We start from the raw sequence: 66330 nt of genomic DNA on the forward strand, positions 1-66330 counted from the left end.
GCTCCAGCTCTGCTCAGAGGCCCGTTCTGGCAGAGTTGCTGGCGCGAGGCTGCTCTGCCCTGGGCGAGACTTGCCCAGACTTGCCTCGCTGCTAGGCTTCTTGCCCAGGAAAGAGCAGGCTGTGCGAGGCTGGGAGACGCCACTGGCGCCTTCCTGGCCTCAGCTCCGCTCCTGCCTTGCCTTTGCACCTAGGCCCCAGGCGTCCTTGGGGAGGGCTTAGGGGCCGGTGGCTTGCACACTGCCAAGGGGTCCAGCAGGAAGAGCTCTGTGCGAGGGAAGGGAAGGGCCAGTGCAGGCTCCTCCAGCGGTTGCTTGGCCGCCCAGGCTCAGCGCCGCACGGAGTGCACCAGGCTCCCAGGGCCCCTGGCTGGGGTCTGCAGCCCCGCACACCCGGAGGCTGACTCCCTGGGAGTTCCTCAGCTGCCTCACACACGTAGCTTCCCTAGCGCTCTCCTACCCAGCAGAGACGTGTGCAGCTAGTTGGGGCCTGCCCCTGCGTGCCTGGGCTCCCGCCCACAGCCCCAGCTCAGGGCAAGCAGCCCCTGAGCCAAGACCTGCAGGAGGCGCAGAGCGCCCCCACCTGGAAGCCGAGTGAACAGCTGGCGGGGAGGCGAGCCTCCTCGAGGGAAGAAGAGGCAGCCCAGCCTCGTTTGGCTCAAGCCCTACTTGGCTGGAGCCGAGTGCGCCTCCAGGACGGCAGAGCTCCAGCTCTGCTCAGAGGCCCGTTCTGGCAGAGTTGCTGGCGCGAGGCTGCTCTGCCCTGGGCGAGCCTTGCCCAGACTTGCCTCGCTGCTAGGCTTCCTGCCCAGGAAGGAGCAGGCTGCGCGAGGCTGGGAGACGCCACTGGCGCCTTCCAGGCCTCAGCTCCGCTCCTGCCTTGCCTTTGAACCTAGGCCCCAGGCGTCCTTGGGGAGGGCTTACGGGCCGGTGGCTTGTAGAGTGCCAAGGGCTCCAGCAGGAAGAGCTCTGTGCGAGGGAAGGGAAGGGCCAGTGCAGGGCTCCTCCAGCGGTGGCTTGGCCGCCCAGACTCAGCGCCGCACGGAGTGCCCCAGGCTCCCTGGGCCCTGGCTGGGGTCTGCAGCCCCGCACACCCGGAGGCTGACTCCCTGGGCGCCCAGCAGCTGCCTCACACACGTAGCTTCCCTAGCGCTCTCCTCCCCAGCAGAGACGTGTGCAGCTGGTTGGGGCCTGCCCCTGCGTGCCTGGGCTCCTGCGCACAGCCCCAGTACAGGGCAAGCAGCCCCTGAGCCAAGACCTGCAAGAGGCGAAGAGCGCCCCCAACTGGAAGCCGTGTGAACAGCTGGCGGAGAGGCGAGCCTCCTCGAGGGAAGAAGAGGCAGCACAGCCTCTTTTGGCTCAAGACCTACTTGGCTGGAGCCGAGTGCGCCTCCAGGACGACAGAGCTCCAGCTCTGCTCAGAGGCCCGTTCTGGCAGAGTTGCTGGCGCGAGGCTGCTCTGCCCTGGGCGAGCCTTGCCCAGACTTGCCTCGCTGCTAGGCTTCCTGCCCAGGAAGGAGCAGGCTGCGCGAGGCTGGGAGACGCCACTGGCGCCTTCCTGGCCTCAGCTCCGCTCCTGCCTTGCCTTTGCACCTAGGCCCCAGGCGTCCTTGGGGAGGGCTTAGGGGTCGGTGGCTTGCACAGTGCCAAGGGCTCCAGCAGGAAGAGCTCTGTGCGAGGGAAGGGAAGTGCCAGTGCAGGGCTCCTCCAGTGGTTGCTTGGCCGCCCAGGCTCAGCGCCGCACGGAGTGCACCAGGCTCCCAGGGCCCCTGGCTGGGGTCTGCAGCCCCGCACACCCGGAGGCTGACTCCCTGGGAGTCCAGCAGCTGCCTCACACACGTAGCTTCCCTAGCGCTCTCCTCCCCAGCAGAGACGTGTGCAGCTGGTTGGGGCCTGCCCCTGCGTGCCTGGGCTCCCGCACACAGCCCCAGCTCAGGGCAAGCAGCCCCTGAGCTAAGACCTGCAGGAGGCGCAGAGCGCCCCCACCTGGAAGCCGAGTGAACAGCTGGCGGGGAGGCGAGCCTCCTCGAGGGAAGAAGAGGCAGCCCAGCCTCGTTTGGCTCAAGCCCTACTTGGCTGGAGCCGAGTGCGCCTCCAGGACGGCAGAGCTCCAGCTCTGCTCAGAGGCCCGTTCTGGCAGAGTTGCTGGCGCGAGGCTGCTCTGCCCTGGGCGAGCCTTGCCCAGACTTGCCTCGCTGCTAGGCTTCCTGCCCAGGAAGGAGCAGGCTGCGCTCGGCTGGGAGACGCCACTGGCGCCTTCCTGGCCTCAGCTCCGCTCCTGCCTTGCCTTTGCACCTAGGCCCCAGGCGTCCTTGGGGAGGGCTTACGGGCCGGTGGCTTGCACACTGCCAAGGGCTCCAGCAGAAAGAGCTCTGTGCGAGGGAAGGGAAGGGCCAGTGCAGGGCTCCTCCAGCGGTTGCTTGGCCGCCCAGGCTCAGCGCTGCACGGAGTGCACCAGGCTCCCAGGGCCCCTGGCTGGGGTCTGCAGCCCCGCACACCCGGAGGCTGACTCCCTGGGAGTCCAGCAGTTGCCTCACACACGTAGCTTCCCTAGCGCTCTCCTCCCCAGCAGAGACGTGTGCAGCTGGTTGGGGCCTGCCCCTGCGTGCCTGGGCTCCCGCCCACAGCCCCAGCTCAGGGCAAGCAGCCCCTGAGCTAAGACCTGCAGGAGGCGCAGAGCGCCCCCACCTGGAAGCCGAGTGAACAGCTGGCGGGGAGGCGAGCCTCCTCGAGGGAAGAAGAGGCAGCCCAGCCTCGTTTGGCTCAAGCCCTACTTGGCTGGAGCCGAGTGCGCCTCCAGGACGGCAGAGCTCCAGCTCTGCTCAGAGGCCCGTCCTGGCAGAGTTGCTGGCGCGAGGCTGCTCTGCCCTGGGCGAGCCTTGCCCAGACTTGCCTCGCTGCTAGGCTTCCTGCCCAGGAAGGAGCAGGCTGCGCGAGGCTGGGAGACGCCACTGGCGCCTTCCTGGCCTCAGCTCCGCTCCTGCCTTGCCTTTGCACCTAGGCCCCAGGCGTCCTTGGGGAGGGCTTAGGGGTCGGTGGCTTGCACAGTGCCAAGGGCTCCAGCAGGAAGAGCTCTGTGCGAGGGAAGGGAAGGGCCAGTGCAGGGCTCCTCCAGCGGTTGCTTGGCCGCCCAGGCTCAGTGCCGCACGGAGTGCACCAGGCTCCCAGGGCCCCTGGCTGGGGTCTGCAGCCCCGCACACCCGGAGGCTGACTCCCTGGGAGTCCAGCAGCTGCCTCACACACGTAGCTTCCCTAGCGCTCTCCTCCCCAGCAGAGACGTGTGCAGCTGGTTGGGGCCTGCCCCTGCGTGCCTGGGCTCCCGCCCACAGCCCCAGCTCAGGGCAAGCAGCCCCTGAGCCAAGACCTGCAGGAGGCGCAGAGCGCCCCCACCTGGAAGCCGAGTGAACAGCTGGCGGGGAGGCGAGCCTCCTCGAGGGAAGAAGAGGCAGCCCAGCCTCGTTTGGCTCAAGCCCTACTTGGCTGGAGCCGAGTGCGCCTCCAGGACGGCAGAGCTCCAGCTCTGCTCAGAGGCCCGTTCTGGCAGAGTTGCTGGCGCGTGGCTGCTCTGCCCTGGGCGAGCCGTGCCCAGACTTGCCTCGCTGCTAGGCTTCCTGCCCAGGAAGGAGCAGGCTGCGCGAGGCTGGGAGACGCCACTGGCGCCTTCCTGGCCTCAGTTCCGCTCCTGCCTTGCCTTTGAACCTAGGCCCCAGGCGTCCTTGGGGAGGGCTTAGGGGCCGGTGGCTTGCAGAGTGCCAAGGGGTCAAGCAGGAAGAGCTCTGTGCGAGGGAAGGGAAGGGCCTGTGCATGGCTCCTCCAGCGGTGGCTTGGCCGCCCAGACTCAGCGCCGCACGGAGTGCCCCAGGCTCCCAGGGCCCTGGCTGGGGTCTGCAGCCCCGCACACCCGGAGGCTGACTCCCTGGGCGCCCAGCAGCTGCCTCACACACGTAGCTTCCCTAGCGCTCTCCTCCCCAGCAGAGACGTGTGCAGCTGGTTGGGGCCTGCCCCTGCGTGCCTGGGCTCCTGCGCACAGCCCCAGTACAGGGCAAGCAGCCCCTGAGCCAAGACCTGCAAGAGGCGAAGAGCGCCCCCAACTGGAAGCCGAGTGAACAGCTGGCGGGGACGCGAGCCTCCTCGAGGGAAGAAGAGGCAGCACAGCCTCTTTTGGCTCAAGCCCTACTTGGATGGAGCCGAGTGCGCCTCCAGGACGGCAGAGCTCCAGCTCTGCTCAGAGGCCCGTTCTGGCAGAGTTGCTGGCGCGAGGCTGCTCTGCCCTGGGCGAGCCTTGCCCAGACTTGCCTCGCTGCTAGTCTTCCTGCCCAGGAAGGAGCAGGCTGCGCGAGGCTGGGAGACACCACTGGCACCTTCCTGGCCTCAGCTCCGCTCCTGCCTTGCCTTTGCACCTAGGCCCCAGGCGTCCTTGGGGAAGGCTTAGGGGCCGGTGGCTTGCACAGTGACAAGGGCTCCAGCAGGAAGAGCTCTGTGCGAGGGAAGGGAAGGGCCAGTGCAGGGCTCCTCCAGCGGTTGCTTGGCCGCCCAGGCTCAGCGCCGCTCGGAGTGCCCCAGGCTCCCAGGGCCCCTGGCTGGGGTCTGCAGCCCCGCACACCCGGAGGCTGACTCCCTGGGCGCCCAGCAGCTGCCTCACACACGTAGCTTCCCTAGCGCTCTCCTCCCCAGCAGAGACGTGTGCAGCTGGTTGGGGCCTGCCCCTGCGTGTCTGGGCTCCTGCGCACAGCCCCAGCTCAGGGCAAGCAGCCCCTGAGCCAAGACCTGCAGGAGGCGAAGAGCGCCCCCAACTGGAAGCCGAGTGAACAGCTGGCGGGGAGGCGAGCCTCCTCGAGGGAAGAAGAGGCAGCACAGCCTCGTTTGGCTCAAGCCCTACTTGGCTGGAGCCGTGTGCGCCTCCAGGACGGCAGAGCTCCAGCTCTGCTCAGAGGCCCGTTCTGGCAGAGTTGCTGGCGCGAGGCTGCTCTGCCCTGGGCGAGACTTGCCCAGACTTGCCTCGCTGCTAGGCTTCCTGCCCAGGAAGGAGCAGGCTGCGCGAGGCTGGGAGACGCCACTGGCGCCTTCCTGGCCTCAGCTCCGCTCCTGCCTTGCCTTTGCACCTAGGCCCCAGGCTTCCTTGGGGAGGGCTTAGGGGCCGGTGGCTTGCACACTGCCAAGGGCTCCAGCAGGAAGAGCTCTGTGCGAGGGAAGGGAAGGGCCAGTGCAGGCTCCTCCAGCGGTTGCTTGGCCGCCCAGGCTCAGCGCCGCACGGAGTGCACCAGGCTCCCAGGGCCCCTGGCTGGGGTCTGCAGCCCCGCACACCCGGAGGCTGACTCCCTGGGAGTCCAGCAGCTGCCTCACACACGTAGCTTCCCTAGCGCTCTCCTCCACAGCAGAGACGTGTGCAGCTATTTGGGGCCTGCCCCTGCGTGCCTGGGCTCCCGCCCACAGCCCCAGCTCAGGGCAAGCAGCCCCTGAGCCAAGACCTGCAGGAGGCGCAGAGCGCCCCCACCTGGAAGCCGAGTGAACAGCTGGCGGGGAGGCGAGCCTCCTCGAGGGAAGAAGAGGCAGCCCAGCCTCGTTTGGCTCAAGCCCTACTTGGCTGGAGCCGAGTGCGCCTCCAGGACGGCAGAGCTCCAGCTCTGCTCAGAGGCCCGTTCTGGCAGAGTTGCTGGCGCGAGGCTGCTCTGCCCTGGGCGAGCCTTGCCCAGACTTGCCTCGCTGCTAGGCTTCCTGCCCAGGAAGGAGCAGGCTGCGCGAGGCTGGGAGACGCCACTGGCGCCTTCCTGGCCTCAGCTCCGCTCCTGCCTTGCCTTTGCACCTAGGCCCCAGGCGTCCTTGGGGAGGGCTTAGGGGCCGGTGGCTTGCAGAGTGCCAAGGGCTCCAGCAGGAAGAGCTCTGTGCGAGGGAAGGGAAGGGCCAGTGCAGGGCTCCTCCAGCGGTTGCTTGGCCGCCCAGGCTCAGCGCCGCACGGAGTGCACCAGGCTCCCAGGGCCCCTGGCTGGGGTCTGCAGCCCCGCACACCCGGAGGCTGACTCCCTGGGCGCCCAGCAGCTGCCTCACACACGTAGCTTCCCTAGCGCTCTCCTCCCCAGCAGAGACGTGTGCAGCTGGTTGGGGCCTGCCCCTGCGTGCCTGGGCTCCCGCGCACAGCCCCAGCTCAGGGCAAGCAGCCCCTGAGCCAAGACCTGCAGGAGGCGCAGAGCGCCCCCACCTGGAAGCCGAGTGAACAGCTGGCGCGGAGGCGAGCCTCCTCGAGGGAAGAAGAGGCAGCCCAGCCTCGTTTGGCTCAAGCCCTACTTGGCTGGAGCCGAGTGCGCCTCCAGGACGGCAGAGCTCCAGCTCTGCTCAGAGGCCCGTTCTGGCAGAGTTGCTGGCGCGATGCTGCTCTGCCCTGGGCGAGCCTTGCCCAGACTTGCCTCGCTGCTAGGCTTCCTGTCCAGGAAGGAGCAGGCTGCGCGAGGCTGGGAGACGCCACTGGCGCCTTCCTGGCCTCAGCTCCGCTCCTGCCTTGCCTTTGCACCTAGGCCCCAGGCGTCCTTGGGGAGGGCTTAGGGGCCGGTGGCTTGCACACTGCCAAGGGCTCCAGCAGGAAGAGCTCTGTGCGAGGGAAGGGAAGGGCCAGTGCAGGGCTCCTCCAGCGGTTGCTTGGCCGCCCAGGCTCAGCGCCGCACGGAGTGCACCAGGCTCCCAGGGCCCCTGGCTGGGGTCTGCAGCCCCGCACACCCGGAGGCTGACTCCCTGGGCGCCCAGCAGCTGCCTCACACACGTAGCTTTCCTAGCGCTCTCCTCCCCAGCAGAGACGTGTGCAGCTGGTTGGGGCCTGCCCCTGCGTGCCTGGGCTCCCGCGCACAGCCCCAGCTCAGGGCAAGCAGCCCCTGAGCCAAGACCTGCAGGAGGGGCCGAGCGCCCCCACCTGGAAGCCGAGTGAACAGCTGGAGGGGAGGCGAGCCTCCTCGAGGGAAGAAGAGGCAGCCCAGCCTCGTTTGGCTCAAGCCCTACTTGGCTGGAGCCGAGTGCGCCTCCAGGACGGCAGAGCTCCAGCTCTGCTCAGAGGCCCGTTCTGGCAGAGTTGCTGGCGCGAGGCTGCTCTGCCCTGGGCGAGCCTTGCCCAGACTTGCCTCGCTGCTAGGCTTCCTGCCCAGGAAGGAGCAGGCTGCGCGAGGCTGGGAGACGCCACTGGCGCCTTCCTGGCCTCAGCTCCGCTCCTGCCTTGCCTTTGCACCTAGGCCCCAGGCGTCCTTGGGGAGGGCTTAGGGGCCGGTGGCTTGCAGAGTGCCAAGGGCTCCAGCAGGAAGAGCTCTGTGCGAGGGAAGGGAAGGGCCAGTGCAGGGCTCCTCCAGCGGTTGCTTGGCCGCCAGGCTCAGCGCCGCACGGAGTGCACCAGGCTCCCAGGGCCCTGGCTGGGTTCTGCAGCCCCGCACACCCAGAGGCTGACTCCCTGGGCGCCCAGCTGCTGCCTCACACACGTAGCTTCCCTAGCGCTCTCCTCCCCAGCAGAGACGTGTGCAGCTGGTTGGGGCCTGCCCCTGCGTGCCTGGGCTCCCGCCCACAGCCCCAGCTCAGGGCAAGCAGCCCCTGAGCCAAGACCTGCAGGAGGCGCAGAGCGCCCCCACCTGGAAGCCGAGTGAACAGCTGGCGGGGAGGCGAGCCTCCTCGAGGGAAGAAGAGGCAGCCCAGCCTCGTTTGGCTCAAGCCCTACTTGGCTGGAGCCGAGTGCGCCTCCAGGACGGCAGAGCTCCAGCTCTGCTCAGAGGCCCGTTCTGGCAGAGTTGCTGGCGCGTGGCTGCTCTGCCCTGGGCGAGCCGTGCCCAGACTTGCCTCGCTGCTAGGCTTCCTGCCCAGGAAGGAGCAGGCTGCGCGAGGCTGGGAGACGCCACTGGCGCCTTCCTGGCCTCAGTTCCGATCCTGCCTTGCCTTTGAACCTAGGCCCCAGGCGTCCTTGGGGAGGGCTTAGGGGCCGGTGGCTTGCACACTGCCAAGGGGTCAAGCAGGAAGAGCTCTGTGCGAGGGAAGGGAAGGGCCTGTGCATGGCTCCTCCAGCGGTGGCTTGGCCGCCCAGACTCAGCGCCGCACGGAGTGCCCCAGGCTCCCAGGGCCCTGGCTGGGGTCTGCAGCCCCGCACACCCGGAGGCTGACTCCCTGGGCGCCCAGCAGCTGCCTCACACACGTAGCTTCCCTAGCGCTCTCCTCCCCAGCAGAGACGTGTGCAGCTGGTTGGGCCCTGCCCCTGCGTGCCTGGGCTCCTGCGCACAGCCCCAGTACAGGGCAAGCAGCCCCTGAGCCAAGACCTGCAAGAGGCGAAGAGCGCCCCCAACTGGAAGCCGAGTGAACAGCTGGCGGGGAGGCGAGCCTCCTCGAGGGAAGAAGAGGCAGCACAGCCTCTTTTGGCTCAAGCCCTACTTGGCTGGAGCCGAGTGCGCCTCCAGGACGGCAGAGCTCCAGCTCTGCTCAGAGGCCCGTTCTGGCAGAGTTGCTGGCGCGAGGCTGCTCTGCCCTGGGCGAGCCTTGCCCAGACTTGCCTCGCTGCGAGTCTTCCTGCCCAGGAAGGAGCAGGCTGCGCGAGGCTGGGAGACACCACTGGCACCTTCCTGGCCTCAGCTCCGCTCCTGCCTTGCCTTTGCACCTAGGCCCCAGGCGTCCTTGGGGAGGGCTTAGGGGTCGGTGGCTTGCACAGTGTCAAGGGCTCCAGCAGGAAGAGCTCTGTGCGAGGGAAGGGAAGGGCCAGTGCAGGGCTCCTCCAGTGGTTGCTTGGCCGCCCAGGCTCAGCGCCGCACGGAGTGCACCAGGCTCCCAGGGCCCCTGGCTGGGGTCTGCAGCCCCGCACACCCGGAGGCTGACTCCCTGGGAGTCCAGCAGCTGCCTCACACACGTAGCTTCCCTAGCGCTCTCCTCCACAGCAGAGACGTGTGCAGCTATTTGGGGCCTGCCCCTGCGTGCCTGGGCTCCCGCCCACAGCCCCAGCTCAGGGCAAGCAGCCCCTGAGCCAAGACCTGCAGGAGGCGCAGAGCGCCCCCACCTGGAAGCCGAGTGAACAGCTGGCGGGGAGGCGAGCCTCCTCGAGGGAAGAAGAGGCAGCCCAGCCTCGTTTGGCTCAAGCCCTACTTGGCTGGAGCCGAGTGCGCCTCCAGGACGGCAGAGCTCCAGCTCTGCTCAGAGGCCCGTTCTGGCAGAGTTGCTGGCGCGAGGCTGCTCTGCCCTGGGCGAGCCTTGCCCAGACTTGCCTCACTGCTAGGCTTCCTGCCCAGGAAGGAGCAGGCTGCGCGAGGCTGGGAGATGCCACTGGCGCCTTCCTGGCCTCAGCTCCGCTCCTGCCTTGCCTTTGAACCTAGGCCCCAGGCGTCCTTGGGGAGGGCTTACGGGCCGGTGGCTTGCAGAGTGCCAAGGGCTCCAGCAGGAAGAGCTCTGTGCGAGGGAAGGGAAGGGCCAGTGCAGGGCTCCTCCAGCGGTGGCTTGGCCGCCCAGACTCAGCGCCGCACGGAGTGCCCCAGGCTCCCTGGGCCCTGGCTGGGGTCTGCAGCCCCGCACACCCGGAGGCTGACTCCCTGGGCGCCCAGCAGCTGCCTCACACACGTAGCTTCCCTAGCGCTCTCCTCCCCAGCAGAGACGTGTGCAGCTGGTTGGGGCCTGCCCCTGCGTGCCTGGGCTCCCGCGCACAGCCCCAGTACAGGGCAAGCAGCCCCTGAGCCAAGACCTGCAAGAGGCGAAGAGCGCCCCCAACTGGAAGCCGTGTGAACAGCTGGCGGAGAGGCGAGCCTCCTCGAGGGAAGAAGAGGCAGCACAGCCTCTTTTGGCTCAAGACCTACTTGGCTGGATCCGAGTGGCCTCCAGGACGGCAGAGCTCCAGCTCTGCTCAGAGGCCCGTTCTGGCAGAGTTGCTGGCGCGAGGCTGCTCTGCCCTGGGCGAGCCTTGCCCAGACTTGCCTCGCTGCTAGGCTTCCTGCCCAGGAAGGAGCAGGCTGCGCGAGGCTGGGAGACGCCACTGGCGCCTTCCTGGCCTCAGCTCCGCTCCTGCCTTGCCTTTGCACCTAGGCCCCAGGCGTCCTTGGGGAGGGCTTAGGGGCCGGTGGCTTGCACACTGCCAAGGGCTCCAGCAGGAAGAGCTCTGTGCGAGGGAAGGGAAGGGCCAGTGCAGGGCTCCTCCAGCGGTTGCTTGGCCGCCCAGGCTCAGCGCCGCACGGAGTGCACCAGGCTCCCAGGGCCCCTGGCTGGGGTCTGCAGCCCCGCACACCCGGAGGCTGACTCCCTGGGCGCCCAGCAGCTGCCTCACACACGTAGCTTCCCTAGCGCTCTCCTCCCCAGCAGAGACGTGTGCAGCTGGTTGGGGCCTGCCCCTGCGTGCCTGGGCTCCCGCGCACAGCCCCAGCTCAGGGCAAGCAGCCCCTGAGCCAAGACCTGAAGGAGGCGAAGAGCGCCCCCACCTGGAAGCCGAGTGAACAGCTGGCGCGGAGGCGAGCCTCCTCGAGGGAAGAAGAGGCAGCCCAGCCTCGTTTGGCTCAAGCCCTACTTGGCTGGAGCCGAGTGCGCCTCCAGGACGGCAGAGCTCCAGCTCTGCTCAGAGGCCCGTTCTGGCAGAGTTGCTGGCGCGAGGCTGCTCTGCCCTGGGCGAGCCTTGCCCAGACTTGCCTCGCTGCTAGGCTTCCTGTCCAGGAAGGAGCAGGCTGCGCGAGGCTGGGAGACGCCACTGGCGCCTTCCTGGCCTCAGCTCCGCTCCTGCCTTGCCTTTGCACCTAGGCCCCAGGCGTCCTTGGGGAGGGCTTAGGGGCCGGTGGCTTGCACACTGCCAAGGGCTCCAGCAGGAAGAGCTCTGTGCGAGGGAAGGGAAGGGCCAGTGCAGGGCTCCTCCAGCGGTTGCTTGGCCGCCCAGGCTCAGCGCCGCACGGAGTGCACCAGGCTCCCAGGGCCCCTGGCTGGGGTCTGCAGCCCCGCACACCCGGAGGCTGACTCCCTGGGCGCCCAGCAGCTGCCTCACACACGTAGCTTTCCTAGCGCTCTCCTCCCCAGCAGAGACGTGTGCAGCTGGTTGGGGCCTGCCCCTGCGTGCCTGGGCTCCCGCGCACAGCCCCAGCTCAGGGCAAGCAGCCCCTGAGCCAAGACCTGCAGGAGGGGCCGAGCGCCCCCACCTGGAAGCCGAGTGAACAGCTGGAGGGGAGGCGAGCCTCCTCGAGGGAAGAAGAGGCAGCCCAGCCTCGTTTGGCTCAAGCCCTACTTGGCTGGAGCCGAGTGCGCCTCCAGGACGGCAGAGCTCCAGCTCTGCTCAGAGGCCCGTTCTGGCAGAGTTGCTGGCGCGAGGCTGCTCTGCCCTGGGCGAGCCTTGCCCAGACTTGCCTCGCTGCTAGGCTTCCTGCCCAGGAAGGAGCAGGCTGCGCGAGGCTGGGAGACGCCACTGGCGCCTTCCTGGCCTCAGCTCCGCTCCTGCCTTGCCTTTGCACCTAGGCCCCAGGCGTCCTTGGGGAGGGCTTAGGGGCCGGTGGCTTGCAGAGTGCCAAGGGCTCCAGCAGGAAGAGCTCTGTGCGAGGGAAGGGAAGGGCCAGTGCAGGGCTCCTCCAGCGGTTGCTTGGCCGCCAGGCTCAGCGCCGCACGGAGTGCACCAGGCTCCCAGGGCCCTGGCTGGGTTCTGCAGCCCCGCACACCCAGAGGCTGACTCCCTGGGCGCCCAGCTGCTGCCTCACACACGTAGCTTCCCTAGCGCTCTCCTCCCCAGCAGAGACGTGTGCAGCTGGTTGGGGCCTGCCCCTGCGTGCCTGGGCTCCTGCGCACAGCCCCAGCTCAGGGCAAGCAGCCCCTGAGCCAAGACCTGCAGGAGGCGCAGAGCGCCCCCACCTGGAAGCCGAGTGAACAGCTGGCGCGGAGGCGAGCCTCCTCGAGGGAAGAAGAGGCAGCCCAGCCTCGTTTGGCTCAAGCCCTACTTGGCTGGAGCCGAGTGAGCCTCCAGGACGGCAGAGCTCCAGCTCTGCTCAGAGGCCCGTTCTGGCAGAGTTGCTGGCGCGAGGCTGCTCTGCCCTGGGCGAGCCTTGCCCAGACTTGCCTCGCTGCTAGGCTTCCTGCCCAGGAAGGAGCAGGCTGCACGAGGCTGGGAGACGCCACTGGCGCCTTCCTGGCCTCAGCTCCGCACCTGCCTTGCCTTTGCACCTAGGCCCCAGGCGTCCTTGGGGAGGGCTTAGGGGCCGGTGGCTTGTAGAGTGCCAAGGGCTCCAGCAGGAAGAGCTCTGTGCGAGGGAAGGGAAGGGCCAGTGCAGGGCTCCTCCAGCGGTTGCTTGGCCGCCCAGACTCAGCCCCGCACCTAGTGCCCCAGGCTCCCAGGGCCCTGGCTGGGGTCTGCAGCCCCGCACACCCGGAGGCTGACTCTCTGAGCGCCCAGCAGATGCCTCACACACGTAGCTTCCCTAGCGCTCTCCTCCCCAGGAGAGACGTGTGCAGCTGGTTGGGGCCTGCCCCTGCGTGCCTGGGCTCCTGCGCACAGCCCCAGCTCAGGGCAAGCAGCCCCTGAGCCAAGACCTGCAGGAGGCGAAGAGCGCCCCCACCTGGAAGCCGAGTGAACAGCTGGCGGGGAGGCGAGCCTCCTCGAGGGAAGAAGAGGCAGCCCAGCCTCGTTTGGCTCAAGCCCTACTTGGCTGGAGCCGAGTGCGCCTCCAGGACGGCAGAGCTCCTGCTCTGCTCAGAGGCCCGATCTGGCAGAGTTGCTGGCGCGAGGCTGCTCTGCCCTGGGCGAGCCTTGCCCAGACTTGCCTCGCTGCTAGGCTTCCTGCCCAGGAAGGAGCAGGCTGCGCGAGGCTGGGAGACGCCACTGGCGCCTTCCTGGCCTCAGCTCCGCTCCTGCCTTGCCTTTGCACCTAGGCCCCAGGCGTCCTTGGGGAGGGCTTAGGGGCCGGAGGCTTGCACACTGCCAAGGGCTCCAGCAGGAAGAGCTCTGTGCGAGTGAAGGGAAGGGCCAGTGCAGGGCTCCTCCAGCGGTTGCTTGGCCGCCCAGGCTCAGCGCCGCACGGAGTGCACCAGGCTCCCAGGGCCCCTGGCTGGGGTCTGCAGCCCCGCACACCCGGAGGCTGACTCCCTGGGAGTCCAGCAGCTGCCTCACACACGTAGCTTCCCTAGCGCTCTCCTCCCCAGCAGAGACGTGTGCAGCTGGTTGGGGCCTGCCCCTGCGTGCCTGGGCTCCCGCCCACAGCCCCAGCTCAGGGCAAGCAGCCACTGAGCCAAGACCTGCAGGAGGCGCAGAGCGCCCCCACCTGGAAGCCGAGTGAACAGCTGGCGCGGAGGCGAGCCTCCTCGAGGGAAGAAGAGGCAGCCCAGCCTCGTTTGGCTCAAGCCCTACTTGGCTGGAGCCGAGTGCGCCTCCAGGACGGCAGAACTCCAGCTCTGCTCAGAGGCCCGTTCTGGCAGAGTTGCTGGCGCGAGGCTGCTCTGCCCTGGGCGAGCCTTGCCCAGACTTGCCTCGCTGCTAGGCTTCCTGCCCAGGAAGGAGCAGGCTGCGCGAGGCTGGGAGACGCCACTGGCGCCTTCCTGGCCTCAGCTCCGCTCCTGCCTTGCCTTTGCACCTAGGCCCCAGGCGTCCTTGGGGAGGGCTTAGGGGCCGGTGGCTTGCACACTGCCAAGGGCTCCAGCAGGAAGAGCTCTGTGCGAGGGAAGGGAAGGGCCTGTGCAGGGCTCCTCCAGCGGTTGCTTGGCCGCCCAGGCTCAGCGCCGCACGGAGTGCACCAGGCTCCCAGGGCCCCTGGCTGGGGTCTGCAGCCCCGCACACCCGGAGGCTGACTCCCTGGGCGCCCAGCAGCTGCCTCACACACGTAGCTTCCCTAGCGCTCTCCTCCCCAGCAGAGACGTGTGCAGCTGGTTGGGGCCTGCCCCTGCGTGCCTGGGCTCCCGCGCACAGCCCCAGCTCAGGGCAAGCATCCCCTGAGCCAAGACCTGCAGGAGGCGCAGAGCGCCCCCACCTGGAAGCCGAGTGAACAGCTGGCGGGGAGGCGAGCCTCCTCGAGGGAAGAAGAGGCAGCCCAGCCTCGTTTGGCTCAAGCCCTACTTGGCTGGAGCTGAGTGCGCCTCCAGGACGGCAGAGCTCCAGCTCTGCTCAGAGGCCCGTTCTGGCAGAGTTGCTGGCGCGAGGCTGCTCTGCCCTGGGCGAGCCTTGCCCAGACTTGCCTCGCTGCTAGGCTTCCTGCCCAGGAAGGAGCAGGCTGCGCGAGGCTGGGAGACGCCACTGGCGACTTCCTGGCCTCAGCTCCGCTCCTGCCTTGCCTTTGCACCTAGGCCCCAGGCGTCCTTGGGGAGGGCTTAGGGGCCGGTGGCTTGGACACTGCCAAGGGCTCCAGCAGGAAGAGCTCTGTGCGAGGGAAGGGAAGGGCCAGTGCAGGGCTCCTCCAGCGGTTGCTTGGCCGCCCAGGCTCAGCGCTGCACGGAGTGCACCAGGCTCCCAGGGCCCCAGGCTGGGGTCTGCAGCCCTGCACACCCGGAGGCTGACTCCCTGGGCGCCCAGCAGCTGCCTCACACACGTAGCTTTCCTAGCGCTCTCCTCCCCAGCAGAGACGTGTGCAGCTGGTTGGGGCCTGCCCCTGCGTGCCTGGGCTCCCGCCCACAGCCCCAGCTCAGGGCAAGCAGCCCCTGAGCCAAGACCTGCAGGAGGCGCAGAGCGCCCCCACCTGGAAGCCGAGTGAACAGCTGGCGGGGAGGCGAGCCTCCTCGAGGGAAGAAGAGGCAACCCAGCCTCGTTTGGCTCAAGCCCTACTTGGCTGGAGCCGAGTGCGCCTCCAGGACGGCAGAGCTCCAGCTCTGCTCAGAGGCCCGTTCTGGCAGAGTTGCTGGCGCGAGGCTGCTCTGCCCTGGGCGAGCCTTGCCCAGACTTGCCTCGCTGCTAGGCTTCCTGCCCAGGAAGGAGCAGGCTGCGCGAGGCTGGGAGACGCCACTGGCGCCTTCCTGGCCTCAGCTCCGCTCCTGCCTTGCCTTTGCACCTAGGCCCCAGGCGTCCTTGGGGAGGGCTTATTGTCCGGTGGCTTGCAGAGTGCCAAGGGCTCCAGCAGGAAGAGCTCTGTGCGAGGGAAGGGAAGGGCCAGTGCAGGGCTCCTCCAGCGGTTGCTTGGCCGCCCAGGCTCAGCGCCGCACGGAGTGCACCAGGCTCCCAGGGCCCTGGCTGGGTTCTGCAGCCCCGCACACCCAGAGGCTGACTCCCTGGGCGCCCAGCTGCTGCCTCACACACGTAGCTTCCCTAGCGCTCTCCTCCCCAGCAGAGACGTGTGCAGCTGGTTGGGGCCTGCCCCTGCGTGCCTGGGCTCCTGCGCACAACCCCAGCTCAGGGCAAGCAGCCCCTGAGCCAAGACCTGCAGGAGGCGAAGAGCGCCCCCAACTGGAAGCCGAGTGAACAGCTGGCGCGGAGGCGAGCCTCCTCGAGGGAAGAAGAGGCAGCACAGCCTCGTTTGGCTCAAGCCCTACTTGGCTGGAGCCGAGTGCACCTCCAGGACGGCAGAGCTCCAGCTCTGCTCAGAGGCCCGTTCTGGCAGAGTTGCTGGCGCGAGGCTGCTCTGCCCTGGGCGAGCCTTGCCCAGACTTGCCTCGCTGCTAGGCTTCCTGCCCAGGAAGGAGCAGGCTGCGCGAGGCTGGGAGATGCCACTGGCGCCTTCCTGGCCTCAGCTCCGCTCCTGCCTTGCCTTTGCACCTAGGCCCCAGGCGTCCTTGGGGAGGGCTTAGGGGCCGGTGGCTTGCACACTGCCAAGGGCTCCAGCAGGAAGAGCTCTGTGCGAGGGAAGAGAAGGGCCAGTGCAGGGCTCCTCCAGCGGTTGCTTGGCCGCCCAGGCTCAGCGCCGCACGGAGTGCACCAGGCTCCCAGGGCCCCTGGCTGGGGTCTGCAGCCCCGCACACCCGGAGGCTGACTCCCTGGGAGTCCAGCAGCTGCCTCACACACGTAGCTTCCCTAGCGCTCTCCTCCCCAGCAGAGACGTGTGCAGCTGGTTGGGGCCTGCCCCTGCGTGCCTGGGCTCCCGCGCACAGCCCCAGCTCAGGGCAAGCAGCCCCTGAGCCAAGACCTGCAGAAGGCGCAGAGCGCCCCCACCTGGAAGCCGAGTGAACAGCTGGCGCGGAGGCGAGCCTCCTCGAGGGAAGAAGAGGCAGCCCAGCCTCGTTTGGCTCAAGCCCTACTTGGCTGGAGCCGAGTGCGCCTCCAGGACGGCAGAGCTCCAGCTCTGCTCAGAGGCCCGTTCTGGCAGAGTTGCTGGCGCGAGGCTGCTCTGCCCTGGGTGAGCCTTGCCCAGACTTGCCTCGCTGCTAGGCTTCCTGCCCAGGAAGGAGCAGGCTGCGCGAGGCTGGGAGACGCCACTGGCGCCTTCCTGGCCTCAGCTCCGCTCCTGCCTTGCCTTTGCACCTAGGCCCCAGGCGTCCTTGGGGAGGGCTTATGGGCCGGTGGCTTGCAGAGTGCCAAGGGCTCCAGCAGGAAGAGCTCTGTGCGAGGGAAGGGAAGGGCCAGTGCAGTGCTCCTCCAGCGGTGGCTTGGCCGCCCAGACTCAGCGCCGCACGGAGTGCCCCAGGCTCCCAGGGCCCTGGCTGGGGTCTGCAGCCCCGCACACCCGGAGGCTGACTTCCTGGGCGCCCAGCAGCTGCCTCACACACGTAGCTTCCCTAGCGCTCTCCTCCCCAGCAGAGACGTGTGCAGCTGGTTGGGGCCTGCCCCTGCGTGCCTGGGCTCCTGCGCACAGCCCCAGTACAGGGCAAGCAACCCCTGAGCCAAGACCTGCAAGAGGCGAAGAGCGCCCCCACCTGGAAGCCGAGTGAACAGCTGGCGGGGAGGCGAGCCTCCTCGAGGGAAGAAGAGGCAGCACAGCCTCTTTTGGCTCAAGCCCTACTTGGCTGGAGCCGAGTGCGCCTCCAGGACGGCAGAGCTCCAGCTCTGCTCAGAGGCCCGTCCTGGCAGAGTTGCTGGCGCGAGGCTGCTCTGCCCTGGGCGAGCCTTGCCCAGACTTGCCTCGCTGCTAGGCTTCCTGCCCAGGAAGGAGCAGGCTGCGCGAGGCTGGGAGACGCCACTGGCGCCTTCCTGGCCTCAGCTCCGCTCCTGCCTTGCCTTTGCACCTAGGCCCCAGGCGTCCTTGGGGAGGGCTTAGGGGCCGGTGGCTTGCACAGTGCCAAGGGCTCCAGCAGGAAGAGCTCTGTGCGAGGGAAGGGAAGGGCCAGTGCAGGGCTCCTCCAGCGGTTGCTTGGCCGCCCAGGCTCAGCGCCGCTCGGAGTGCCCCAGGCTCCCAGGGCCCCTGGCTGGGGTCTGCAGCCCCGCACACCCGGAGGCTGACTCCCTGGGCGCCCAGCAGCTGCCTCACACACGTAGCTTCCCTAGCGCTCTCCTCCCCAGCAGAGACGTGTGCAGCTGGTTGGGGCCTGCCCCTGCGTGTCTGGGCTCCTGCGCACAGCCCCAGCTCAGGGCAAGCAGCCCCTGAGCCAAGACCTGCAGGAGGCGAAGAGCGCCCCCAACTGGAAGCCGAGTGAACAGCTGGCGGGGAGGCGAGCCTCCTCGAGGGAAGAAGAGGCAGCCCAGCCTCGTTTGGCTCAAGCCCTACTTGGCTGGAGCCGAGTGCGCCTCCAGGACGGCAGAGCTCCAGCTCTGCTCAGAGGCCTGTTCTGGCAGAGTTGCTGGCGCGAGGCTGCTCTGCCCTGGGCGAGACTTGCCCAGACTTTCCTCGCTGCTAGGCTTCCTGCCCAGGAAGGAGCAGGCTGCGCGAGGCTGGGAGACGCCACTGGCGCCTTCCTGGCCTCAGCTCCGCTCCTGCCTTGCCTTTGCACCTAGGCCCCAGGCGTCCTTGGGGAGGGCTTAGGGGTCGGTGGCTTGCACAGTGCCAAGGGCTCCAGCAGGAAGAGCTCTGTGCGAGGGAAGGGAAGGGCCAGTGCAGGGCTCCTCCAGCGGTTGCTTGGCCGCCTAGGCTCAGCGCCGCACGGAGTGCACCAGGCTCCCAGGGCCCCTGGCTGGGGTCTGCAGCCCCGCACACCCGGAGGCTGACTCCCTGGGAGTCCAGCAGCTGCCTCACACACGTAGCTTCCCTAGCGCTCTCCTCCCCAGCAGAGACGTGTGCAGCTGGTTGGGGCCTGCCCCTGCGTGCCTGGGCTCCCGCCCACAGCCCCAGCTCAGGGCAAGCAGCCCCTGAGCCAAGACCTGCAGGAGGCGCAGAGCGCCCCCACCTGGAAGCCGAGTGAACAGCTGGCGGGGAGGCGAGCCTCCTCGAGGGAAGAAGAGGCAGCCCAGCCTCGTTTGGCTCAAGCCCTACTTGGCTGGAGCCGAGTGCGCCTCCAGGACGGCAGAGCTCCAGCTCTGCTCAGAGGCCCGTTCTGGCAGAGTTGCTGGCGCGTGGCTGCTCTGCCCTGGGCGAGCCGTGCCCAGACTTGCCTCGCTGCTAGGCTTCCTGCCCAGGAAGGAGCAGGCTGCGCGAGGCTGGGAGACGCCACTGGCGCCTTCCTGGCCTCAGCTCCGCTCCTGCCTTGCCTTTGAACCTAGGCCCCAGGCGTCCTTGGGGAGGGCTTAGGGGCCGGTGGCTTGCAGAGTGCCAAGGGGTCAAGCAGGAAGAGCTCTGTGCGAGGGAAGGGAAGGGCCTGTGCAGGGCTCCTCCAGCGGTGGCTTGGCCGCCCAGACTCAGCGCCGCACGGAGTGCCCCAGGCTCCCAGGGCCCTGGCTGGGGTCTGCAGCCCCGCACACCCGGAGGCTGACTCCCTGGGCGCCCAGCAGCTGCCTCACACACGTAGCTTCCCTAGCGCTCTCCTCCCCAGCAGAGACGTGTGCAGCTGGTTGGGGCCTGCCCCTGCGTGCCTGGGCTCCTGCGCACAGCCCCAGTACAGGGCAAGCAGCCCCTGAGCCAAGACCTGCAAGAGGCGAAGAGCGCCCCCAACTGGAAGCCGAGTGAACAGCTGGCGGGGAGGCGAGCCTCCTCGAGGGAAGAAGAGGCAGCACAGCCTCTTTTGGCTCAAGCCCTACTTGGCTGGAGCCGAGTGCGCCTCCAGGACGGCAGAGCTCCAGCTCTGCTCAGAGGCCCGTTCTGGCAGAGTTGCTGGCGCGAGGCTGCTCTGCCCTGGGCGAGCCTTGCCCAGACTTGCCTCGCTGCTAGTCTTCCTGCCTAGGAAGGAGCAGGCTGCGCGAGGCTGGGAGACACCACTGGCACCTTCCTGGCCTCAGCTCCGCTCCTGCCTTGCCTTTGCACCTAGGCCCCAGGCGTCCTTGGGGAGGGCTTAGGGGTCGGTGGCTTGCACAGTGTCAAGGGCTCCAGCAGGAAGAGCTCTGTGCGAGGGAAGGGAAGGGCCAGTGCAGGGCTCCTCCAGTGGTTGCTTGGCCGCCCAGGCTCAGCGCCGCACGGAGTGCACCAGGCTCCCAGGGCCCCTGGCTGGGGTCTGCAGCCCCGCACACCCAGAGGCTGACTCCCTGGGAGTCCAGCAGCTGCCTCACACACGTAGCTTCCCTAGCGCTCTCCTCCCCAGCAGAGACGTGTGCAGCTGGTTGGGGCCTGCCCCTGCGTGCCTGGGCTCCCGCGCACAGCCCCAGCTCAGGGCAAGCAGCCCCTGAGCTTAGACCTGCAGGAGGCGCAGAGCGCCCCCACCTGGAAGCCGAGTGAACAGCTGGCGGGGAGGCGAGCCTCCTCGAGGGAAGAAGAGGCAGCCCAGCCTCGTTTGGCTCAAGCCCTACTTGGCTGGAGCCGAGTGCACCTCCAGGACGGCAGAGCTCCAGCTCTCCTCAGAGGCCCGTTCTGGCAGAGTTGCTGGCGCGAGGCTGCTCTTCCCTGGGCGAGCCTTGCCCAGACTTGCCTCGCTGCTAGGTTTCCTGCCCAGGAAGGAGCAGGCTGCGCTCGGCTGGGAGACGCCACTGGCGCCTTCCTGGCCTCAGCTCCGCTCCTGCCTTGCCTTTGCACCTAGGCCCCAGGCGTCCTTGGGGACGGCTTAGGGGCCGGTGGCTTGCACAGTGCCAAGGGCTCCAGCAGGAAGAGCTCTGTGCGAGGGAAGGGAAGGGCCAGTGCAGGGCTCCTCCAGCGGTTGCTTGGCCGCCCAGGCTCAGCGCCGCTCGGAGTGCCCCAGGCTCCCAGGGCCCCTGGCTGGGGTCTGCAGCCCCGCACACCCGGAGGCTGACTCCCTGGGCGCCCAGCAGCTGCCTCACACACGTAGCTTCCCTAGCGCTCTCCTCCCCAGCAGAGACGTGTGCAGCTGGTTGGGGCCTGCCCCTGCGTGTCTGGGCTCCTGCGCACAGCCCCAGCTCAGGGCAAGCAGCCCCTGAGCCAAGACCTGCAGGAGGCGAAGAGCGCCCCCAACTGGAAGCCGAGTGAACAGCTGGCGGGGAGGCGAGCCTCCTCGAGGGAAGAAGAGGCAGCACAGCCTCGTTTGGCTCAAGCCCTACTTGGCTGGAGCCGAGTGCGCCTCCAGGACGGCAGAGCTCCAGCTCTGCTCAGAGGCCCGTTCTGGCAGAGTTGCTGGCGCGAGGCTGCTCTGCCCTGGGCGAGCCTTGCCCAGACTTGCCTCGCTGCTAGGCTTCCTGCCCAGGAAGGAGCAGGCTGCGCGAGGCTGGGAGACGCCACTGGCGCCTTCCTGGCCTCAGCTCCGCTCCTGCCTTGCCTTTGAACCTAGGCCCCAGGCGTCCTTGGGGAGGGCTTAGGGGCCGGTGGCTTGCAGAGTGCCAAGGGCTCCAGCAGGAAGAGCTCTGTGCGAGGGAAGGGAAGGGCCAGTGCAGGGCTCCTCCAGCGGTGGCTTGGCCGCCCAGACTCAGCGCCGCACGGAGTGCCCCAGGCTCCCTGGGCCCTGGCTGGGGTCTGCAGCCCCGCACACCCGGAGGCTGACTCCCTGGGCGCCCAGCAGCTGCCTCACACACGTAGCTTCCCTAGCGCTCTCCTCCCCAGCAGAGACGTGTGCAGCTGGTTGGGGCCTGCCCCTGCGTGCCTGGGCTCCCGCGCACAGCCCCAGCTCAGGGCAAGCAGCCCCTGAGCCAAGACCTGCAGGAGGCGCAGAGCGCCCCCACCTGGAAGCCGAGTGAACAGCTGGCGCGGAGGCGAGCCTCCTCGAGGGAAGAAGAGGCAGCCCAGCCTCGTTTGGCTCAAGCCCTACTTGGCTGGAGCCGAGTGAGCCTCCAGGACGGCAGAGCTCCAGCTCTGCTCAGAGGCCCGTTCTGGCAGAGTTGCTGGCGCGAGGCTGCTCTGCCCTGGGCGAGCCTTGCCCAGACTTGCCTCGCTGCTAGGCTTCCTGCCCAGGAAGGAGCAGGCTGCGCGAGGCTGGGAGACGCCACTGGCGCCTTCCTGGCCTCAGCTCCGCACCTGCCTTGCCTTTGCACCTAGGCCCCAGGCGTCCTTGGGGAGGGCTTAGGGGCCGGTGGCTTGTAGAGTGCCAAGGGCTCCAGCAGGAAGAGCTCTGTGCGAGGGAATGGAAGGGCCAGTGCAGGGCTCCTCCAGCGGTTGCTTGGCCGCCCAGACTCAGCCCCGCACGTAGTGCCCCAGGCTCCCAGGGCCCTGGCTGGGGTCTGCAGCCCCGCACACCCGGAGGCTGACTCTCTGAGCGCCCAGCAGATGCCTCACACACGTAGCTTCCCTAGCGCTCTCCTCCCCAGGAGAGACGTGTGCAGCTGGTTGGGGCCTGCCCCTGCGTGCCTGGGCTCCTGCGCACAGCCCCAGCTCAGGGCAAGCAGCCCCTGAGCCAAGACCTGCAGGAGGCGAAGAGCGCCCCCACCTGGAAGCCGAGTGAACAGCTGGCGGGGAGGCGAGCCTCCTCGAGGGAAGAAAAGGCAGCCCAGCCTCGTTTGGCTCAAGCCCTACTTGGCTGGAGCCGAGTGCGCCTCCAGGACGGCAGAGCTCCTGCTCTGCTCAGATGCCCGATCTGGCAGAGTTGCTGGCGCGAGGCTGCTCTACCCTGGGCGAGCCTTGCCCAGACTTGCCTCGCTGCTAGGCTTCCTGCCCAGGAAGGAGCAGGCTGCGCGAGGCTGGGAGACGCCACTGGCGCCTTCCTGGCCTCAGCTCCGCTCCTGCCTTGCCTTTGCACCTAGGCCCCAGGCGTCCTTGGGGAGGGCTTAGGGGCCGGTGGCTTGCACACTGCCAAGGGCTCCAGCAGGAAGAGCTCTGTGCGAGGGAAGGGAAGGGCCAGTGCAGGGCTCCTCCAGCGGTTGCTTGGCCGCCCAGGCTCAGCGCCGCACGGAGTGCACCAGGCTCCCAGGGCCCCTGGCTGGGGTCTGCAGCCCCGCACACCCGGAGGCTGACTCCCTGGGAGTCCAGCAGCTGCCTCACACACGTAGCTTCCCTAGCGCTCTCCTCCCCAGCAGAGACGTGTGCAGCTGGTTGGGGCCTGCCCCTGCGTGCCTGGGCTCCCGCCCACAGCCCCAGCTCAGGGCAAGCAGCCACTGAGCCAAGACCTGCAGGAGGCGCAGAGCGCCCCCACCTGGAGGCCGAGTGAACAGCTGGCGCGGAGGCGAGCCTCCTCGAGGGAAGAAGAGGCAGCCCAGCCTCGTTTGGCTCAAGCCCTACTTGGCTGGAGCCGAGTGCGCCTCCAGGACGGCAGAGCTCCAGCTCTGCTCAGAGGCCCGTTCTGGCAGAGTTGCTGGCGCGAGGCTGCTCTGCCCTGGGCGAGCCTTGCCCAGACTTGCCTCGCTGCTAGGCTTCCTGCCCAGGAAGGAGCAGGCTGCGCGAGGCTGGGAGACGCCACTGGCGCCTTCCTGGCCTCAGCTCCGCTCCTGCCTTGCCTTTGCACCTAGGCCCCAGGCGTCCTTGGGGAGGGCTTAGGGGCCGGTGGCTTGCACACTGCCAAGGGCTCCAGCAGGAAGAGCTCTGTGCGAGGGAAGGGAAGGGCCTGTGCAGGGCTCCTCCAGCGGTTGCTTGGCCGCCCAGGCTCAGCGCCGCACGGAGTGCACCAGGCTCCCAGGGCCCCTGGCTGGGGTCTGCAGCCCCGCACACCCGGAGGCTGACTCCCTGGGCGCCCAGCAGCTGCCTCACACACGTAGCTTCCCTAGAGCTCTCCTCCCCAGCAGAGACGTGTGCAGCTGGTTGGGGCCTGCCCCTGCGTGCCTGGGCTCCCGCGCACAGCCCCAGCTCAGGGCAAGCATCCCCTGAGCCAAGACCTGCAGGAGGCGCAGAGCGCCCCCACCTGGAAGCCGAGTGAACAGCTGGCGGGGAGGCGAGCCTCCTCGAGGGAAGAAGAGGCAGCCCAGCCTCGTTTGGCTCAAGCCCTACTTGGCTGGAGCCGAGTGCGCCTCCAGGACGGCAGAGCTCCAGCTCTGCTCAGAGGCCCGTTCTGGCCGAGTTGCTGGCGCGAGGCTGCTCTGCCCTGGGCAAGCCTTGCCCAGACTTGCCTCGCTGCTAGGCTTCCTGCCCAGGAAGGAGCAGGCTGCGCGAGGCTGGGAGACGCCACTGGCGCCTTCCTGGCCTCATTCCGCTCCTGCCTTGCCTTTGCACCTAGGCCCCAGGCGTCCTTGGGGAGGGCTTAGGGGCCGGTGGCTTGCACACTGCCAAGGGCTCCAGCAGGAAGAGCTCTGTGCGAGGGAAGGGAAGGGCCAGTGCAGGGCTCCTCCAGCGGTTGCTTGGCCGCCCAGGCTCAGCGCCGCACGGAGTGCACCAGGCTCCCAGGGCCCTGGCTGGGTTCTGCAGCCCCGCACACCCAGAGGCTGACTCCCTGGGCGCCCAGCTGCTGCCTCACACACGTAGCTTCCCTAGCGCTCTCCTCCCCAGCAGAGACGTGTGCAGCTGGTTGGGGCCTGCCCCTGCGTGCCTGGGCTCCTGCGCACAGCCCCAGCTCAGGGCAAGCAGCCCCTGAGCCAATACCTGCAGGAGGCGAAGAGCGCCCCCAACTGGAAGCCGAGTGAACAGCTGGCGCGGAGGCGAGCCTCCTCGAGGGAAGAAGAGGCAGCACAGCCTCGTTTGGCTCAAGCCCTACTTGGCTGGAGCCGAGTGCACCTCCAGGACGGCAGAGCTCCAGCTCTGCTCAGAGGCCCGTTCTGGCAGAGTTGCTGGCGCGAGGCTGCTCTGCCCTGGGCGAGCCTTGCCCAGACTTGCCTCGCTGCTAGGCTTCCTGCCCAGGAAGGAGCAGGCTGCGCGAGGCTGGGAGATGCCACTGGCGCCTTCCTGGCCTCAGCTCCGCTCCTGCCTTGCCTTTGCACCTAGGCCCCAGGCGTCCTTGGGGAGGGCTTAGGGGCCGGTGGCTTGCACACTGCCAAGGGCTCCAGCAGGAAGAGCTCTGTGCGAGGGAAGAGAAGGGCCAGTGCAGGGCTCCTCCAGCGGTTGCTTGGCCGCCCAGGCTCAGCGCCGCACGGAGTGCACCAGGCTCCCAGGGCCCCTGGCTGGGGTCTGCAGCCCCGCACACCCGGAGGCTGACTCCCTGGGAGTCCAGCAGCTGCCTCACACACGTAGCTTCCCTAGCGCTCTCCTCCCCAGCAGAGACGTGTGCAGCTGGTTGGGGCCTGCCCCTGCGTGCCTGGGCTCCCGCGCACAGCCCCAGCTCAGGGCAAGCAGCCCCTGAGCCAAGACCTGCAGGAGGCGCAGAGCCCCCCCACCTGGAAGCCGAGTGAACAGCTGGCGCGGAGGCGAGCCTCCTCGAGGGAAGAAGAGGCAGCCCAGCCTCGTTTGGCTCAAGCCCTACTTGGCTGGAGCCGAGTGCGCCTGCAGGACGGCAGAGCTCCAGCTCTGCTCAGAGGCCCGTTCTGGCAGAGTTGCTGGCGCGAGGCTGCTCTGCCCTGGGTGAGCCTTGCCCAGACTTGCCTCGCTGCTAGGCTTCCTGCCCAGGAAGGAGCAGGCTGCGCGAGGCTGGGAGACGCCACTGGCGACTTCCTGGCCTCAGCTCCGCTCCTGCCTTGCCTTTGCACCTAGGCCCCAGGCGTCCTTGGGGAGGGCTTAGGGGCCGGTGGCTTGCAGAGTGCCAAGGGCTCCAGCAGGAAGAGCTCTGTGCGAGGGAATGGAAGGGCCAGTGCAGGGCTCCTCCAGCGGTGGCTTGGCCGCCCAGACTCAGCGCCGCACGGAGTGCCCCAGGCTCCCAGGGCCCTGGCTGGGGTCTGCAGCCCCGCACACCCGGAGGCTGACTCCCTGGGCGCCCAGCAGCTGCCTCACACACGTAGCTTCCCTAGCGCTCTCCTCCCCAGCAGAGACGTGTGCAGCTGGTTGGGGCCTGCCCCTGCGTGCCTGGGCTCCTGCGCACAGCCCCAGCTCAGGGCAAGCAGCCCCTGAGCCAAGACCTGCAGGAGGCGAAGAGCGCCCCCACCTGGAAGCCGAGTGAACAGCTGGCGGGGAGGCGAGCCTCCTCGAGGGAAGAAGAGGCAGCCCAGCCTCGTTTGGCTCAAGCCCTACTTGGCTGGAGCCGAGTGCGCCTCCAGGACGGCAGAGCTCCTGCTCTGCTCAGAGGCCCGATCTGGCAGAGTTGCTGGCGCGAGGCTGCTCTGCCCTGGGCGAGCCTTGCCCAGACTTGCCTCGCTGCTAGGCTTCCTGCCCAGGAAGGAGCAGGCTGCGCGAGGCTGGGAGACGCCACTGGCGCCTTCCTGGCCTCAGCTCCGCTCCTGCCTTGCCTTTGCACCTAGGCCCCAGGCGTCCTTGGGGAGGGCTTAGGGGCCGGTGGCTTGCACACTGCCAAGGGCTCCAGCAGGAAGAGCTCTGTGCGAGTGAAGGGAAGGGCCAGTGCAGGGCTCCTCCAGCGGTTGCTTGGCCGCCCAGGCTCAGCGCCGCACGGAGTGCACCAGGCTCCCAGGGCCCCTGGCTGGGGTCTGCAGCCCCGCACACCCGGAGGCTGACTCCCTGGGAGTCCAGCAGCTGCCTCACACACGTAGCTTCCCTGGCGCTCTCCTCCCCAGCAGAGACGTGTGCAGCTGGTTGGGGCCTGCCCCTGCGTGCCTGGGCTCCCGCCCACAGCCCCAGCTCAGGGCAAGCAGCCACTGAGCCAAGACCTGCAGGAGGCGCAGAGCGCCCCCACCTGGAAACCGAGTGAAAAGCTGGCGCGGAGGCGAGCCTCCTCGAGGGAAGAAGAGGCAGCCCAGCCTCGTTTGGCTCAAGCCCTACTTGGCTGGAGCCGAGTGCGCCTCCAGGACGGCAGAGCTCCAGCTCTGCTCAGAGGCCCGTTCTGGCAAAGTTGCTGGCGCGAGGCTGCTCTGCCCTGGGCGAGCCTTGCCCAGACTTGCCTCGCTGCTAGGCTTCCTGCCCAGGAAGGAGCAGGCTGCGCGAGGCTGGGAGACGCCACTGGCGCCTTCCTGGCCTCAGCTCCGCTCCTGCCTTGCCTTTGCACCTAGGCCCCCGGCGTCCTTGGGGAGGGCTTATAGGCCGGTGGCTTGCAGAGTGCCAAGGGCTCCAGCAGGAAGAGCTCTGTGCGAGGGAAGGGAAGGGCCAGTGCAGGGCTCCTCCAGCGGTTGCTTGGCCGCCCAGGCTCAGCGCCGCACGGAGTGCACCAGGCTCCCAGGGCCCTGGCTGGGTTCTGCAGCCCCGCACACCCAGAGGCTGACTCCCTGGGCGCCCAGCTGCTGCCTCACACACGTAGCTTCCCTAGCGCTCTCCTCCCCAGCAGAGACGTGTGCAGCTGGTTGGGGCCTGCCCCTGCGTGCCTGGGCTCCTGCGCACAGCCCCAGCTCAGGACAAGCAGCCCCTGAGCCAATACCTGCAGGAGGCGAAGAGCGCCCCCAACTGGAAGCCGAGTGAACAGCTGGCGCGGAGGCGAGCCTCCTCGAGGGAAGAAGAGGCAGCACAGCCTCGTTTGGCTCAAGCCCTACTTGGCTGGAGCCGATTGCACCTCCAGGACGGCAGAGCTCCAGCTCTGCTCAGAGGCCCGTTCTGGCAGAGTTGCTGGCGCGAGGCTGCTCTGCCCTGGGCGAGCCTTGCCCAGACTTGCCTCGCTGCTAGGCTTCCTGCCCAGGAAGGAGCAGACTGCGCGAGGCTGGGAGATGCCACTGGCGCCTTCCTGGCCTCAGCTCCGCTCCTGCCTTGCCTTTGCACCTAGGCCCCAGGCGTCCTTGGGGAGGGCTTAGGGGCCGGTGGCTTGCACACTGCCAAGGGCTCCAGCAGGAAGAGCTCTGTGCGAGGGAAGAGAAGGGCCAGTGCAGGGCTCCTCCAGCGGTTGCTTGGCCGCCCAGGCTCAGCGCCGCACGGAGTGCACCAGGCTCCCAGGGCCCCTGGCTGGGGTCTGCAGCCCCGCACACCCGGAGGCTGACTCCCTGGGAGTCCAGCAGCTGCCTCACACACGTAGCTTCCCTAGCGCTCTCCTCCCCAGCAGAGACGTGTGCAGCTGGTTGGGGCCTGCCCCTGCGTGCCTGGGCTCCCGCGCACAGCCCCAGCTCAGGGCAAGCAGCCCCTGAGCCAAGACCTGCAGGAGGCGCAGAGCGCCCCCACCTGGAAGCCGAGTGAACAGCTGGCGCGGAGGCGAGCCTCCTCGAGGGAAGAAGAGGCAGCCCAGCCTCGTTTGGCTCAAGCCCTACTTGGCTGGAGCCGAGTGCGCCTCCAGGACGGCAGAGCTCCAGCTCTGCTCAGAGGCCCGTTCTGGCAGAGTTGCTGGCGCGAGGCTGCTCTGCCCTGGGCGAGCCTTGCCCAGACTTGCCTCGCTGCTAGGCTTCCTGCCCAGGAAGGAGCAGGCTGCGCGAGGCTGGGAGACGCCACTGGCGCCTTCCTGGCCTCAGCTCCGCTCCTGCCTTGCCTTTGCACCTAGGCCCCAGGCGTCCTTGGGGAGGGCTTAGGGGCCGGTGGCTTGCACACTGCCAAGGGCTCCAGCAGGAAGAGCTCTGTGCGAGGGAAGGGAAGGGCCTGTGCAGGGCTCCTCCAGCGGTTGCTTGGCCGCCCAGGCTCAGCGCCGCACGGAGTGCACCAGGCTCCCAGGGCCCCTGGCTGGGGTCTGCAGCCCCGCACACCCGGAGGCTGACTCCCTGGGCGCCCAGCAGCTGCCTCACACACGTAGCTTCCCTAGCGCTCTCCTCCCCAGCAGAGACGTGTGCAGCTGGTTGGGGCCTGCCCCTGCGTGCCTGGGCTCCCGCGCACAGCCCCAGCTCAGGGCAAGCATCCCCTGAGCCAAGACCTGCAGGAGGCGCAGAGCGCCCCCACCTGGAAGCCGAGTGAACAGCTGGCGGGGAGGCGAGCCTCCTCGAGGGAAGAAGAGGCAGCCCAGCCTCGTTTGGCTCAAGCCCTACTTGGCTGGAGCCGAGTGCGCCTCCAGGACGGCAGAGCTCCAGCTCTGCTCAGAGGCCCGTTCTGGCAGAGTTGCTGGCGCGAGGCTGCTCTGCCCTGGGCGAGCCTTGCCCAGACTTGCCTCGCTGCTAGGCTTCCTGCCCAGGAAGGAGCAGGCTGCGCGAGGCTGGGAGACGCCACTGGCGCCTTCCTGTCCTCAGCTCCGCTCCTGCCTTGCCTTTGCACCTAGGCCCCAGGCGTCCTTGGGGAGGGCTTAGGGGCCGGTGGCTTGCACACTGCCAAGGGCTCCAGCAGGAAGAGCTCTGTGCGAGGGAAGGGAAGGGCCAGTGCAGGGCTCCTCCAGCGGTTGCTTGGCCCCCCAGACTCAGCTCTGCACGGAGTGCACCAGGCTCCCAGGGCCCCTGGCTGGGGTCTGCAGCCCCGCACACCCGGAGGCTGACTCCCTGGGCGCCCAGCAGCTGCCTCACACACGTAGCTTCCCTAGCGCTCTCCTCCCCAGCAGAGACGTGTGCAGCTGGTTGGGGCCTGCCCCTGCGTGCCTGGGCTCCTGCGCACAGCCCCAGCTCAGGGCAAGCAGCCCCTGAGCCAAGACCTGCAGGAGGCGAAGAGCGCCCCCACCTGGAAGCCGAGTGAACAGCTGGCGGGGAGGCGAGCCTCCTCGAGGGAAGAAGAGGCAGCCCAGCCTCGTTTGGCTCAAGCCCTACTTGGCTGGAGCCGAGTGCGCCTCCAGGACGGCAGAGCTCCTGCTCTGCTCAGAGGCCCGATCTGGCAGAGTTGCTGGCGCGAGGCTGCTCTGCCCTGGGCGAGCCTTGCCCAGACTTGCCTCGCTGCTAGGCTTCCTGCCCAGGAAGGAGCAGGCTGCGCGAGGCTGGGAGACGCCACTGGCGCCTTCCTGGCCTCAGCTCCGCTCCTGCCTTGCCTTTGCACCTAGGCCCCAGGCGTCCTTGGGGAGGGCTTAGGGGCCGGTGGCTTGCACACTGCCAAGGGCTCCAGCAGGAAGAGCTCTGTGCGAGTGAAGGGAAGGGCCAGTGCAGGGCTCCTCCAGCGGTTGCTTGGCCGCCCAGGCTCAGCGCCGCACGGAGTGCACCAGGCTCCCAGGGCCCCTGGCTGGGGTCTGCAGCCCCGCACACCCGGAGGCTGACTCCCTGGGAGTCCAGCAGCTGCCTCACACACGTAGCTTCCCTGGCGCTCTCCTCCCCAGCAGAGACGTGTGCAGCTGGTTGGGGCCTGCCCCTGCGTGCCTGGGCTCCCGCCCACAGCCCCAGCTCAGGGCAAGCAGCCACTGAGCCAAGACCTGCAGGAGGCGCAGAGCGCCCCCACCTGGAAGCCGAGTGAACAGCTGGCGCGGAGGCGAGCCTCCTCGAGGGAAGAAGAGGCAGCCCAGCCTCGTTTGGCTCAAGCCCTACTTGGCTGGAGCCGAGTGCGCCTCCAGGACGGCAGAGCTCCAGCTCTGCTCAGAGGCCCGTTCTGGCAGAGTTGCTGGCGCGAGGCTGCTCTGCCCTGGGCGAGCCTTGCCCAGACTTGCCTCGCTGCTAGGCTTCCTGCCCAGGAAGGAGCAGGCTGCGCGAGGCTGGGAGACGCCACTGGCGCCTTCCTGGCCTCAGCTCCGCTCCTGCCTTGCCTTTGCACCTAGGCCCCAGGCGTCCTTGGGGAGGGCTTAGGGGCCGGTGGCTTGCACACTGCCAAGGGCTCCAGCAGGAAGAGCTCTGTGCGAGGGAAGGGAAGGGCCTGTGCAGGGCTCCTCCAGCGGTTGCTTGGCCGCCCAGGCTCAGCGCCGCACGGAGTGCACCAGGCTCCCAGGGCCCCTGGCTGGGGTCTGCAGCCCCGCACACCCGGAGGCTGACTCCCTGGGCGCCCAGCAGCTGCCTCACACACGTAGCTTCCCTAGCGCTCTCCTCCCCAGCAGAGACGTGTGCAGCTGGTTGGGGCCTGCCCCTGCGTGCCTGGGCTCCCGCGCACAGCCCCAGCTCAGGGCAAGCATCCCCTGAGCCAAGACCTGCAGGAGGCGCAGAGCGCCCCCACCTGGAAGCCGAGTGAACAGCTGGCGGGGAGGCGAGCCTCCTCGAGGGAAGAAGAGGCAGCCCAGCCTCGTTTGGCTCAAGCCCTACTTGGCTGGAGCCGAGTGCGCCTCCAGGACGGCAGAGCTCCAGCTCTGCTCAGAGGCCCGTTCTGGCAGAGTTGCTGGCGCGAGGCTGCTCTGCCCTGGGCGAGCCTTGCCCAGACTTGCCTCGCTGCTAGGCTTCCTGCCCAGGAAGGAGCAGGCTGCGCGAGGCTGGGAGACGCCACTGGCGCCTTCCTGTCCTCAGCTCCGCTCCTGCCTTGCCTTTGCACCTAGGCCCCAGGCGTCCTTGGGGAGGGCTTAGGGGCCGGTGGCTTGCACACTGCCAAGGGCTCCAGCAGGAAGAGCTCTGTGCGAGGGAAGGGAAGGGCCAGTGCAGGGCTCCTCCAGCGGTTGCTTGGCCCCCCAGACTCAGCTCTGCACGGAGTGCACCAGGCTCCCAGGGCCCCTGGCTGGGGTCTGCAGCCCCGCACACCCGGAGGCTGACTCCCTGGGAGTCCAGCAGCTGCCTCACACACGTAGCTTCCCTGGCGCTCTCCTCCCCAGCAGAGACGTGTGCAGCTGGTTGGGGCCTGCCCCTGCGTGCCTGGGCTCCCGCCCACAGCCCCAGCTCAGGGCAAGCAGCCACTGAGCCAAGACCTGCAGGAGGCGCAGAGCGCCCCCACCTGGAAACCGAGTGAAAAGCTGGCGCGGAGGCGAGCCTCCTCGAGGGAAGAAGAGGCAGCCCAGCCTCGTTTGGCTCAAGCCCTACTTGGCTGGAGCCGAGTGCGCCTCCAGGATGGCAGAGCTCCAGCTCTGCTCAGAGGCCCGTTCTGGCAGAGTTGCTGGCGCGAGGCTGCTCTGCCCTGGGCGAGCCTTGCCCAGACTTGCCTCGCTGCTAGGCTTCCTGCCCAGGAAGGAGCAGGCTGCGCGAGGCTGGGAGACGCCACTGGCGCCTTCCTGGCCTCAGCTCCGCTCCTGCCTTGCCTTTGCACCTAGGCCCCCGGCGTCCTTGGGGAGGGCTTATAGGCCGGTGGCTTGCAGAGTGCCAAGGGCTCCAGCAGGAAGAGCTCTGTGCGAGGGAAGGGAAGGGCCAGTGCAGGGCTCCTCCAGCGGTTGCTTGGCCGCCCAGGCTCAGCGCCGCACGGAGTGCACCAGGCTCCCAGGGCCCTGGCTGGGTTCTGCAGCCCCGCACACCCAGAGGCTGACTCCCTGGGCGCCCAGCTGCTGCCTCACACACGTAGCTTCCCTAGCGCTCTCCTCCCCAGCAGAGACGTGTGCAGCTGGTTGGGGCCTGCCCCTGCGTGCCTGGGCTCCTGCGCACAGCCCCAGCTCAGGACAAGCAGCCCCTGAGCCAATACCTGCAGGAGGCGAAGAGCGCCCCCAACTGGAAGCCGAGTGAACAGCTGGCGCGGAGGCGAGCCTCCTCGAGGGAAGAAGAGGCAGCACAGCCTCGTTTGGCTCAAGCCCTACTTGGCTGGAGCCGAGTGCACCTCCAGGACGGCAGAGCTCCAGCTCTGCTCAGAGGCCCGTTCTGGCAGAGTTGCTGGCGCGAGGCTGCTCTGCCCTGGGCGAGCCTTGCCCAGACTTGCCTCGCTGCTAGGCTTCCTGCCCAGGAAGGAGCAGACTGCGCGAGGCTGGGAGATGCCACTGGCGCCTTCCTGGCCTCAGCTCCGCTCCTGCCTTGCCTTTGCACCTAGGCCCCAGGCGTCCTTGGGGAGGGCTTAGGGGCCGGTGGCTTGCACACTGCCAAGGGCTCCAGCAGGAAGAGCTCTGTGCGAGGGAAGAGAAGGGCCAGTGCAGGGCTCCTCCAGCGGTTGCTTGGCCGCCCAGGCTCAGCGCCGCACGGAGTGCACCAGGCTCCCAGGGCCCCTGGCTGGGGTCTGCAGCCCCGCACACCCGGAGGCTGACTCCCTGGGAGTCCAGCAGCTGCCTCACACACGTAGCTTCCCTAGCGCTCTCCTCCCCAGCAGAGACGTGTGCAGCTGGTTGGGGCCTGCCCCTGCGTGCCTGGGCTCCCGCGCACAGCCCCAGCTCAGGGCAAGCAGCCCCTGAGCCAAGACCTGCAGGAGGCGCAGAGCGCCCCCACCTGGAAGCCGAGTGAACAGCTGGCGCGGAGGCGAGCCTCCTCGAGGGAAGAAGAGGCAGCCCAGCCTCGTTTGGCTCAAGCCCTACTTGGCTGGAGCCGAGTGCGCCTCCAGGACGGCAGAGCTCCAGCTCTGCTCAGAGGCCCGTTCTGGCAGAGTTGCTGGCGCGAGGCTGCTCTGCCCTGGGTGAGCCTTGCCCAGACTTGCCTCGCTGCTAGGCTTCCTGCCCAGGAAGGAGCAGGCTGCGCGAGGCTGGGAGACGCCACTGGCGCCTTCCTGGCCTCAGCTCCGCTCCTGCCTTGCCTTTGCACCTAGGCCCCAGGCGTCCTTGGGGAGGGCTTAGGGGCCGGTGGCTTGCAGAGTGCCAAGGGCTCCAGCAGGAAGAGCTCTGTGCGAGGGAAGGGAAGGGCCAGTGCAGGGCTCCTCCAGCGGTGGCTTGGCCGCCCAGACTCAGCGCCGCACGGAGTGCCCCAGGCTCCCAGGGCCCTGGCTGGGGTCTGCAGCCCCGCACACCCGGAGGCTGACTCCCTGGGCGCCCAGCAGCTGCCTCACACACGTAGCTTCCCTAGCGCTCTCCTCCCCAGCAGAGACGTGTGCAGCTGGTTGGGGCCTGCCCCTGCGTGCCTGGGCTCCTGCGCACAGCCCCAGCTCAGGGCAAGCAGCCCCTGAGCCAAGACCTGCAGGAGGCGAAGAGCGCCCCCACCTGGAAGCCGAGTGAACAGCTGGCGGGGAGGCGAGCCTCCTCGAGGGAAGAAGAGGCAGCCCAGCCTCGTTTGGCTCAAGCCCTACTTGGCTGGAGCCGAGTGCGCCTCCAGGACGGCAGAGCTCCTGCTCTGCTCAGAGGCCCGATCTGGCAGAGTTGCTGGCGCGAGGCTGCTCTGCCCTGGGCGAGCCTTGCCCAGACTTGCCTCGCTGCTAGGCTTCCTGCCCAGGAAGGAGCAGGCTGCGCGAGGCTGGGAGACGCCACTGGCGCCTTCCTGGCCTCAGCTCCGCTCCTGCCTTGCCTTTGCACCTAGGCCCCAGGCGTCCTTGGGGAGGGCTTAGGGGCCGGTGGCTTGCACACTGCCAAGGGCTCCAGCAGGAAGAGCTCTGTGCGAGTGAAGGGAAGGGCCAGTGCAGGGCTCCTCCAGCGGTTGCTTGGCCGCCCAGGCTCAGCGCCGCACGGAGTGCACCAGGCTCCCAGGGCCCCTGGCTGGGGTCTGCAGCCCCGCACACCCGGAGGCTGACTCCCTGGGAGTCCAGCAGCTGCCTCACACACGTAGCTTCCCTGGCGCTCTCCTCCCCAGCAGAGACGTGTGCAGCTGGTTGTGGCCTGCCCCTGCGTGCCTGGGCTCCCGCCCACAGCCCCAGCTCAGGGCAAGCAGCCACTGAGCCAAGACCTGCAGGAGGCGCAGAGCGCCCCCACCTGGAAGCCAAGTGAACAGCTGGCGCGGAGGCGAGCCTCCTCGAGGGAAGAAGAGGCAGCCCAGCCTCGTTTGGCTCAAGCCCTACTTGGCTGGAGCCGAGTGCGCCTCCAGGACGGCAGAGCTCCAGCTCTGCTCAGAGGCCCGTTCTGGCAGAGTTGCTGGCGCGAGGCTGCTCTGCCCTGGGCGAGCCTTGCCCAGACTTGCCTCGCTGCTAGGCTTCCTGCCCAGGAAGGAGCAGGCTGCGCGAGGCTGGGAGACGCCACTGGCGCCTTCCTGGCCTCAGCTCCGCTCCTGCCTTGCCTTTGCACCTAGGCCCCAGGCGTCCTTGGGGAGGGCTTAGGGGCCGGTGGCTTGCACACTGCCAAGGGCTCCAGCAGGAAGAGCTCTGTGCGAGGGAAGGGAAGGGCCTGTGCAGGGCTCCTCCAGCGGTTGCTTGGCCGCCCAGGCTCAGCGCCGCACGGAGTGCACCAGGCTCCCAGGGCCCCTGGCTGGGGTCTGCAGCCCCGCACACCCGGAGGCTGACTCCCTGGGCGCCCAGCAGCTGCCTCACACACGTAGCTTCCCTAGCGCTCTCCTCCCCAGCAGAGACGTGTGCAGCTGGTTGGGGCCTGCCCCTGCGTGCCTGGGCTCCCGCGCACAGCCCCAGCTCAGGGCAAGCATCCCCTGAGCCAAGACCTGCAGGAGGCGCAGAGCGCCCCCACCTGGAAGCCGAGTGAACAGCTGGCGGGGAGGCGAGCCTCCTCGAGGGAAGAAGAGGCAGCCCAGCCTCGTTTGGCTCAAGCCCTACTTGGCTGGAGCCGAGTGCGCCTCCAGGACGGCAGAGCTCCAGCTCTGCTCAGAGGCCCGTTCTGGCAGAGTTGCTGGCGCGAGGCTGCTCTGCCCTGGGCGAGCCTTGCCCAGACTTGCCTCGCTGCTAGGCTTCCTGCCCAGGAAGGAGCAGGCTGCGCGAGGCTGGGAGACGCCACTGGCGCCTTCCTGTCCTCAGCTCCGCTCCTGCCTTGCCTTTGCACCTAGGCCCCAGGCGTCCTTGGGGAGGGCTTAGGGGCCGGTGGCTTGCACACTGCCAAGGGCTCCAGCAGGAAGAGCTCTGTGCGAGGGAAGGGAAGGGCCAGTGCAGGGCTCCTCCAGCGGTTGCTTGGCCCCCCAGACTCAGCTCTGCACGGAGTGCACCAGGCTCCCAGGGCCCCTGGCTGGGGTCTGCAGCCCCGCACACCCGGAGGCTGACTCCCTGGGCGCCCAGCAGCTGCCTCACACACGTAGCTTCCCTAGCGCTCTCCTCCCCAGCAGAGACGTGTGCAGCTGGTTGGGGCCTGCCCCTGCGTGCCTGGGCTCCTGCGCACAGCCCCAGCTCAGGGCAAGCAGCCCCTGAGCCAAGACCTGCAGGAGGCGAAGAGCGCCCCCACCTGGAAGCCGAGTGAACAGCTGGCGGGGAGGCGAGCCTCCTCGAGGGAAGAAGAGGCAGCCCAGCCTCGTTTGGCTCAAGCCCTACTTGGCTGGAGCCGAGTGCGCCTCCAGGACGGCAGAGCTCCTGCTCTGCTCAGAGGCCCGATCTGGCAGAGTTGCTGGCGCGAGGCTGCTCTGCCCTGGGCGAGCCTTGCCCAGACTTGCCTCGCTGCTAGGCTTCCTGCCCAGGAAGGAGCAGGCTGCGCGAGGCTGGGAGACGCCACTGGCGCCTTCCTGGCCTCAGCTCCGCTCCTGCCTTGCCTTTGCACCTAGGCCCCAGGCGTCCTTGGGGAGGGCTTAGGGGCCGGTGGCTTGCACACTGCCAAGGGCTCCAGCAGGAAGAGCTCTGTGCGAGTGAAGGGAAGGGCCAGTGCAGGGCTCCTCCAGCGGTTGCTTGGCCGCCCAGGCTCAGCGCCGCACGGAGTGCACCAGGCTCCCAGGGCCCCTGGCTGGGGTCTGCAGCCCCGCACACCCGGAGGCTGACTCCCTGGGAGTCCAGCAGCTGCCTCACACACGTAGCTTCCCTGGCGCTCTCCTCCCCAGCAGAGACGTGTGCAGCTGGTTGGGGCCTGCCCCTGCGTGCCTGGGCTCCCGCCCACAGCCCCAGCTCAGGGCAAGCAGCCACTGAGCCAAGACCTGCAGGAGGCGCAGAGCGCCCCCACCTGGAAGCCGAGTGAACAGCTGGCGCGGAGGCGAGCCTCCTCGAGGGAAGAAGAGGCAGCCCAGCCTCGTTTGGCTCAAGCCCTACTTGGCTGGAGCCGAGTGCGCCTCCAGGACGGCAGAGCTCCAGCTCTGCTCAGAGGCCCGTTCTGGCAGAGTTGCTGGCGCGAGGCTGCTCTGCCCTGGGCGAGCCTTGCCCAGACTTGCCTCGCTGCTAGGCTTCCTGCCCAGGAAGGAGCAGGCTGCGCGAGGCTGGGAGACGCCACTGGCGCCTTCCTGGCCTCAGCTCCGCTCCTGCCTTGCCTTTGCACCTAGGCCCCAGGCGTCCTTGGGGAGGGCTTAGGGGCCGGTGGCTTGCACACTGCCAAGGGCTCCAGCAGGAAGAGCTCTGTGCGAGGGAAGGGAAGGGCCTGTGCAGGGCTCCTCCAGCGGTTGCTTGGCCGCCCAGGCTCAGCGCCGCACGGAGTGCACCAGGCTCCCAGGGCCCCTGGCTGGTGTCTGCAGCCCCGCACACCCGGAGGCTGACTCCCTGGGCGCCCAGCAGCTGCCTCACACACGTAGCTTCCCTAGCGCTCTCCTCCCCAGCAGAGACGTGTGCAGCTGGTTGGGGCCTGCCCCTGCGTGCCTGGGCTCCCGCGCACAGCCCCAGCTCAGGGCAAGCATCCCCTGAGCCAAGACCTGCAGGAGGAGCAGAGCGCCCCCACCTGGAAGCCGAGTGAACAGCTGGCGGGGAGGCGAGCCTCCTCGATGGAAGAAGAGGCAGCCCAGCCTCGTTTGGCTCAAGCCCTACTTGGCTGGAGCCGAGTGCGCCTCCAGGACGGCAGAGCTCCAGCTCTGCTCAGAGGCCCGTTCTGGCAGAGTTGCTGGCGCGAGGCTGCTCTGCCCTGGGCGAGCCTTGCCCAGACTTGCCTCGCTGCTAGGCTTCCTGCCCAGGAAGGAGCAGGCTGCGCGAGGCTGGGAGACGCCACTGGCGCCTTCCTGTCCTCAGCTCCGCTCCTGCCTTGCCTTTGCACCTAGGCCCCAGGCGTCCTTGGGGAGGGCTTAGGGGCCGGTGGCTTGCACACTGCCAAGGGCTCCAGCAGGAAGAGCTCTGTGCGAGGGAAGGGAAGGGCCAGTGCAGGGCTCCTCCAGCGGTTGCTTGGCCCCCCAGACTCAGCTCTGCACGGAGTGCACCAGGCTCCCAGGGCCCCTGGCTGGGGTCTGCAGCCCCGCACACCCGGAGGCTGACTCCCTGGGCGCCCAGCAGCTGCCTCACACACGTAGCTTCCCTAGCGCTCTCCTCCCCGGCAGAGAGGTGTGCAGCTGGTTGCGGCCTGCCCCTGCGTGCCTGGGTTCCTGTGCACAGCCCCAGCTCAGGGCAAGCAGCCCCTGAGCCAAGACCTGCAGGAGGCGCAGAGCGCCCCCACCTGGAAGCCGAGTGAACAGCTGGCGGGGAGGCGAGCCTCCTCGAGGGAAGAAGAGGCAGCCCAGCCTCGTTTGGCTCAAGCCCTACTTGGCTGGAGCCGAGTGCGCCTCCAGGACGGCAGAGCTCCAGCTCTGCTCAGAGGCCCGATCTGGCAGAGTTGCTGGCGCGAGGCTGCTCTGCCCTGGGCGAGCCTTGCCCAGACTTGCCCCCCTGCTAGGCTTCCTGCCCAGGAAAGAGCAGGCTGCGCGAGGCTGGGAGATGCCACTGGCGCCTTCCTGGCCTCAGCTCCGCTCCTGCCTTGCCTTTGCACCTAGGCCCCAGGCGTCCTTGGGGAGGGCTTAGGGGCCAGTGGCTTGCACACTGCCAAGGGCTCCAGCAGAAAGAACTCTGTGCGAGGGAAGGGAAGGGCTAGTGCAGGGCTCCTCCAGCGGTTGCTTGGCCGCCCAGACTCAGCGCTGCACGGAGTGCACCAGGCTCCCAGTGCCCCTGGCTGTGGTCTGCAGCCCCGCACACCCGGAGGCTGACTCCCTGGGAGTCCAGCAGCTGCCTCACACACGTAGCTTCCCTAGCGCTCTCCTCCCCAGCAGAGACGTGTGCAGCTGGTTGGGGCCTGCCCCTGCGTGCCTGGGCTCCCGCGCACAGCCCCAGCTCAGGGCAAGCAGCCCCTGAGCCAAGACCTGCAGGAGGCGCAGAGCGCCCCCACCTGGAAGCCGAGTGAACAGCTGGCGGGGAGGCGAGCCTCCTCGAGGGAAGAAGAGGAAGCCCAGCCTCGTTTGGCTCAAGCCCTATTTGGCTGGAGCCGAGTGCGCCTCCAGGACGGCAGAGCTCCAGCTCTGCTCAGAGGCCCGATCTGGCAGAGTTGCTGGCGCGAGGCTGCTCTGCCCTGGGCGAGCCTTGCCCAGACTTGCCTCGCTGCTAGGCTTCCTGCCCAGGAAGGAGCAGGCTGCGCGAGGCTGGGAGACGCCACTGGCGCCTTCCTGGCCTCAGCTCCGCTCCTGCCTTGCCTGTGCACCTAGGCCCCAGGCGTCCTTGGGGAGGGCTTATGGGCCGGTGGCTTGCACAGTGCCAAGGGCTCCAGCAGGAAGAGCTCTGTGCGAGGGAAGGGAAGGGCTAGTGCAGGGCTCCTCCAGCGGTTGCTTGGCCCCCCAGACTCAGCTCTGCACGGAGTGCACCAGGCTCCCAGGGCCCCTGGCTGGGGTCTGCAGCCCCGCACACCCGGAGGCTGACTCCCTGGGCGCCCAGCAGCTGCCTCACACACGTAGCTTCCCTAGCGCTCTCCTCCCCAGCAGAGACGTGTGCAGCTGGTTGGGGCCTGCCCCTGCGTGCCTGGGCTCCTGCGCACAGCCCCAGCTCAGGGCAAGCAGCCCCTGAGCCAAGACCTGCAGGAGGCGAAGAGCGCCCCCACCTGGAAGCCGAGTGAACAGCTGGCGGGGAGGCGAGCCTCCTCGAGGGAAGAAGAGGCAGCCCAGCCTCGTTTGGCTCAAGCCCTACTTGGCTGGAGCCGAGTGCGCCTCCAGGACGGCAGAGCTCCTGCTCTGCTCAGAGGCCCGATCTGGCAGAGTTGCTGGCGCGAGGCTGCTCTGCCCTGGGCGAGCCTTGCCCAGACTTGCCTCGCTGCTAGGCTTCCTGCCCAGGAAGGAGCAGGCTGCGCGAGGCTGGGAGACGCCACTGGCGCCTTCCTGGCCTCAGCTCCGCTCCTGCCTTGCCTTTGCACCTAGGCCCCAGGCGTCCTTGGGGAGGGCTTAGGGGCCGGTGGCTTGCACACTGCCAAGGGCTCCAGCAGGAAGAGCTCTGTGCGAGTGAAGGGAAGGGCCAGTGCAGGGCTCCTCCAGCGGTTGCTTGGCCGCCCAGGCTCAGCGCCGCACGGAGTGCACCAGGCTCCCAGGGCCCCTGGCTGGGGTCTGCAGCCCCGCACACCCGGAGGCTGACTCCCTGGGAGTCCAGCAGCTGCCTCACACACGTAGCTTCCCTGGCGCTCTCCTCCCCAGCAGAGACGTGTGCAGCTGGTTGGGGCCTGCCCCTGCGTGCCTGGGCTCCCGCCCACAGCCCCAGCTCAGGGCAAGCAGCCACTGAGCCAAGACCTGCAGGAGGCGCAGAGCGCCCCCACCTGGAAGCCGAGTGAACAGCTGGCGCGGAGGCGAGCCTCCTCGAGGGAAGAAGAGGCAGCCCAGCCTCGTTTGGCTCAAGCCCTACTTGGCTGGAGCCGAGTGCGCCTCCAGGACGGCAGAGCTCCAGCTCTGCTCAGAGGCCCGTTCTGGCAGAGTTGCTGGCGCGAGGCTGCTCTGCCCTGGGCGAGCCTTGCCCAGACTTGCCTCGCTGCTAGGCTTCCTGCCCAGGAAGGAGCAGGCTGCGCGAGGCTGGGAGACGCCACTGGCGCCTTCCTGGCCTCAGCTCCGCTCCTGCCTTGCCTTTGCACCTAGGCCCCAGGCGTCCTTGGGGAGGGCTTAGGGGCCGGTGGCTTGCACACTGCCAAGGGCTCCAGCAGGAAGAGCTCTGTGCGAGGGAAGGGAAGGGTCTGTGCAGGGCTCCTCCAGCGGTTGCTTGGCCGCCCAGGCTCAGCGCCGCACGGAGTGCACCAGGCTCCCAGGGCCCCTGGCTGGGGTCTGCAGCCCCGCACACCCGGAGGCTGACTCCCTGGGCGCCCAGCAGCTGCCTCACACACGTAGCTTCCCTAGCGCTCTCCTCCCCAGCAGAGACGTGTGCAGCTGGTTGGGGCCTGCCCCTGCGTGCCTGGGCTCCCGCGCACAGCCCCAGCTCAGGGCAAGCATCCCCTGAGCCAAGACCTGCAGGAGGCGCAGAGCGCCCCCACCTGGAAGCCGAGTGAACAGCTGGCGGGGAGGCGAGCCTCCTCGAGGGAAGAAGAGGCAGCCCAGCCTCGTTTGGCTCAAGCCCTACTTGGCTGGAGCCGAGTGCGCCTCCAGGACGGCAGAGCTCCAGCTCTGCTCAGAGGCCCGTTCTGGCAGAGTTGCTGGCGCGAGGCTGCTCTGCCCTGGGCGAGCCTTGCCCAGACTTGCCTCGCTGCTAGGCTTCCTGCCCAGGAAGGAGCAGGCTGCGCGAGGCTGGGAGACGCCACTGGCGCCTTCCTGTCCTCAGCTCCGCTCCTGCCTTGCCTTTGCACCTAGGCCCCAGGCGTCCTTGGGGAGGGCTTAGGGGCCGGTGGCTTGCACACTGCCAAGGGCTCCAGCAGGAAGAGCTCTGTGCGAGGGAAGGGAAGGGCCAGTGCAGGGCTCCTCCAGCGGTTGCTTGGCCCCCCAGACTCAGCTCTGCACGGAGTGCACCAGGCTCCCAGGGCCCCTGGCTGGGGTCTGCAGCCCCGCACACCCGGAGGCTGACTCCCTGGGCGCCCAGCAGCTGCCTCACACACGTAGCTTCCCTAGCGCTCTCCTCCCCGGCAGAGAGGTGTGCAGCTGGTTGCGGCCTGCCCCTGCGTGCCTGGGTTCCTGTGCACAGCCCCAGCTCAGGGCAAGCAGCCCCTGAGCCAAGACCTGCAGGAGGCGCAGAGCGCCCCCACCTGGAAGCCGAGTGAACAGCTGGCGGGGAGGCGAGCCTCCTCGAGGGAAGAAGAGGCAGCCCAGCCTCGTTTGGCTCAAGCCCTACTTGGCTGGAGCCGAGTGCGCCTCCAGGACGGCAGAGCTCCAGCTCTGCTCAGAGGCCCGATCTGGCAGAGTTGCTGGCGCGAGGCTGCTCTGCCCTGGGCGAGCCTTGCCCAGACTTGCCCCCCTGCTAGGCTTCCTGCCCAGGAAAGAGCAGGCTGCGCGAGGCTGGGAGATGCCACTGGCGCCTTCCTGGCCTCAGCTCCGCTCCTGCCTTGCCTTTGCACCTAGGCCCCAGGCGTCCTTGGGGAGGGCTTAGGGGCCAGTGGCTTGCACACTGCCAAGGGCTCCAGCAGAAAGAACTCTGTGCGAGGGAAGGGAAGGGCTAGTGCAGGGCTCCTCCAGCGGTTGCTTGGCCGCCCAGACTCAGCGCTGCACGGAGTGCACCAGGCTCCCAGTGCCCCTGGCTGTGGTCTGCAGCCCCGCACACCCGGAGGCTGACTCCCTGGGAGTCCAGCAGCTGCCTCACACACGTAGCTTCCCTAGCGCTCTCCTCCCCAGCAGAGACGTGTGCAGCTGGTTGGGGCCTGCCCCTGCGTGCCTGGGCTCCCGCGCACAGCCCCAGCTCAGGGCAAGCAGCCCCTGAGCCAAGACCTGCAGGAGGCGCAGAGCGCCCCCACCTGGAAGCCGAGTGAACAGCTGGCGGGGAGGCGAGCCTCCTCGAGGGAAGAAGAGGAAGCCCAGCCTCGTTTGGCTCAAGCCCTATTTGGCTGGAGCCGAGTGCGCCTCCAGGACGGCAGAGCTCCAGCTCTGCTCAGAGGCCCGATCTGGCAGAGTTGCTGGCGCGAGGCTGCTCTGCCCTGGGCGAGCCTTGCCCAGACTTGCCTCGCTGCTAGGCTTCCTGCCCAGGAAGGAGCAGGCTGCGCGAGGCTGGGAGACGCCACTGGCGCCTTCCTGGCCTCAGCTCCGCTCCTGCCTTGCCTTTGCACCTAGGCCCCAGGCGTCCTTGGGGAGGGCTTATGGGCCGGTGGCTTGCACAGTGCCAAGGGCTCCAACAGGAAGAGCTCTGTGCGAGGGAAGGGAAGGGCTAGTGCAGGGCTCCTCCAGCGGTTGCTTGGCCGCCCAGCCTCAGCTCGGAACGGAGTGCACCAGGCTCCCAGGGCCCCTGGCTGGGGTCTGCAGCCCCGCACACCCGGAGGCTGACTCCCTGGGCGCCCAGCAGCTGCCTCACACACGTAGCTTCCCTAGCGCTCTCCTCCCCAGCAGAGACGTGTGCAGCTGGTTGGGGCCTGCCCCTGCGTGCTTGGGCTCCTGCGCAGAGCCCCAGCTCAGGGCAAGCAGCCCCTGAGCCAAGACCTGCAGGAGGCGAAGATCGCCCCCACCTGGAAGCCGAGTTAACAGCTGGCGGGGAGGCGAGCCTCCTCGAGGGAAGAAGAGGCAGCCCAGCCTCGTTTGGCTCAAGCCCTACTTGGCTGGAGCCGAGTGCGCCTCCAGGACGGCAGAGCTCTAGCTCTGCTCAGAGGCCCGATCTGGCAGAGTTGCTGGCGCGAGGCTGCTCTGCCCTGGGCGAGCCTTGCCCAGACTTGCCCCCCTGCTAGGCTTCCTGCCCAGGAAAGAGCAGGCTGCGCGAGGCTGGGAGACGCCACTGGCGCCTTCCTGGCCTCAGCTCCGCTCCTGCCTTGCCTTTGCACCTAGGCCCCAGGCGTCCTTGGGGAGGGCTTAGGGGCCAGTGGCTTGCACACTGCCAAGGGCTCCAGCAGGAAGAACTCTGTGCGAGGGAAGGGAAGGGCTATTGCAGGGCTCCTCCAGCGGTTGCTTGGCCGCCCAGACTCAGCGCTGCACGGAGTGCACCAGGCTCCCAGTGCCCCTGGCTGTGGTCTGCAGCCCCGCACACCCGGAGGCTGACTCCCTGGGCGCCCAGCAGCTGCCTAACACACGTAGCTTCCCTAGCGCTCTCCTCCCCAGCAGAGACGTGTGCAGCTGGTTGAGGCCTGCCCCTGCGTGCCTGGGCTCCCGCCCACACCCCCAGCTCAGGGCAAGCCGCCCCTGAGCCAAGACCTGCAGGAGGCGCAGAGCGCCCCCACCTGGAAGCCGAGTGAACAGCTGGCGGGGAGGCGAGCCTCCTCGAGGGAAGAAGAGGCAGCCCAGTCTCGTTTGGCTCAAGCCCTACTTGGCTGGAGCCGAGTGCGCCTCCAGGACGGCAGAGCTCCAGCTCTGCTCAGAGGCCAGATCTGGCAGAGTTGCTGGCGCGAGGCTGCTCTGCCCTGGGCGAGCCTTGCCCAGACTTGCATCGCTGCTAGGCTTCCTGCCCAGGAAGGAGCAGGCTGCGCGAGGCTGGTAGACGCCACTGGCGCCTTTCTGGCCTCAGCTCCGCTCCTGCCTTGCCTTTGCACCTAGGCCCCAGGGGTCCTTGGGGAGGGCTTAGGGGCCGGTGGCTTGCACACTGCCAGGGGCTCCAGCAGGAAGAGCTCTGTGCGAGGGAAGGGAAGGGCTAGTGCAGGGCTCCTCCAGCGGTTGCTTGGCCGCCCAGACTCAGCTCGGCACGGAGTGCACCAGGCTCCCAGGGCCCCTGGCTGGGGTCTGCAGCCCCGAACACCCTTAGGCTGACTCCCTGGGCGCCCAGCAGCTGCCTCACACACGTAGCTTCACTAGCACTCTCCTCCCCAGCAGCGACGTGTGCAGCTGGTTGGGGTCTGCCCCTGCGTGCCTGGGCTCCCGCGCACAGCCCCAGCTCAGGGCAAGCAGCCCCTGAGCCAAGACCTGCAGGAGGCGAAGAGCGCCCCCACCTGGTAGCCGAGTGAACAGCTGGCGGGGAGGCGAGCCTCCTCGAGGGAAGAAGAGGCAGCCCAGCCTCGTTTGGCTCATGCCCTACTTGGCTGGAGCCGAGTGCGCCTCCAGGACGGCAGAGCTCCAGCTCTGCTCAGAGGCCCGTCCTGGCAGAGTTGCTGGCGCGAGGCTGCTCTGCCCTGGGCGAGCCTTGCCCATACTTGCCTCGCTGCTAGGCTTCCTGCCCAGGAAGGAGCAGGCTGCGCGAGGCTGGGAGACGCCACTGGCGCCTTCCTGGCCTCAGCTCCGCTCCTGCCTTGCCTTTGCACCTAGGCGCCAGGCGTCCTTGGGGAGGGCTTATTGGCCAGTGGCTTGCACACTGCCAAGGGCTCCAGCAGGAAGAACTCTGTGCGAGGGAAGGGAAAGGCTAGTGCAGGGCTCCTCCAGCGGTTGCTTGGCCGCCCAGACTCAGCGCTGCACGGAGTGCACCAGGCTCCCAGTGCCCCTGTCTGTGGTCTGCAGCCCCGCACACCCGGAGGCTGACTCCCTGGGCGCCCAGCAGCTGCCTCACACACGTAGCTTCCCTAGCGCTCTCCTCCCCAGCAGAGACGTGTGCAGCTGGTTGGGGCCTGCCCCTGCGTGCCTGGGCTCCCGCGCACAGCCCCAGCTCAGGGCAAGCAGCCCCTGAGCCAAGAACTGCAGGAGGCGCAGAGCGCCCCCACCTGGAAGCCGAGTGAACAGCTGGCGGGGAGGCGAGCCTCCTCGAGGGAAGAAGAGGAAGCCCAGCCTCGCTTGGCTCAAGCCCTATTTGGCTGGAGCCGAGTGCGCCTCCAGGACGGCAGAGCTCCAGCTCTGCTCAGAGGCCCGATCTGGCAGAGTTGCTGGCGCGAGGCTGCTCTGCCCTGGGCGAGCCTTGCCCAGACTTGCCACGCTGTTAGGCTTCCTGCCCAGGAAGGAGCAGGCTGCGCGAGGCTGGGAGACGCCACTGGCGCCTTCCTGGCCTCAGCTCCGCTCCTGCCTTGCCTTTGCACATAGGCCCCAGGCGTCCGTGGGGAGGGCTTAGGGGCCGGTGGCTTGCACACTGCCAAGGGCTCCAGCAGGAAGAGCTCTGTGCGAGGGAAGGGAAGGGCTAGTGCAGGGCTCCTCCAGCGGTTGCTTGGCCGCCCAGACTCAGCTCGGAACGGAGTGCACCAGGCTCCCAGGGCCCCTGGCTGGGGTCTGCAGCCCCGCACACCCGGAGGCTGACTCCCTGGGCGCCCAGCAGCTGCCTCACACACGTAGCTTCCCTAGCGCTCTCCTCCCCAGCAGAGACGTGTGCAGCTGGTTGGGGCCTGCCCCTGCGTGCCTGGGCTCCACCCACAGCCCCAGCTCAGGGCAAGCAGCCCCTGAGCCAAGACCTGCAGGAGGCGCAGAGCGCCCCCACCTGGAAGCCGAGTGAACACCTGGCGGGAAGGCGAGCCTCCTCGAGGGAAGAAGAGGCAGCCCAGCCTCGTTTGGCTCAAGCCCTACTTGGCTGGAGCCGAGTGCGCCTCCAGGGCGCAGAGCTCCAGCTCTGCTCAGAGGCCCGATCTGGCAGAGTTGCTGGCGCGAGGCTGCTCTGCCCTGGGCGAGCCTTGCCCAGACTTGCCTCGCTGCTAGGCTTCCTGCCCAGGAAGGAGCAGGCTGCGCGAGGCTGGGAGACGCCACTGGCGCCTTCCTGGCCTCAGCTCCGCTCCTGCCTTGCCTTTGCACCTATGCCCCAGGCGTCCTTGGGGAGGGCTTAGGGGCCGGTGGCTTGCACACTGCCAAGGTCTCCAGCAGGAAGAGCTCTGTGCGAGGGAAGGGAAGGGCTAGTGCAGGGCTCCTCCAGCGGTTGCTTGGCCGCCCAGACTCAGCGCCGCACGGAGTGCACCAGGCTCCCAGGGCCCCTGGCTGGGGACTGCAGCCCCACACACCCGGAGGCTGACTCCCTGGGCGCCCAGCAGCTGCCTCACACACGTAGCTTCCCTAGCGCTCTCCTCCCCAGCAGAGACGTGTGCAGCTGGTTGGGGCCTGCCCCTGCGTGCTTGGGCTCATGCGCAGAGCCCCAGCTCAGGGCAAGCAGCCCCTGAGCCAAGACCTGCAGGAGGCGAAGATCGCCCCCACCTGGAAGCCGAGTGAACAGCTGGCGGGGAGGCGAGCCTCCTCGAGGGAAGAAGAGGCAGCCCAGCCTCGTTTGGCTCAAGCCCTACTTGGCTGGAGCCGAGTGCGCCTCAAGGACGGCAGAGCTCTTGCTCTGCTCAGAGGCCCGATCTGGCAGAGTTGCTGGCGCGAGGCTGCTCTGCCCTGGGCGAGCCTTGCCCAGACTTGCCCCCCTGCTAGGCTTCCTGCCCAGGAAAGAGCAGGCTGCGCGAGGCTGGGAGACGCCACTGGCGCCTTCCTGGCCTCAGCTCCGCTCCTGCCTTGCCTTTGCACCTAGGCCCCAGGCGTCCTTGGGGAGGGCTTAGGGGCCAGTGGCTTGCACACTGCCAAGGGCTCCAGCAGGAAGAACTCTGTGCGAGGGAAGGGAAGGGCTATTGCAGGGCTCCTCCAGCGGTTGCTTGGCCGCCCAGACTCAGCGCTGCACGGAGTGCACCAGGCTCCCAGTGCCCCTGGCTGTGGTCTGCAGCCCCGCACACCCGGAGGCTGACTCCCTGGGCGCCCAGCAGCTGCCTAACACACGTAGCTTCCCTAGCGCTCTCCTCGCCCACAGAGACGTGTGCAGCTGGTTGGGGCCTGCCCCTGCGTGCCTGGGCTCCCGCCCACACCCCCAGCTCAGGGCAAGCCGCCCCTGAGCCAAGACCTGCAGGAGGCGCAGAGCGCCCCCACCTGGAAGCCGAGTGAACAGCTGGCGGGGAGGCGAGCCTCCTCGAGGGAAGAAGAGGCAGCCCAGCCTCGTTTGGCTCAAGCCCTACTTGGCTGGAGCCGAGTGCGCCTCCAGGACGGCAGAGCTCCAGCTCTGCTCAGAGGCCCGATCTGGCAGAGTTGCTGGCTCGAGGCTGCTTTGCCCTGGGCGAGCCTTGCCCAGACTTGCCTCGCTGCTAGGCTTCCTGCCCAGGAAGGAGCAGGCTGCGCGAGGCTGGTAGACGCCACTGGCGCCTTCCTGGCCTCAGCTCCGCTCCTGCCTTGCCTTTGCACCTAGGCCCCAGGGGTCCTTGGGGAGGGCTTAGGGGCCGGTGGCTTGCACACTGCCAGGGGCTCCAGCAGGAAGAGCTCTGTGCGAGGGAAGGGAAGGGCTAGTGCAGGGCTCCTCCAGCGGTTGCTTGGCCGCCCAGACTCAGCTCGGCACGGAGTGCACCAGGCTCCCAGGGCCCCTGGCTGGGGTCTGCAGCCCCGCACACCCGGAGGCTGACTCCCTGGGCGCCCAGCAGCTGCCTCACACACATAGCTTCACTAGCACTCTCCTCCCCAGCAGCGACGTGTGCAGCTGGTTGGGGTCTGCCCCTGCGTGCCTGGGCTCCCGCGCACAGCCCCAGCTCAAGGCAAGCAGCCCCTGAGCCAAGACCTGCAGGAGGCGAAGAGCGCCCCCACCTGGAAACCGAGTGAACAGCTGGCGGGGAGGCGAGCCTCCTCGAGGGAAGAAGAGGCAGCCCAGCCTCGTTTGGCTCAAGCCCTACTTGGCCAGAGCCCAGTGCACCTCCAGGACGGCAGAGCTCCGGCTCTGCTCAGAGGCCCGATCTGGCAGAGTTGCTGGCGCGAGGCTGCTCTGCCCTGGGCGAGCCTTGCCCAGACTTGCCTCTCTGCTAGGCTTCCTGCCCAGGAAGGAGCAGGCTGCGCGAGGCTGGGAGACGTCACTGGCGCCTTCCTGGCCTCAGCTCCGCTCCTGCCTTGCCTTTGCACCTAGGCCCCAGGCGTCCTTGGGGAAGGCTTAGGGGCCAGTGGCTTGCACACTGCCAAGGGCTCCAGCAGGAAGAGCTCTGTGCGAGGGAAGGGAAGGGCCAGTGCAGGGCTCCTCCAGCGGTTGCTTGGCCGCCCAGACTCAGCGCTGCACGGAGTGCACCAGGCTCCCAGGACCCCTGGCTTTGGTCTGCAGCCCCGCACACCCGGAGGCTGACTCCCTGGGCGCCCAGCAGCTGCCTCACACACGTAGCTTCCCTAGCTCTCTCCTCCCCAGCAGAGACGTGTGCAGCTGGTTGGGGCCTGCCCCTGCGTGCCTGGGCTCCCGCGCACAGCCCCAGCTCAGGGCAAGCAGCCTCTGAGCCAAGACCTGCAGGAGGCGCAGAGCGCCCCCACCTGGAAGCCGAGTGAACAGCTGGTGGGGAGGCGAGCCTCCTGGAGGGAAGAAGAGGCAGCCCAGCCTCGTTTGGCTCAAGCCCTACTTGGCTGGAGCCGAGTGCGCCTCCAGGACGGCAGAGCTCCAGCTCTGCTCAGAGGCCCGATCTAGCAGAGTTGCTGGCGCGAGGCTGCTCTGCCCTGGGCGAGCCTTGCCCAGACTTGCCTCGCTGCTAGGCTTCCTGCCCAGGAAGGAGCAGGCTGCGCGAGGCTGGGAGACGCCACTGGCGCCTTCCTGGCCTCAGCTCCGCTCCTGCCTTGCCTTTGCACCTAGGCGCCAGGCGTCCTTGGGGAGGGCTTAGGGGCCGGTGGCTTGCACACTGCCAAGGGCTCCAGCAGGAAGAGCTCTGTGCGAGGGAAGGGAAGGGCTAGTGCAGGGCTCCTCCAGCGGTTGCTTGGCCCCCCAGACTCAGCTCGGCACGGAGTGTACCAGGCTCCCAGGGCCCCTGGCTGGGGTCTGCAGCCCCGCACACCCGGAGGCTGACTCCCTGGGCGCCCAGCAGCTGCCTCACACACGTAGCTTCCCTAGCGCTCTCCTCCCCAGCAGAGAGGTGTGCAGCTGGTTGCGGCCTGCCCCTGCGTGCCTGGGTTCCTGTGCACAGCCCCAGCTCAGGGCAAGCAGCCCCTGAGCCAAGACCTGCAGGAGGCGCAGAGCGCCCCCACCTGGAAGCCGAGTGAACAGCTGGCGGGGAGGCGAGCCTCCTCGAGGGAAGAAGAGGCAGCCCAGCCTCGTTTGGCTCAAGCCCTACTTGGCTGGAGCCGAGTGCGCCTCCAGGACGGCAGAGCTCCAGCTCTGCTCAGAGGCCCGATCTGGCAGAGTTGCTGGCGCGAGGCTGCTCTGCCCTGGGCGAGCCTTGCCCAGACTTGCCCCCCTGCTAGGCTTCCTGCCCAGGAAAGAGCAGGCTGCGCGAGGCTGGGAGACGCCACTGGCGCCTTCCTGGCTTCAGCTCCGCTCCTGCCTTGCCTTTGCACCTAGGCCCCAGGCGTCCGTGGGGAGGGCTTAGGGGCCGGTGGCTTGCACACTGCCAAGGGCTCCAGCAGGAAGAGCTCTGTGCGAGGGAAAGGAAGGGCCAGTGCAGGGCTCCTCCAGCGGTTGCTTGGCCGCCCAGACTCAGCGCCGCACGGAGTGCACCAGGCTCCCAGGGCCCCTGGCTGGGGACTGCAGCCCCACACACCCGGAGGCTGACTCCCTGGGCGCCCAGCAGCTGCCTCACACACGTAGCTTCCCTAGCGCTCTCCTCCCCAGCAGAGACGTGTGCAGCTGGTTGGGGCCTGCCCCTGCGTGCTTGGGCTCCTGCGCAGAGCCCCAGCTCAGGGCAAGCAGCCCCTGAGCCAAGACCTGCAGGAGGCGAAGATCGCCCCAACCTGGAAGCCGAGTGAACAGCTGGCAGGGAGGCGAGCCTCCTCGAGGGAAGAAGAGGCAGCCCAGCCTCGTTTGGCTCAAGCCCTACTTGGCTGGAGCCGAGTGCGCCTCAAGGACGGCAGAGCTCTTGCTCTGCTCAGAGGCCCGATCTGGCAGAGTTGCTGGCGCGAGGCTGCTCTGCCCTGGGCGAGCCTTGCGCAGACTTGCCCCCCTGCTAGGCTTCCTGCCCAGGAAAGAGCAGGCTGCGCGAGGCTGGGAGACGCCACTGGCGCCTTCCTGGCCTCAGCTCCGCTCCTGCCTTGCCTTTGCACCTAGGCCCCAGGCGTCCTTGGGGAGGGCTTAGGGGCCAGTGGCTTGCACACTGCCAAGGGCTCCAGCAGGAAGAACTCTGTGCGAGGGAAGGGAAGGGCTATTGCAGGGCTCCTCCAGCGGTTGCTTGGCCGCCCAGACTCAGCGCTGCACGGAGTGCACCAGGCTCCCAGTGCCCCTGGCTGTGGTCTGCAGCCCCGCACACCCGGAGGCTGACTCCCTGGGCGCCCAGCAGCTGCCTAACACACGTAGCTTCCCTAGCGCTCTCCTCGCCCACAGAGACGTGTGCAGCTGGTTGGGGCCTGCCCCTGCGTGCCTGGGCTCCCGCCCACACCCCCAGCTCAGGGCAAGCCGCCCCTGAGCCAAGACCTGCAGGAGGCGCAGAGCGCCCCCACCTGGAAGCCGAGTGAACAGCTGGCGGGGAGGCGAGCCTCCTCGAGGGAAGAAGAGGCAGCCCAGCCTCGTTTGGCTCAAGCCCTACTTGGCTGGAGCCGAGTGCGCCTCCAGGACGGCAGAGCTCCAGCTCTGCTCAGAGGCCCGATCTGGCAGAGTTGCTGGCGCGAGGCTGCTCTGCCCTGGGCGAGCCTTGCCCAGACTTGCCCCCCTGCTAGGCTTCCTGCCCAGGAAAGAGCAGGCTGCGCGAGGCTGGGAGACGCCACTGGCGCCTTCCTGGCTTCAGCTCCGCTCCTGCCTTGCCTTTGCACCTAGGCCCCAGGCGTCCGTGGGGAGGGCTTAGGGGCCGGTGGCTTGCACACTGCCAAGGGCTCCAGCAGGAAGAGCTCTGTGCGAGGGAAGGGAAGGGCTAGTGCAGGGCTCCTCCAGCGGTTGCTTGGCCGCCCAGACTCAGCGCCGCACGGAGTGCACCAGGCTCCCAGGGCCCCTGGCTGGGGACTGCAGCCCCACACACCCGGAGGCTGACTCCCTGGGCGCCCAGCAGCTGCCTCACACACGTAGTTTCCCTAGCGCTCTCCTCCCCAGCAGAGACGTGTGCAGCTGGTTGGGGCCTGCCCCTGCGTGCTTGGGCTCCTGCGCAGAGCCCCAGCTCAGGGCAAGCAGCCCCTGAGCCAAGACCTGCAGGAGGCGAAGATCGCCCCAACCTGGAAGCCGAGTGAACAGCTGGCAGGGAGGCGAGCCTCCTCGAGGGAAGAAGAGGCAGCCCAGCCTCGTTTGGCTCAAGCCCTACTTGGCTGGAGCCGAGTGCGCCTCAAGGACGGCAGAGCTCTTGCTCTGCTCAGAGGCCCGATCTGGCAGAGTTGCTGGCGCGAGGCTGCTCTGCCCTGGGCGAGCCTTGCCCAGACTTGCCCCCCTGCTAGGCTTCCTGCCCAGGAAAGAGCAGGCTGCGCGAGGCTGGGAGACGCCACTGGCGCCTTCCTGGCCTCAGCTCCGCTCCTGCCTTGCCTTTGCACCTAGGCCCCAGGCGTCCTTGGGGAGGGCTTAGGGGCCAGTGGCTTGCACACTGCCAAGGGCTCCAGCAGGAAGAACTCTGTGCGAGGGAAGGGAAGGGCTATTGCAGGGCTCCTCCAGCGGTTGCTTGGCCGCCCAGACTCAGCGCCGCACGGAGTGCACCAGGCTCCCAGTGCCCCTGGCTGTGGTCTGCAGCCCCGCACACCCGGAGGCTGACTCCCTGGGCGCCCAGCAGCTGCCTAACACACGTAGCTTCCCTAGCGCTCTCCTCGCCCACAGAGACGTGTGCAGCTGGTTGGGGCCTGCCCCTGCGTGCCTGGGCTCCCGCCCACACCCCCAGCTCAGGGCAAGCCGCCCCTGAGCCAAGACCTGCAGGAGGCGCAGAGCTCCCCCACCTGGAAGCCGAGTGAACAGCTGGCGGGGAGGCGAGCCTCCTCGAGGGAAGAAGAGGCAGCCCAGCCTCGTTTGGCTCAAGCCCTACTTGGCTGGAGCCGAGTGCGCCTCCAGGACGGCAGAGCTCCAGCTCTGCTCAGAGGCCCGATCTGGCAGAGTTGCTGGCGCGAGGCTGCTCTGCCCTGGGCGAGCCTTGCCCAGACTTGCCTCGCTGCTAGGCTTCCTGCCCAGGAAGGAGCAGGCTGCGCGAGGCTGGGAGACGCCACTGGGGCCTTCCTGGCCTCAGCTCCGCTCCTGCCTTGCCTTTGCACCTAGGCGCCAGGCGTCCTTGGGGAGGGCTTAGGGGCCGGTGGCTTGCACACTGCCAAGGGCTCCAGCAGGAAGAGCTCTGTGCGAGGGAAGGGAAGGGCTAGTGCAGGGCTCCTCCAGCGGTTGCTTGGCCCCCCAGACTCAGCTCGGCACGGAGTGTACCAGGCTCCCAGGGCCCCTGGCTGGGGTCTGCAGCCCCGCACACCCGGAGGCTGACTCCCTGGGCGCCCAGCAGCTGCCTCACACACGTAGCTTCCCTAGCGCTCTCCTCCCCAGCAGAGAGGTGTGCAGCTGGTTGCGGCCTGCCCCTGCGTGCCTGGGTTCCTGTGCACAGCCCCAGCTCAGGGCAAGCAGCCCCTGAGCCAAGACCTGCAGGAGGCGCAGAGCGCCCCCACCTGGAAGGCGAGTGAACAGCTGGCGGGGAGGCGAGCCTCCTCGAGGGAAGAAGAGGCAGCCCAGCCTCGTTTGGCTCAAGCCCTACTTGGCTGGAGCCGAGTGCGCCTCCAGGACGGCAGAGCTCCAGCTCTGCTCAGAGGCCCGATCTGGCAGAGTTGCTGGCGCGAGGCTGCTCTGCCCTGGGCGAGCCTTGCCCAGACTTGCCCCCCTGCTAGGCTTCCTGCCCAGGAAAGAGCAGGCTGCGCGAGGCTGGGAGACGCCACTGGCGCCTTCCTGGTTTCAGCTCCGCTCCTGCCTTGCCTTTGCACCTAGGCCCCAGGCGTCCTTGGGGAGGGCTTAGGGGCCAGTGGCTTGCACACTGCCAAGGGCTCCAGCAGGAAGAACTCTGTGCGAGGGAAGGGAAGGGCTAGTGCAGGGCTCCTCCAGCGGTTGCTTGGCCGCCCAGACTCAGCGCCGCACGGAGTTCACCAGGCTCCCAGGGCCCCTGGCTGGGGTCTGCAGCCCCGCACACCCGGAGGCTGACTCCCTGGGCGCCCAGCAGCTGCCTCACACACGTAGCTTCCCTAGCGCTCTCCTCCCCAGCAGAGACGTGTGCAGCTGGTTGGGGCCTGCCCCTGCGTGCCTGGTCTCCACCCACAGCCCCAGCTCAGGGCAAGCAGCCCCTGAGCCAAGACCTGCAGGAGGCGCAGAGCGCCCCCACCTGGAAGCCGAGTGAACACCTGGCGGGAAGGCGAGCCTCCTCGAGGGAAGAAGAGGCAGCCCAGCCTCGTTTGGCTCAAGCCCTACTTGGCTGGAGCCGAGTGCGCCTCCAGGGCGCAGAGCTCCAGCTCTGCTCAGAGGCCCGATCTGGCAGAGTTGCTGGCGCGAGGCTGCTCTGCCCTGGGCGAGCCTTGCCCAGACTTGCCTCGCTGCTAGGCTTCCTGCCCAGGAAGGAGCAGGCTGCGCGAGGCTGGGAGACGCCACTGGCGCCTTCCTGGCCTCAGCTCCGCTCCTGCCTTGCCTTTGCACCTATGCCCCAGGCGTCCTTGGGGAGGGCTTAGGGGCCGGTGGCTTGCACACTGCCAAGGTCTCCAGCAGGAAGAGCTCTGTGCGAGGGAAGGGAAGGGCTAGTGCAGGGCTCCTCCAGCGGTTGCTTGGCCGCCCAGACTCAGCTCGGCACGGAGTGCACCAGGCTCCCAGGGCCCCTGGCTGGGGTCTGCAGCCCCGCACACCCGGAGGCTGACTCCCTGGGCGCCCAGCAGCTGCCTCACACACGTAGCTTCACTAGCACTCTCCTCCCCAGCAGCGACGTGTGCAGCTGGTTGGGGTCTGCCCCTGCGTGCCTGGGCTCCCGCGCACAGCCCCAGCTCAGGGCAAGCAGCCCCTGAGCCAAGACCTGCAGGAGGCGAAGAGCGCCCCCACCTGGAAGCCGAGTGAACAGCTGGCGGGGAGGCGAGCCTCCTCGAGGGAAGAAGAGGCAGCCCAGCCTCGTTTGGCTCAAGCCCTACTTGGCCAGAGCCCAGTGCACCTCCAGGACGGCAGAGCTCCGGCTCTGCTCAGAGGCCCGATCTGGCAGAGTTGCTGGCGCGAGGCTGCTCTGCCCTGGGCGAGCCTTGCCCAGACTTGCCTCTCTGCTAGGCTTCCTGCCCAGGAAGGAGCAGGCTGCGCGAGGCTGGGAGACGTCACTGGCGCCTTCCTGGCCTCAGCTCCGCTCCTGCCTTGCCTTTGCACCTAGGCCCCAGGCGTCCTTGGGGAGGGCTTAGGGGCCAGTGGCTTGCACACTGCCAAGGGCTCCAGCAGGAAGAGCTCTGTGCGAGGGAAGGGAAGGGCCAGTGCAGGGCTCCTCCAGCGGTTGCTTGGCCTCCCAGACTCAGCGCTGCACGGAGTGCACCAGGCTCCCAGGACCCCTGGCTTTGGTCTGCAGCCCCGCACACCCGGAGGCTGACTCCCTGGGCGCCCAGCAGCTGCCTCACACACGTAGCTTCCCTAGCGCTCTCCTCCCCAGCAGAGACGTGTGCAGCTGGTTGGGGCCTGCCCCTGCGTGCCTGGGCTCCCGCCCACAGCCCCAGCTCAGGGCAAGCAGCCTCTGAGCCAAGACCTGCAGGAGTTGCAGAGCGCCCCCACCTGGAAGCCGAGTGAACAGCTGGTGGGGAGGCGCGCCTCCTGGAGGGAAGAAGAGGCAGCCCAGCCTCGTTTGGCTCAAGCCCTACTTGGCTGGAGCCGAGTGCGCCTCCAGGACGGCAGAGCTCCAGCTCTGCTCAGAGGCCCGATCTGGCAGAGTTGCTGGCGCGAGGCTGCTCTGCCCTGGGCGAGCCTTGCCCAGACTTGCCTCGCTGCTAGGCTTCCTGCCCAGGAAGGAGCAGGCTGCGCGAGGCTGGGAGACGCCACTGGCGCCTTCCTGGCCTCAGCTCCGCTCCTGCCTTGCCTTTGCACCTAGGCGCCAGGCGTCCTTGGGGAGGGCTTAGGGGCCGGTGGCTTGCACACTGCCAAGGGCTCCAGCAGGAAGAGCTCTGTGCGAGGGAAGGGAAGGGCTAGTGCAGGGCTCCTCCAGCGGTTGCTTGGCCCCCCAGACTCAGCTCGGCACGGAGTGTACCAGGCTCCCAGGGCCCCTGGCTGGGGTCTGCAGCCCCGCACACCCGGAGGCTGACTCCCTGGGCGCCCAGCAGCTGCCTCACACACGTAGCTTCCCTAGCGCTCTCCTCCCCAGCAGAGAGGTGTGCAGCTGGTTGCGGCCTGCCCCTGCGTGCCTGGGTTCCTGTGCACAGCCCCAGCTCAGGGCAAGCAGCCCCTGAGCCAAGACCTGCAGGAGGCGCAGAGCGCCCCCACCTGGAAGGCGAGTGAACAGCTGGCGGGGAGGCGAGCCTCCTCGAGGGAAGAAGAGGCAGCCCAGCCTCTTTTGGCTCAAGCCCTACTTGGCTGGAGCCGAGTGCGCCTCCAGGACGGCAGAGCTCTAGCTCTGCTCAGAGGCCCGATCTGGCAGAGTTGCTGGCGCGAGGCTGCTCTGCCCTGGGCGAGCCTTGCCCAGACTTGCCTCGCTGCTAGGCTTCCTGACCAGGAAGGAGCTGGCTGCGCGAGGCTGGGAAACCCCACTGGTGCCTTGCTGGCCTCAGCTCCGCTCCTGCCTTGCCTTTGCACCTAGGCCCCAGGCGTCCTTGCGGAGGGCTTAGGGGCCGGTGGCTTGCACACTGCCACGGGCTCCAGCAGGAAGAGCTCTGTGCGAGGGAAGGGAAGGGCTAGTGCAGGGCTCCTCCAGCGGTTGCTTGTCCGCCCAGGCTCAGCGCCGCACGGAGTGCACCAGCCTCCCAGGGCCCCTGGCTGGGGTCTGCAGCCCTGCACACCCGGAGGCTGACTCCCTGGGCGCCCAGCAGCTGCCTCACACACGTAGCTTCCCTAGCGCTCTCCTCCCCAGCAGAGACGTGTGCAGCTGGTTGGGGCCTGCCCCTGCGTGCCTGGGCTCCCGCCCACAGCCCCAGCTCAGGGCAAGCAGCCCCTGAGTCAAGACCTGCAGGAGGCGCAGAGCGCCCCCACCTGGAAGCCGAGTGAACAGCTGGCGGGGAGGCGAGCCTCCTCGAGGGAAGAAGAGGCAGCCCAGCCTCGTTTGGCTCAAGCCCTACTTGGCTGGAGCCGAGTGCGCCTCCAGGACGGCAGAGCTCCAGCTCTGCTCAGAGGCCCGTTCTGGCAGAGTTGCTGGCGCGAGGCTGCTCTGCCCTGGGCGAGCCTTGCCCAGACTTGCCACGCTGCTAGGCTTCCTGCCCAGGAAGGAGCAGGCTGCGCGAGGCTGGTAGACGCCACTGGCGCCTTCCTGGCCTCAGCTCCGCTCCTGCCTTGCCTTTGCACCTAGGCCCCAGGCGTCCTTGGGGAGGGCTTAGGGGCCGGTGGCTTGCACACTGCCAACGGCTCCAGCAGGAAGAGCTCTGTGCGAGGGAAGGGAAGGGCCAGTGCAGGGCTCCTCCAGCGGTTGCTTGGCCGACCAGGCTCAGCGCCGCTCGGAGTGCCCCAGGCTCCCAGGGCCCCTGGCTGCGGTCTGCAGCCCCGCACACCCGGAGGCTGACTCCCTGGGCGCCCAGCAGCTGCCTCACACACGTAGCTTCCCTAGCGCTCTCCTCCCCAGCAGAGAGGTGTGCAGCTGGTTGGGGCCTGCCCCTGCGTGCCTGGGCTCCTGCGCACAGCCCCAGCTCAGGGCAAGCAGCCCCTGAGCCAAGACCTGCAGGAGGCGAAGAGCGCCCCCAACTGGAAGCCGAGTGAACAGCTGGCGGGGAGGCGAGCCTCCTCGAGGGAAGAAGAGGCAGCCCAGCCTCGTTTGGCTCAAGCCCTACTTGGCTGGAGCCGAGTGCGCCTCCAGGACGGCAGAGCTCTAGCTCTGCTCAGAGGCCCGATCTGGCAGAGTTGCTTGCGCGAGGCTGCTCTGCCCTGGGCGAGCCTTGCCCAGACTTGCCTCGCTGCTAGGCTTCCTGACCAGGAAGGAGCTGGCTGCGCGAGGCTGGGAGACGCCACTGGTGCCTTCCTGGCCTCAGCTCCTCTCCTGCCTTGCCTTTGCACCTAGGCCCCAGGCATCCTTGGGGAGGGCTTAGGGCCGGTGGCTTGCACACTGCCAAGGGCTCCAGCACGAAGAGCTCTGTGCGAGGGAAGGGAAGGGCTAGTGCACGGCTCCTCCAGCGGTTGCTTGGCCGCCCAGACTCAGCGCCGCACGGAGTTCACCAGGCTCCCAGGGCCCCTGGCTGGGGTCTGCAGCCCCGAACACCCGGAGGCTGACTCCCTGGGCGCCCAGCAGCTGCCTCACACACGTAGCTTCCCTAGCGCTCTCCTCCCCAGCAGAGACGTGTGCAGCTGGTTGGGGCCTGCCCCTGCGTGCCTGGGCTCCCGCGCACAGCCCCAGCTCAGGGCAAGCAGCCCCTGAGCCAAGACCTGCAGGAGGCGCAGAGCGACCCCACCTGGAAGCCGAGTGAACAGCTGGCGGGGAGGCGAGCCTCCTCGAGGGAAGAAGAGGCAGCCCAGCCTCGTTTGGCTCAAGCCCTACTTGGCTGGAGCCGAGTGCGCCTCCAGGACGGCAGAGCTCCAGCTCTGCTCAGAGGCCCGTTCTGGCAGAGTTGCTGTCGCGAGGCTGCTCTGCCCTGGGCGAGCCTTGCCCAGACTTGCCTCGCTGCTAGGCTTCCTGCCCAGGAAGGAGCAGGCTGCGCGAGGCTGGGAGACGCCACTGGCGCCTTCCTGGCCTCAGCTCCGCTCCTGCCTTGCCTTTGCACCTAGGCCCCAGGCGTCCTTGTGGAGGGCTTAGGGGCCGGTGGCTTGCACACTGCCAACGGCTCCAGCAGGAAGAGCTCTGTGCGAGGGAAGGGAAGGGCAAGTGCAGGGCTCCTCCAGCGGTTGCTTGGCCGCCCAGGCTCAGCGCCGCTCGGAGTGCCCCAGGCTCCCAGGGCCCCTGGCTGCGGTCTGCAGCCCCGCACACCCGGAGGCTGACTGCCTGGGCGCCCAGCAGCTGCCTCACACACGTAGCTTCCCTAGCGCTCTCCTCCCCAGCAGAGACGTGTGCAGCTGGTTGGGGCCTGCCCCTGCGTGCCTGGGCTCCCGCGCACAGCCCCAGCTCAGGGCAAGCAGCCCCTGAGCTAAGACCTGCAGGAGGCGCAGAGCTCCCCCACCTGGAAGCCGAGTGAACAGCTGGAGGGGAGGCGAGCCTCCTCGAGGGAAGAAGAGGCAGCCCAGCCTCGTTTGGCTCAAGCCCTACTTGGCTGGAGCCGAGTGCGCCTCCAGGACGGCAGAGCTCCAGCTCTGCTCAGAGGCCCGTTCTGGCAGAGTTGCTGGCGCGAGGCTGCTCTGCCCTGGGCGAGCCTTGCCCAGACTTGCCTCGGTGCTAGGCTTCCTGCCCAGGAAGGAGCAGGCTGCGCGAGGCTGGGAGACGCCACTGGCGCCTTCCTGGCCTCAGCTCCGCTCCTGCCTTGCCTTTGCACCTAGGCCCCAGGCTTCCTTGGGGAGGGCTTAGGGGCCGGTGGCTTGCACAGTGCCAAGGGCTCCAGCAGGAAGAGCTCTGTGCGAGGGAAGGGAAGGGCCAGTGCAGGGCTCCTCCAGCGGTTGCTTGGCCGCCCAGGCTCAGCGCCGCTCGGAGTGCCCCAGGCTCCCAGGGCCCCTGGCTGCGGTCTGCAGCCCCGCACACCCGGAGGCTGACTCCCTGGGCGCCCAGCAGCTGCCTCACACACGTAGCTTCCCTAGCGCTCTCCTCCCCAGCAGAGACGTGTGCAGCTGGTTGGGGCCTGCCCCTGCGTGCCTGGGCTCCTGCGCACAGCCCCAGCTCAGGGCAAGCAGCCCCTGAGCCAAGACCTGCAGGAGGCGAAGAGCGCCCCCAACTGGAAGCCGAGTGAACAGCTGGCGGGGAGGCGAGCCTCCTCGAGGGAAGAAGAGGCAGCCCAGCCTCGTTTGGCTCAAGCCCTACTTGGCTAGAGCCGAGTGAGCCTCCAGGACGGCAGAGCTCTAGCTCTGCTCAGAGGCCCGATCTGGCAGAGTTGCTTGCGCGAGGCTGCTCTGCCCTGGGCGAGCCTTGCCCAGACTTGCCTCGCTGCTAGGCTTCCTGACCAGGAAGGAGTTGGCTGCGCGAGGCTGGGAGACGCCACTGGTGCCTTGCTGGCCTCAGCTCCGCTCCTGCCTTGCCTTTGCACCTAGGCCCCAGGCGTCCTTGCGGAGGGCTTAGGGGCCGGTGGCTTGCACACTGCCAAGGGCTCCAGCAGGAAGAGCTCTGTGCGAGGGACGGGAAGGGCTAGTGCAGGGCTCCTCCAGCGGTTGCTTGTTCGCCCAGGCTCAGCTCGGCACGGAGTGCACCAGCCTCCCAGGGCCCCTGGCTGGGGTCTGCAGCCCTGCACACCCGGAGGCTGACTCCCTGGGCGCCCAGCAGCTGCCTCACACACGTAGCTTCCCTAGCGCTCTCCTCCCCAGCAGAGACGTGTGCAGCTGGGTGGGGCCTGCCCCTGCGTGCTGGGCTCCCGCCCACAGCCCCAGCTCAGGGCAAGCAGCCCCTGAGTCAAGACCTGCAGGAGGCGCAGAGCGCCCCCACCTGGAAGCCGAGTGAACAGCTGGCGGGGAGGCGAGCCTCCTCGAGGGAAGAAGAGGCAGCCCAGCCTCGTTTGGCTCAAGCCCTACTTGGCTGGAGCCGAGTGCGCCTCCAGGACGGCAGAGCTCCTGCTCTGCTCAGAGGCCCGATCTGGCAGAGTTGCTGGCGCGAGGCTGCTCTGCCCTGGGCGAGCCTTGCCCAGACTTGCATCGCTGCTAGGCTTCCTGCCCAGGAAGGAGCAGGCTGCGAGAGGCTGGGAGACGCCACTGGTGCCTTCCTGGCCTCAGCTCCTCTCCTGCCTTGCCTTTGCACCTAGGCCCCAGGCATCCTTGGGGAGGGCTTAGGGCCGGTGGCTTGCACACTGCCAAGGGCTCCAGCACGAAGAGCTCTGTGCGAGGGAAGGGAAGGGCTAGTGCACGGCTCCTCCAGCGGTTGCTTGGCCGCCCAGACTCAGCGCCGCACGGAGTTCACCAGGCTCCCAGGGCCCCTGGCTGGGGTCTTCAGCCCCGAACACCCAGAGGCTGACTCCCTGGGCGCCCAGCAGCTGCCTCACACACGTAGCTTCCCTAGCGCTCTCCTCCCCAGCAGAGACGTGTGCAGCTGGTTGGGGCCTGCCCCTGCGTGCCTGGGCTCCCGCGCACAGCCCCAGCTCAGGGCAAGCAGCCCCTGAGCCAAGACTTGCAGGAGGCGCAGAGCGACCCCACCTGGAAGCCGAGTGAACAGCTGGCGGGGAGGCGAGCCTCCTCGAGGGAAGAAGAGGCAGCCCAGCCTCGTTTGGCTCAAGCCCTACTTGGCTGTAGCCGAGTGCGCCTCCAGGACGGCAGAGCTCCAGCTCTGCTCAGAGGCCCGTTCTGGCAGAGTTGCTGGCGCGAGGCTGCTCTGCCCTGGGCTAGCCTTGCCCAGACTTGCCTCGCTGCTAGGCTTCCTGCCCAGGAAGGAGCAGGCTGCGCGAGGCTGGGAGACGCCACTGGCGCCTTCCTGGCCTCAGCTCCGCTCCTGCCTTGCCTTTGCACCTAGGCCCCAGGCGTCCTTGGGGAGGGCTTAGGGGCCGGTGGCTTGCACAGTGCCAAGGGCTCCAGCAGGAAGAGCTCTGTGCGAGGGAAGGGAAGGGCCAGTGCAGGGCTCCTCCAGCGGTTGCTTGGCCGCCCAGGCTCAGCGCCGCTCGGAGTGCCCCAGGCTCCCAGGGCCCCTGGCTGCGGTCTGCAGCCCCGCACACCCGGAGGCTGACTCCCTGGGCGCCCAGCAGCTGCCTCACACACGTAGCTTCCCTAGCGCTCTCCTCCCCAGCAGAGACGTGTGCAGCTGGTTGGGGCCTGCCCCTGCGTGCCTGGGCTCCTGCGCACAGCCCCAGCTCAGGGCAAGCAGCCCCTGAGCCAAGACCTGCAGGAGGCGAAGATCGCCCCCAACTGGAAGCCGAGTGAACAGCTGGCGGGGAGGCGAGCCTCCTCGAGGGAAGAAGAGGCAGCCCAGCCTCGTTTGGCTCAAGCCCTACTTGGCTGGAGCCGAGTGCGCCTCCAGGACGGCAGAGCTCTAGCTCTGCTCAGAGGCCCGATCTGGCAGAGTTGCTTGCGCGAGGCTGCTCTGCCCTGGGCGAGCCTTGCCCAGACTTGCCTCGCTGCTAGGCTTCCTGACCAGGAAGGAGCTGGCTGCGCGAGGCTGGGAAACGCCACTGGTGCCTTGCTGGCCTCAGCTCCGCTCCTGCCTTGCCTTTGCACCTAGGCCCCAGGCGTCCTTGCGGAGGGCTTAGGGGCCGGTGGCTTGCACACTGCCAAGGGCTCCAGCAGGAAGAGCTCTGTGCGAGGGAAGGAAAGGGCTAGTGCAGGGCTCCTCCAGCGGTTGCTTGTCCGCCCAGGCTCAGCTCGGCACGGAGTGCACCAGGCTCCCAGGGCCCCTGGCTGGGGTCTGCAGCCCTGCACACCCGGAGGCTGACTCCCTGTGCGCCCAGCAGCTGCCTCACACACGTAGCTTCCCTAGCGCTCTCCTCCCTAGCAGAGACGTGTGCAGCTGGTTGGGGCCTGCCCCTGAGTGCCTGGGCTCCCGCCCACAGCCCCAGCTCAGGGCAAGCAGCCCCTGAGTCAAGACCTGCAGGAGGCGCAGAGCGCCCCCACCTGGAAGCCGAGTGAACAGCTGGCGGGGAGGCGAGCCTCCTCGAGGGAAGAAGAGGCAGCCCAGCCTCGTTTGGCTCAAGCCCTACTTGGCTGGAGCCTAGTGCGCCTTCAGGACGGCAGAGCTCCTGCTCTGCTCAGAGGCCCGATCTGGCAGAGTTGCTGGCGCGAGGCTGCTCTGCCCTGGGCGAGCCTTGCCCAGACTTGCATCGCTGCTAGGCTTCCTGCCCAGGAAGGAGCAGGCTGCGAGAGGCTGGGAGACGCCACTGGTGCCTTCCTGGCCTCAGCTCCTCTCCTGCCTTGCCTTTGCACCTAGGCCCCAGGCATCCTTGGGGAGGGCTTAGGGCCGGTGGCTTGCACACTGCCAAGGGCTCCAGCACGAAGAGCTCTGTGTGAGGGAAGGGAAGGGTTAGTGCACGGCTCCTCCAGCGGTTGCTTGGCCGCCCAGACTCAGCGCCGCACGGAGTTCACCAGGCTCCCAGGGCCCCTGGCTGGGGTCTGCAGCCCCGAACACCCGGAGGCTGACACCCTGGGCGCCCAGCTGCTGCCTCACACACGTAGCTTCCCTAGCGCTCTCCTCCCCAGCAGAGACGTGTGCAGCTGGTTGGGGCCTGCCCCTGCGTGCCTGGGCTCCCGCGCACAGCCCCAGCTCAGGGCAAGCAGCCCCTGAGCCAAGACCTGCAGGAGGCGCAGAGCGACCCCCCTGGAAGCCGAGTGAACAGCTGGCGGGGAGGCGAGCCTCCTCGAGGGAAGAAGAGGCAGCCCAGCCTCGTTTGGCTCAAGCCCTACTTGGCTGGAGCCGAGTGCGCCTCCAGGACGGCAGAGCTCCAGCTCTGCTCAGAGGCCCGTTCTGGCAGAGTTGCTGGCGCGAGGCTGCTCTGCCCTGGGCGAGCCTTGCCCAGACTTGCCTCGCTGCTAGGCTTCCTGCCCAGGAAGGAGCAGGCTGCGCGAGGCTGGGAGACGCCACTGGCGCCTTCCTGGCCTCAGCTCCGCTCCTGCCTTGCCTTTGCACCTAGGCCCCAGGCGTCCTTGGGGAGGGCTTAGGGGCCGGTGGCTTGCACACTGCCAAGGGCTCCAGCAGGAAGAGCTCTGTGCGAGGGAAGGGAAGGGCCAGTGCAGGGCTCCTCCAGCGGTTGCTTGGCCGCCCAGGCTCAGCGCCGCTCGGAGTGCCCCAGGCTCCCAGGGCCCCTGGCTGGGGTAGGCAGCCCCGCACACCCGGAGGCTGACTGCCTGGGTGCCCAGCAGCTGCCTCACACACGTAGCTTCTCTAGCGCTCTCCTCCCCAGCAGAGACGTGTGCAGCTGGTTGGGGCCTGCCCCTGCGTGCCTGGGCTCCCGCGCACAGCCCCAGCTCAGGGCAAGCAGCCCCTGAGCCAAGACCTGCAGGAGGCGCAGAGCGCCCCCACCTGGAAGCTGAGTGAACAGCTGGAGGGGAGGCGAGCCTCCTCGAGGGAAGAAGAGGCAGCCCAGCCTCGTTTGGCTCAAGCCCTACTTGGCTGGAGCCGAGTGCGCCTCCAGGACGGCAGAGCTCCAGCTCTGCTCAGAGGCCCGTTCTGGCAGAGTTGCTGGCGCGAGGCTGCTCTGCCCTGGGCGAGCCTTGCCCAGACTTGCCTCGGTGCTAGGCTTCCTGCCCAGGAAGGAGCAGGCTGCGCGAGGCTGGGAGACGCCACTGGCGCCTTCCTGGCCTCAGCTCCGCTCCTGCCTTGCCTTTGCACCTAGGCCCCAGGCTTCCTTGTGGAGGGCTTAGGGGCCGGTGGCTTGCACAGTGCCAAGGGCTCCAGCAGGAAGAGCTCTGTGCGAGGGAAGGGAAGGGCCAGTGCAGGGCTCCTCCAGCGGTTGCTTGGCCGCCCAGGCTCAGCGCCGCTCGGAGTGCCCCAGGCTCCCAGGGCCCCTGGCTGCGGTCTGCAGCCCCGCACACCCGGAGGCTGACTCCCTGGGCGCCCAGCAGCTGCCTCACACACGTAGCTTCCCTAGCGCTCTCCTCCCCAGCAGAGACGTGTGCAGCTGGTTGGGGCCTGCCCCTGCGTGCCTGGGCTCCTGCGCCTGAGCCAAGACCTGCAGGAGGCGAAGAGCGCCCCCAACTGGAAGCCGAGTGAACAGCTGGCGGGGAGGCGAGCCTCCTCGAGGGAAGAAGAGGCAGCCCAGCCTCGTTTGGCTCAAGCCCTACTTGGCTGGAGCCGAGTGCGCCTCCAGGACGGCAGAGCTCCAGCTCTGCTCAGAGGCCCGATCTGGCAGAGTTGCTGGCGCGAGGCTGCTCTGCCCTGGGCGAGCCTTGCCCAGACTTGCCCCCCTGCTAGGCTTCCTGCCCAGGAAAGAGCAGGCTGCGCGAGGCTGGGAGACGCCACTGGCGCCTTCCTGGCTTCAGCTCCGCTCCTGCCTTGCCTTTGCACCTAGGCCCCAGGCGTCCGTGGGGAGGGCTTAGGGGCCGGTGGCTTGCACACTGCCAAGGGCTCCAGCAGGAAGAGCTCTGTGCGAGGGAAGGGAAGGGCTAGTGCAGGGCTCCTCCAGCGGTTGCTTGGCCGCCCAGACTCAGCGCCGCACGGAGTGCACCAGGCTCCCAGGGCCCCTGGCTGGGGACTGCAGCCCCACACACCCGGAGGCTGACTCCCTGGGCGCCCAGCAGCTGCCTCACACACGTAGTTTCCCTAGCGCTCTCCTCCCCAGCAGAGACGTGTGCAGCTGGTTGGGGCCTGCCCCTGCGTGCTTGGGCTCCTGCGCAGAGCCCCAGCTCAGGGCAAGCAGCCCCTGAGCCAAGACCTGCAGGAGGCGAAGATCGCCCCAACCTGGAAGCCGAGTGAACAGCTGGCAGGGAGGCGAGCCTCCTCGAGGGAAGAAGAGGCAGCCCAGCCTCGTTTGGCTCAAGCCCTACTTGGCTGGAGCCGAGTGCGCCTCAAGGACGGCAGAGCTCTTGCTCTGCTCAGAGGCCCGATCTGGCAGAGTTGCTGGCGCGAGGCTGCTCTGCCCTGGGCGAGCCTTGCCCAGACTTGCCCCCCTGCTAGGCTTCCTGCCCAGGAAAGAGCAGGCTGCGCGAGGCTGGGAGACGCCACTGGCGCCTTCCTGGCCTCAGCTCCGCTCCTGCCTTGCCTTTGCACCTAGGCCCCAGGCGTCCTTGGGGAGGGCTTAGGGGCCAGTGGCTTGCACACTGCCAAGGGCTCCAGCAGGAAGAACTCTGTGCGAGGGAAGGGAAGGGCTATTGCAGGGCTCCTCCAGCGGTTGCTTGGCCGCCCAGACTCAGCGCCGCACGGAGTGCACCAGGCTCCCAGTGCCCCTGGCTGTGGTCTGCAGCCCCGCACACCCGGAGGCTGACTCCCTGGGCGCCCAGCAGCTGCCTAACACACGTAGCTTCCCTAGCGCTCTCCTCGCCCACAGAGACGTGTGCAGCTGGTTGGGGCCTGCCCCTGCGTGCCTGGGCTCCCGCCCACACCCCCAGCTCAGGGCAAGCCGCCCCTGAGCCAAGACCTGCAGGAGGCGCAGAGCTCCCCCACCTGGAAGCCGAGTGAACAGCTGGCGGGGAGGCGAGCCTCCTCGAGGGAAGAAGAGGCAGCCCAGCCTCGTTTGGCTCAAGCCCTACTTGGCTGGAGCCGAGTGCGCCTCCAGGACGGCAGAGCTCCAGCTCTGCTCAGAGGCCCGATCTGGCAGAGTTGCTGGCGCGAGGCTGCTCTGCCCTGGGCGAGCCTTGCCCAGACTTGCCTCGCTGCTAGGCTTCCTGCCCAGGAAGGAGCAGGCTGCGCGAGGCTGGGAGACGCCACTGGGGCCTTCCTGGCCTCAGCTCCGCTCCTGCCTTGCCTTTGCACCTAGGCGCCAGGCGTCCTTGGGGAGGGCTTAGGGGCCGGTGGCTTGCACACTGCCAAGGGCTCCAGCAGGAAGAGCTCTGTGCGAGGGAAGGGAAGGGCTAGTGCAGGGCTCCTCCAGCGGTTGCTTGGCCCCCCAGACTCAGCTCGGCACGGAGTGTACCAGGCTCCCAGGGCCCCTGGCTGGGGTCTGCAGCCCCGCACACCCGGAGGCTGACTCCCTGGGCGCCCAGCAGCTGCCTCACACACGTAGCTTCCCTAGCGCTCTCCTCCCCAGCAGAGAGGTGTGCAGCTGGTTGCGGCCTGCCCCTGCGTGCCTGGGTTCCTGTGCACAGCCCCAGCTCAGGGCAAGCAGCCCCTGAGCCAAGACCTGCAGGAGGCGCAGAGCGCCCCCACCTGGAAGGCGAGTGAACAGCTGGCGGGGAGGCGAGCCTCCTCGAGGGAAGAAGAGGCAGCCCAGCCTCGTTTGGCTCAAGCCCTACTTGGCTGGAGCCGAGTGCGCCTCCAGGACGGCAGAGCTCCAGCTCTGCTCAGAGGCCCGATCTGGCAGAGTTGCTGGCGCGAGGCTGCTCTGCCCTGGGCGAGCCTTGCCCAGACTTGCCCCCCTGCTAGGCTTCCTGCCCAGGAAAGAGCAGGCTGCGCGAGGCTGGGAGACGCCACTGGCGCCTTCCTGGTTTCAGCTCCGCTCCTGCCTTGCCTTTGCACCTAGGCCCCAGGCGTCCTTGGGGAGGGCTTAGGGGCCAGTGGCTTGCACACTGCCAAGGGCTCCAGCAGGAAGAACTCTGTGCGAGGGAAGGGAAGGGCTAGTGCAGGGCTCCTCCAGCGGTTGCTTGGCCGCCCAGACTCAGCGCCGCACGGAGTTCACCAGGCTCCCAGGGCCCCTGGCTGGGGTCTGCAGCCCCGCACACCCGGAGGCTGACTCCCTGGGCGCCCAGCAGCTGCCTCACACACGTAGCTTCCCTAGCGCTCTCCTCCCCAGCAGAGACGTGTGCAGCTGGTTGGGGCCTGCCCCTGCGTGCCTGGTCTCCACCCACAGCCCCAGCTCAGGGCAAGCAGCCCCTGAGCCAAGACCTGCAGGAGGCGCAGAGCGCCCCCACCTGGAAGCCGAGTGAACACCTGGCGGGAAGGCGAGCCTCCTCGAGGGAAGAAGAGGCAGCCCAGCCTCGGTTGGCTCAAGCCCTACTTGGCTGGAGCCGAGTGCGCCTCCAGGGCGCAGAGCTCCAGCTCTGCTCAGAGGCCCGATCTGGCAGAGTTGCTGGCGCGAGGCTGCTCTGCCCTGGGCGAGCCTTGCCCAGACTTGCCTCGCTGCTAGGCTTCCTGCCCAGGAAGGAGCAGGCTGCGCGAGGCTGGGAGACGCCACTGGCGCCTTCCTGGCCTCAGCTCCGCTCCTGCCTTGCCTTTGCACCTATGCCCCAGGCGTCCTTGGGGAGGGCTTAGGGGCCGGTGGCTTGCACACTGCCAAGGTCTCCAGCAGGAAGAGCTCTGTGCGAGGGAAGGGAAGGGCTAGTGCAGGGCTCCTCCAGCGGTTGCTTGGCCGCCCAGACTCAGCTCGGCACGGAGTGCACCAGGCTCCCAGGGCCCCTGGCTGGGGTCTGCAGCCCCGCACACCCGGAGGCTGAC

This window comes from Ovis canadensis, chromosome 13 (genome assembly GCF_042477335.2).
Source record: "Ovis canadensis isolate MfBH-ARS-UI-01 breed Bighorn chromosome 13, ARS-UI_OviCan_v2, whole genome shotgun sequence".
In the NCBI taxonomy this organism is placed as follows: domain Eukaryota; kingdom Metazoa; phylum Chordata; class Mammalia; order Artiodactyla; family Bovidae; genus Ovis; species Ovis canadensis.